The sequence below is a fragment of the Myotis nattereri genome (assembly GCF_964212035.1).
Source record: "Myotis nattereri genome assembly, chromosome: 2".
Lineage (NCBI taxonomy): Eukaryota > Metazoa > Chordata > Mammalia > Chiroptera > Vespertilionidae > Myotis > Myotis nattereri.
In genome coordinates, this window is record NC_138076.1 from 89053293 (window position 1) to 89125381 (window position 72089).

Here is a 72089-nt window from a genome sequence, read left to right on the forward strand (position 1 = left end):
TCCCTCTACCCCACTTTCAGAAGTCGTGGTCTCTTCAAAATGTCAGAAGAGAGAAAGCTGAGCACTGCAGGTCATGGAGCAGACACTCAACCACAGGGCATGTACTTTGGGAGGAAATCCTTCCAGCTGCCATTCAAATTCAAGTTTGCCTTTGCAGGTTCCCAGGTAGTAAAAGTATTTAAGGAGGAGTTCAATTATGGGGCAAAGAAGGAAAGGAATCACAGATTCAAGAAGCCCTCACTGACCTCCCAGTGTGATTGGGGGCTGAGAAGAAGAATGGTTGGGTGAGGCCAGATCACCAGTAGTTAGGGAGATCTGGTGAGGCAGAAGAAGATGCTAGCAGGAAAGTCCCGGGCCCATAGCAGCCCCTAAATTCCCCACAGGCAGTTTTTCACATGCTACCTGGAGGTCACATCTGGAGGCTTTGAAAGAAGATACCAAGTTACCCCACACAAGCACTCGCCAAACCAGGTGACTCGATTGAGAGAAGCTGCTAATTGTAATAGAGGCAGAATGTTATCTGCACTAAGTTTAAAACAGTTTTCCAGGGGGAAATGAGGACAGGCCAAGGCTGCCAAAGAGGGTTGGGTGTTGGCTTTGCAGAAAGCTGAGTGAAACACTGCCAAACAGTGTTGACAGGTGTCCTGCATTGAACCCGGCAGTGTGGGATTTTAGGTTTTGGTGTATAAAAGTGCAGTAAATACCTGTTTTAAAAAATTCATTATTCAGATATACTTTTTCATACATTTTGACTATTTTTTTTTAATCATTAGGGGTTTGTAATTTCAGTGTTTAGTTACTCATCCTGCTAGGTATTAAATGGATAAACACTACTTAAAGGATGCTTATAATTCTTTTGAAATGTGAGGAATCCTTTATGTGTGTGTGCAACTAAAAGATTCCAACACTAATGTAAAGTATTCTGTTAAATAGAGTAAAAATCTATCTCTTAGGAGAGGGGAAGAGTACACTCTACAAAAAAAGTTTTTCTTTTCCTCAGTCTGCCGGGGGTGGATATTTTTGTAACCCTGTTGCCCAGGAAGCAAGGAATCCCAGTTACCGTTGGGAGTTAACAAGAGCTAACGTTTGCTGAGTGTTTACTGTGAGCATTCCATGTCCTCTACCGCCGTGTGCACAGCAATCCCACAAGGGAGATGCTCTAATTGCACCCATTTTACAGAAGAGGAAACAAGCTCAGAAAGTTTAAGTATTGAGGCCAAAAACCTACACGTTACCCTCAGTTTCTCTATTTTACTCAGGCCCATCATCCAATTTGTTTACAAGTCTGTCAGCTGTAACTCCAAAATATATTTAAAAATCTGATCTTTGTTCCACCCTAGTTCAAGTCCTCATTATCTTTCTTGCTTGAACTTTGGATTAGCCTTGAACTGCCCCTCCAATGCCACTCTTAACCCAGTTCAGTCTTCCCTCCACATAACGGCCAGAGTAGTTTTTTAAAACTCTAAGTCAGATCATATACTCTCCAATTACTCCCCTTGACATTTAAAATAAAATTCAAACTCCCTATGGAGGCTTACAAGACCCTACTACGTGATCCAGCTCTATGGCAGATTTTTCATTCACTCAACAAATATTCGTGGAGGGCTTACTATGTGCCAGGTATCTTCTAGATACTGAACATATTGTTGCTATACAGAGCTTGCACAGTGGGAGGAGACAATAGTCGAAGAAATGTGGAGGATATCAGATGAAGATAAGTGCTATGGAGAAAAATGAATTGGAAAAGGAGAATATGAAGTGCTGAGTGGCAGTAAGGGTCCACGGGGACAGCTGAATGGATGGCAGGGAGGCCTTCTCGAGATGGGGACATTGGAGCAGAAACCTGTAGGAGAGAAAGGAGTGAGTCAAGAGGATTCTGGAGAAAGAACATTCCAGACAGAAGGAATAGCAAGTGCAAAGGCCCTAAGGAAGAGGTATGTTTGAGGAACGGCAGGGAGGCAAATGTGGCTAGAGCAAAGAGAGTAAGGTAGGGGAGGAAGTGGAGAGCAGAGAGGTCCTGGCGGTGGGCTGGCAAGAGGCAGACATGCAGGAACGTACAGGTCCTCTCCCCTGCCTCAATAAAGGCACTTGGACTCCGACAGAGTGTGTTGGAAGCCAGGGGAGGAATATGAGCAGGGCAGTGGCATGATTGTGTAGAGAAAGAGAAGTGCTCAAAAGTTGTCCATAGGTCTGGTAAACAAGAATAGGTAGTTAACTATTGAATCTACCAAGGTGAAAGATGTAGCAACTGAGACAGTTGCATTGGGATGGTGACACAAGCTTGACTGGAGAGAATTCAGGGCATATGGTGGGGGTCGGGAGGGGTGGAGGAAGTGAGGACAATGAGTAAAAGTGGCTGTGCTAGAAAGAAGATCAGAAAAGTGTGGTGGTGGCTAGAGGGGCAAGTAGGGTCAAGAGAAGACTTGATTAAAATGGATGAGATTACAGCAATTTCTTATGCTGATGGGACTGATGAAGGAGAAAGAGTGAAACTGCTAGCGAAGGTTAAAGGGAATGGAGTTTGTGGACCTGTAGAAAGGCCTTCAGTCAGGCGATGGAGAGCCAGTAAGGATGTGGCACAAGTGCAGTGGGTGTGCAGACGGGGTGCTGGGAGCTTGTGGGTGCTCTCTATTGCTTGCTTTTATTTTCTTAGTGAAATAGGTAGTTCATCAATGAAGAGTGAGGACTAGAGAGGAACTGTTGAAGTTCGGGGAAAGGAAAATGGTATGAAGCTAAAAGGAGTTGAATGTATGGAGGGGTGTGATTAGACAAATGGACCTTGAATCTATGCTGGTTAAAGACAAAAGTGAGGACATGAGGGAGGAGAGGAACAATTAAAAGGTAGTAATACAGTAGACTATGGGATCCAATGGAGTTGAAGAAACTTTGGAGTTGGGGTACTACAGGAAAATAGGAGGTGATGGTGGAAAATGATGTTTCATGTGCCACTGTTCTCTCTCCCACACTCTGCTTCAGCTCACTAGCCTTTTTGCTGCTCCTCCAACACTTGAAGTTTGTTTCTGCCTCAGGGCCTTTGCACTTGCTCTTTCATTCACATCATAGCTTATTCTTCAACTATACTCAGTGCTCAGATCTAATGTCATATCCTCAGGGAAATTTTCTCTGATCACCTAGATAAAGGGCAGTCTCTGTCACCTGGCCTAGTTTCATTTTCCATGGCATTTATTGCCACATGAAATTATGCTATACTCATTCATATGTTTATATTCTGTGTCTTCCACTAGAATGTATGCTCCACATGGTAGATTTTAGTAGGCATTTGGCGGGGGGGAATACTGCTGTAAGTTTTATGTGTGTTGTTGTTTTAAAAATACATTAAGGGAGTGATTTTAGAATTAAAAATTTTTAAATGATCCATTTTTTTAAAATAAGAAAAAAAAACCCAAACTACAGACAATCTGATGATGAAAGCAAAAGCTACAACTTTGTCACCTTTTCTGAAAGTACAACTGGTTTAGAAGATTAAGCTATGCAAACACAAAGAAAATATTTTGAATCATCCATTTTCTGGGTTACTTTTATTTTATTTTCTTTATTTATTTTTCTTTCCTTCTTTCTTTTTTAATTGTCTAAAGTTTTACATATGTCTTCTTTTTCTCCAATTGAACAACACCACCCCCCGCCCCCCCCCCCACCCCCCCGCCAAGCCATTCAATTTTCAGGCGAATGGAAATGAAAAAAAAAAAAAAAAAAAAGCAGGGGTAGCAATACTTACATCTGACAAATTAGACCTCAAAGTGAAGGCCATAATAAGAGATAAGGAAGGCCACTTCATAATACTAAAGGGAGCAATTCAACAAGAAGATATAACTCTGGTAAACATATACGTACCCAATACAGGAGCACCAAAATACATAAAAAACTTCTGGAGGCTATCAAGGGAAAGATTGACAGCAATACAGTCATAGTAGGGAAATTTAATACCCCACTAATACCACTGGACAAATTCTCTAAACAAAAAAATCAGCAAAGAAACATCAATCCTAAATGACTCACTAGACCAGATGGAATTAATTGACATCTTCAGAACATTTCACCCCAAAGCCACAGAATATACATTCTTCTCAAGTGCATACGGATCATTTTCAAACATAGACCACATATTGGGACACAGGCAAAGTCTCTTCAAGAAGATAGAAATCATATCAAGCATCTTCTCAGATCACAATGGCATAAAACTAGAAATCAACTACAATAAAAACAATAAAAAATCAGACACCTGGAGGCTAAATAGCATGCTATTAAACAATGATTGGTTATCAAAGATATCAAAGAAGAAATAAAAAGCATCATGGCAACAAATGACAATGAAAATACAACAATCCAAAATCTCTGGAACACAGTAAAAGCAGTCCTGAGAGGGAATTACAGGCCTACCCCCAAAAAAAAACAAAACAAGAAAATATGGTAATAAATTATCTAACCCTACTCAGAGTTAGAAAGAGAGCAACAAGAAAAGCCCAGCGTAAGCAGAAGGAAGAAAATAATAAAGATCGGAGCGGAGATAAATGACATAGAGGCAAAAACAAAAACAAAAACAAAACAACAAAAAAGATCAATAAAACCAAGAGCTGGTTCTTTGAAAGGATAAACAATATTAATGAACCTGTAGCCAGGCTCACCAAGAAGCAAAGAGAGAGGACCCAAATAAAAATACTCAGAAATGAAAGAGGTGAAGTAACAACTGATCCCACAGAAATACAAAGAATTATGAAAAAATACTTTGAACAATGCTAATCCAACAAATTGGACAACCTAGCTGAAATGGACATGTTCTTAGAAAAATACAATCTCCCAAAACAGAATCAAGAAGAACAAAAAAACCTGACTAGGCCAATAACTACCAAAGAAATTGAAGCAGTGTTCAAAAATCTTCTAGCAAACGAAAGGCCTGGTCCAGATGGCTTTACAAGGGAGTTCTACTAAGCATTCAAAGAAAAACTAAAACCTATCCTCCTCAGACTATTTCAAAAAATTCAAGAGGAAGGCACACTTCCAAGCTCTTTCTATGAAGCCAGCATTACCCTAATCCCAAAACCAGATTAAGACACCACAAAAAAAAGAGAGAACTACAGGCCAATATCCTTGATGAACATATATGCTAAAATCCTCAACAAAATTCTACCAAATCAGATCCAGCATTACATTAGAGAGATCATACACCATGACCAAGTAGGATTTACTCTGGAGATGCAAGCATGGTACAATATCCGCAAATCAATAAATGTGATACACCACATAAACAGACTGAGAGACAAAAATCACATAATCATATCAATAGATGCAGAAAAAGCATTTGACAAAAATCCAATACCCTTTCTTGATAAAAACTCTTAGCAAAGTGGGAATAGAGCAGTGGTTCTCAACCTGTGGGTCACAACTCCTTTGGGGGTCAAATGACCCTTTCACAGGGGTCACCTAAGACCATCAGAAAACATATATATAATTACATATTGTTTTGTGATTAATCACTATACTTTAATTATGTTCAATTTGTAACAATGAAATTGGGGGTCACCACAACATGAGGAACTGTATTAAAGGGTCACAGCATTAGGAAGGTTGAGAACCACTGGAATAGAGGGATCATGCCTCAACATAATAAAAGCCACATATGACAAACCTACAGCCAACATCATGCTCAATGGGCAAAAACTAAACTCATTTCCCTGAAGAACAGGAACAAGACAGGGATGCCCACTTTCAGCACTCCTGTTTGACATAGTACTAGAAGTGCTAGCCATAGTGATCAGACAAGAAGAAGAACTAAAAGGCATCCAAATTGGAAAAGAAGAAGTAAAACTGTCCTCATTCACAGATGACATGATACTATACATAGGAAACCCCAAAGACTCCATCAAAAAACTACTAGACCAAATAAATGAATTTGGCAATGGAGCAGGATACAAAATTAACACCCAGAAATCTATGGCCTTTTTATACACCAATAATGAAAGAGGAACTAAAAAAACAATCCCATTTACCATTGCACCAAAAAAAAAAATTAAGATACCTAGGAATAAACTTAACTAAGGAGGTAAAAGAACTGTACTCAGAAAACTACAGGACATTGAAAAAGAGATAGAGTAAGACATGAACAAATGGAAGAACACACCATGTTCACTGATTGGTGGAATCAACATCATTAAAATGTCCATACTACCCAAAGCAATCTACAAATTTAATGCAATCCCCATTAAAATACCAATGGCATATTTAAAGACCTAGAACAAACTCCCCCAAAATTCATCTGGAATTTTAAAAAAGACCCCAAGGCGGGGGGTAATAGGGGGTAAGAACACATATGTAATACCTTAATCGACAGAGAGAAAAAAAGACCCCGAATGGCCACAGCAATCCTGAAAAAGAAGAGCAAAGTTGGAGGGATCACAATACCAGATATCAAGCTATATTACAAAGCCACAGTTCTCAAAACTGCCTGGTACTACCACAAGAACAGACCAATGGAACAGAACAGAGAACCCAGAAATCAATCCAAGCCATTATGCTCAATTAACATTTGAAAAAGAAGGCAAGAGCATACAATGGAGTCAAGACAGTCTCTTCAATAAATGGTGCTAGGAAATTTGGTCAGATACATGCAAAAAAAAAAAAAAGGAAAAGAAAGAAAGAAACTAGATCACCGACTTACACCATACACAAAAACAAACTCAAAGTGGCTAAAGGACTTAAATGTAAGACGGGAAACCATAAAAATCTTAGAAGACTCCATAGACAGCAAAATAGCAGACATATGTCATAGCAATATCTTTACCGATACAGCTACTAGGGCAATGGAAACTAAGAAGAAAATAAATAAATGGGACTACATCAAAATAAAAAGCTTCTGCACAGCAAAAGAAACCATCCACAAAACAACAAGAAAGCCACTGCATGGGAGAAAGTATTTGCCAATGTTATTTCAGATAAGGGTTTAATCTCCAAAATTTATAAGGAACTCATTCAACTTAACAAAAGGAAGATAAGCAATCCAATCAAAAAATAGGCAAAGGACTTAGACAGTTTTTGAAAGAGGACATACAGAAGGCCCAGAGACATATGAAAACATGCTCAAAGTCACTAATCATCCAAGAGATACAAATCAAAACAACAATGAGATATCATCTCATACCTGTCAGAATAGCTATCATCAACAAATAAACAAACAACAAGTGCTGGCAAGGATGTGGAGAAAAAGGAACCCTCATGTACTGCTGGTGGGAATGCAGACTGGTGCAGCCACTATGGAAGACAGTAAGGAGTTTCCTCAAAAAACTAAAAATGGAACTCCCATTTGACCCAATAATACCACTTCTAGGACTATATCCCAAGAAACCAGAAACACTAATAAAAAAGGATATATGCACCCCTATGTTCATAGCAGCACAATTTAAAATACCTAAGATTTGGAAACAGCCTAAGTGCCCATCAGCAGATGAGTGGGTTAAAAAACTGTGGTACATCTACACAAAGGAATACTATGCCGCTATAAAAAAGAAGGAACTTTTACCATTTGCAACAGCATGAATGGACCTGGAGAGCATTATGCTAAGCAAAATAAGCCAGTCAGAGAAAGATAAATATCACATGATCTCACTCATATGTGGGATATAATAATTAACATAATTTGATGAACAAGAATAGATCCAGAGACAAATGGTAGGGGAGGGTGGGTTAGAGATCAACCAAAGGACTTGTATGCATGCATATTAGCATAACCAATGGACACAGACACTAGGGCAGTGGGGGCTTGCCATCCAGGGTGGGAGTAGTGGCGGGGGGGTCAATTGGGGGAAAAAGGAAACATATGCAATACTTTAAACAATAAAAAAAAAATCAAGTGTTTACTACATGGCAGAGAGTATGTCAGATGTTTTTATTGCAGTACCTCATTTAGAAGCCACCGTAGAGAAACTGAGGCTTGGAATAATTAACCTTCCCAGAGCCACACAGGATAGGTCACCCAGGTCAGTCTTCATGTAACTGAAGCTAAATAAACTATATGGACACAGAATCACTGCTTTTATAATAAAAACTAGACGTTTGGTGCACGGATTTGTGCACGGGTGGGGTCCTTCAGCCTGGCTTGTGCCCTCTCCCAATCCGGGACTCCTCGGGAGATGTTGGACTGCCAGTTTTGGCCTAATCCCTTCAGGTCCGGCCTGGCCTGCAGGAATCAGGCCAGAACCGGCAGTTCTACATGCCCCAAGGAAATGGCAGGCGGCTGGGGAGGAGTCCGCACCACCTCTCATTCCTGCCCCTCTGCGCCTGCTGCTGCCAATAGGCAGCACTACCACGTGGAAGCAGGAGAGGCTCCCGCCACCACAGTAGTGCTCACCAGCCATGATCCCGACTTGTGTCTGAGCAGCGCTCCCACTATTCCCACCTTGCTGAGAGTTTTTATCAAGAAAAGGTGTTGGATTTTGTCAAATGCTTTTTCTGCATTAATTGATATGATCATGTGATGGTTGTCTTGCAATCCATTTATGTGATATATCACATTTTTTATTTGCAAATATTGCACCAGCCTTGCATCCTTGGAATAAATCCCACCTGGTCATGGTGTATGATCTTTTTCATGTATTATGGGATTTTAGCATCTATTTCATCAGGGATATTGGCCTGTAATTCTCTTTCTTTTTCTTGTCTTTTTCTGATTTTGGAATTACGACAGTGGTTCTCAACCTTCCTAATGCCGTGACCCTTTAATACAGTTCCTCATGTTGTGGTGACCCCCAATTTCATTGTTATAAATTGAACATAATTAAAGCATAGTGATTAATCACAAAAACAATATGTAATTATATATGTGTTTTCTGATGGTCTTAGGTGACCCCTATGAAAGGGTCGTTCGACCCCCAAAGGGTTTGAGACCCACAGGTTGAGAACAGCTGAATTAGGATAATGCTGCACTCATAGAAAGAGCTTGGAATAGTCCTTTCCTCTTGGATTTTTTTTAATAGTTTGAGGTGGATATGTGTTAGTTCTTCTTTGAATGTTTGGTAAAACTCTTCTGTGAAGCCATCCAGACCATGGCTTCTCTTTGCTGGAAGTTTTGTTTTTTTGGGGTTTTTTTTACTACTGCTTCCATTTCATCAGTAATTGAAATTTAGATTTTCTGATTCTTCCTGATTGAGTTTTGGAAGATTGTATTTTTCCAGGAATATGTCCATTTTATCCAGGTTGTCCAGTTTGTTGGAATATAGTCATTCATAGTATTTTTTTTATGATTCTTTTTATTTCTGTGGGGTCAGTTGTTACTTCACCTCTTTCATTTCTGGTTTTGTTTATTTGGGTCCTCTCTTCTTTGTTTCTTGATGAGTCTGACTAGAGGTTCATCAATCTTGTTTATCTTTTCAAAGAACCAGCTCTTGATTTTATTGATCTTTTGTTTTGTTTTTTTTTAGTCTCTATGTCATTTATTTCCTCTCTGGTCTTTATTATCTCTTTCCTTCTATTTACTCTGGGATTTTTTGTTGTTGTTCTCTTTGTAATTCTTTAAGTTGTAGGGTTAGATAACTTATGAAAAGCTTTTCTTGTTTTTTAGAGGTGGGCATCTCTCAGACCTACTTCCACTGTGTCCCATAGATTATGGTTTGTTGTGCGTTCATTTTTATTTGTTTCCATTCATTGTTTAATAGCATGCCATTTAGCCTCCATGTGTTTGAATGTTTTTTATTGTAGTTGATTTCTAATTTCATGCCATTGTGATCTAAGAAGATGGTTGATATGATTTCAATCTTCTTGGACTTGTAGAGACTTAGTTTGTGTCCTAACATGTGGTCTATCTTTGAAAATGCCCTATATGCACTTGAGAAGAATGCGTATTCTATAGCTTTGGGGTGAAATGTTCTGAAAATATCAATTAATTCTATCTGATATAATGTGTTGTTTAGCATTGCTGTTTCCTTGTTGATTTTTTTCTAGAAGATTTATCCAGTGATGTCAGTGGAGTGTTAAAGTCCCTACTATGATTGTATTGCTGTTGATCTCTCCCTTGATATCCTCCAGAAGTTTTTTTATATAGTTTAATGCTCCTGTATTGGGTGCTTATATGTTTATCAGAGTTATATCCTCTTGTTGTATTGACCCCTGTAGTATTATAAATGGCCTTCATTATCTCTTGCTATGGCCTTCACTTTGAAGTCTATTTTTCCAGATATGAGTATTGCTGCACCAGCTTTTTTTATTTTCCATTTGCCTTGAAAATTTTTTCCCGTACCTTCACTTTCAGTCTGTGTGAATCTTTTGGTTCTGATGTGGGTCTCTTGTAGACAATATATATGGGTCATATTTTCTTATCTATTCAGCAAACCTATGTCTTTTGATTGGAGCATTTCAACCATTTACATTTAAGGTTATTATTGATAGGTACTTATTTATTGCCGGAATTCAATTCCAGCATGACAGCAGGGCTGAATCATCTGGAGTGGCAAGGGCATTTCCCCAAACCTGAAAAGGATGCATAAAATTGATTTCTTGCTGCCAGAAAGATCAGGGCACCTTAATCTACATGTTATTGCCTCCTACTAGCCAAACACCTGAACAGCCATAGGCAAATTCCCCCATTCTGACAATGCCTCCGTATACAAAATCCTGACCCTTTCAAGTGTATATCTGCACCTTGCCTCAGGACAATTTGTGTTAATAAAAAGCATGGGGTCCTGAGATGAAGAGATCTTAGTTTCTTAACCCAGGCTCCTCTGACCCTGAAATGCCTTTTAAAATTATGCTTCATCTCAGGACTCTTGATTAAGTTACACACAGCCCCATCTCCAAGTTGCTGAACCCTTCTACATGCTGGAACAAGAATGCTGGCAATTTATTGCCATTCTTATTCTTTATGCCTGTGTTCTTCTCTTTCTCTCTATTTCTTCTTCTTACAATAGTCTTTTTAGCATTTCTTGCAGTGCTGGCTTGTTGGTACTAAACTCTTTTAGGCTTTGTTGTTGTTGTTTGCGAATTTCTTTATTTCATCATCAATTTTGAATGATAGCCTTGCTGGATAGAGTAGTCTTGGGTTCAGTCCCTTGGTTTACATTACCTTGTATACTTCCTGCCATTCCCTTCTGGCTTGAACTGTTTCTATCAGGAAGTCAGCTGACAGTCTAGTGGGAGCTCCCTTGTAGGTAACTTTCTGTCTCTCTCTTGCAGACTTTATAATTTTTTTTAAATAGTTTTTATTGATTTTTTATAGAGAGGAAGGGAGAGAGATAGAGAGTTAGAAACATCGATGAGAGAGAAACATCGATCAGCTGCCTCCTGCACACCCCCCACTGGGGATGTGCCCACAACCCAGGTACATGCCATTGACCAGAATTGAACTGGGGACCTTTCAGTCTGCAGGCCGACGCTCCATCCACTGAGCCAAACTGGCTAGGGCCATTGGTTATTCTTATATGCATGCATACAAGTCCTTTGGTGCACCTCTTAACCCCCCCACCCCACACACACACACACACACACAACCTTCCCTTGCCTTCCTGCTGTAGTTTGACAATCTGTTCTATGCTTCTTTGTGTCTATATCTATTTCTGTTCATTGATTTATGATGTTCATTATATTCCATAAATGAGTGAGTTCATGTGATATTTATCTTTCTCTGACTGGCTTATGTTGCTTAGCATAATACTCTCCAGTTCCATCCATGCTGTTGCAAATGGTAAGAACTCCTTCCTTTTTACAGCAGCATAGTATTCCAGTTTATAGATGTACCACAGTTTTCTAATTCACTCATCTGCTGATGAGCATTTAGGCCGTTTCCAAATCTTAGCTATTGTAAATTGTGCTGCTATGAACATAGGGGTGCATATATCCTTTCTGATTAGTGTTTCTGTTTTATTGGAATATATATCTAGAAGTGGAATTACTGGGTGGAATGGGAGTTCCATTTTTAACTTTTTGAGGAAATGCCATACTGTTTTTCACAGTGGCTGCACCAGTCTTCATTCCCACCAGCAGTGCAAGAGGATTCCTTTTTCTCCACATCCTCTCCAGCACTTGTTGTTTGTCGATTTGTTGATTATAGCCATTCTGACAGGTGTGAGATGGTACCTCATTATTATTTTGATTTGCATCTCTCAAATGATTAGTGACTTTGAACATGTTTTCATATGTCTCCTGGCCTTCTGTATGTCCTCTTTCGAATATGTCCTCCCTCTGTATGTCTATTTAGGCCCTTTGCCCATTTTTGGATTGGATCGTTTATCTTCCTTTTGTTAAGTTTTATGAGTTCCCTATAAATGTTGGAGATTAAACCCTTATCGGAGATAACATTGGCAAATATGCTCTCCCATGCAGTGAGCTTTCTTGTTGTTTTGTGGATTACTTCTTTTACTGTGCAGAAGCTTTTTATTTTGATGTTGTCCCATTTGTTTATTTTTCCCTTATTTTCCATTGCCCTAGGAGTTGTGTTGGTAAAGATATTGCTATGACAAAAGTCTGCTATTTTGCTGCCTATGGCTTCTTCTAAGACTTTTATGGTTTCCTGTCTTACGTTTAAGTCCTTTATCAATTTTGAGTTTATTTTTGTATAAAGTAAAAGTTGGTGGTCTAGTTTCATTTTTTTGCATGTATCTGTTCAATTTTCCCAGCACCATTTATTAAAGAGACTGTCTTGACTCCATTGTATGTTCTTGCCTCCTTTGTCAAATATTAATTGAGCATAATGGCTTGGGTTGATTTATGGGTTCTCTATTCTGTTCCATTGGTCTATACATCTGTTCTTGTGCCAGTACCAGGCAGTTTTGAAAACAGTGGCTTTGTAGTATAGCTTGATATCTGGTATTGTGATCCCTCCAATTTTGTTCTTCTTTCTCAAGATTGCTACAGCTATTCAGTGTTTTTTGTTGTTGTTGTTTTTTTTGTTTGTTTTTTATTCCAGATGGATTTTTTGGACAGTTTATTCTAGGTCTTTGAAGTATGCAATTGGTATTTTAATGGGTATTGTATTGATTTTATAGATTGCTTTGGGTAGCATGGACATTTTAATCATGTTGATTCTACCAATCCATGAACATGGTATATTCTCCCATTTGTTTACGTCTTCCTCTATCTTTTTTCAGTGTCCTATAATTTATTGAGTATAGGTCTTTACCTCCTTGGTCAAATTTATTCCTAGGTATCTTAATTTTTTTAAAATTAAATTTTTATAGTTCAGATTATTACAGTTGTTCCTCTTTTTTCCCCCCATAGCTACCCTACACCCACTTCCCACCCCACCCTCTGCCCTCACCCCCCCTCCCACTGTCCTCATTCATAGGTGTACAATTTTTGTCCAGTCTCTTCCTGCACCCTCCACACCCCTTTCCCCCCAAGAATAGTCAGTCCATTCTCTTTCTATGTCCCTGATTCTGTTATATTCACCAGTTTATTCTGTTCATCAGATTATCTATTCACTTGATTTTTAGATTCACTTGTTGATAGATGTGTATTTGTTGTTCATAATTTGTATCTTTACCTTTTTCTTCTTCTTCCTCTTCTTAAAGGATACCTTTCAGCATTTCATATAATACTGGTTTGGTGGTGATGAACTCCTTTAGCTTTTTCTTTGTCTTTGAAGCTCTTTATCTGGCCTTCAATTCTGAATGATAGCTTTGCTGGGTAAAGTAATCTTGGTTGTAGGTTCTTGGTATTCATCACTTTGAATATTTCTTGCCACTCCCTTCTGGCTTGCATAGTTTCTGTTGAGAAATCAGCTGACAGTCATATGGGTACTCCCTTGTAGTTAACTGACTTCTTCTCTTGCTGTTTTTAAGATTCTCTCTTTGTCTTTTGCTCTTGGCATTTTAATTATGATGTATCTTGGTGTGGTCCTCTTTGGGTTCCTTTTGTTTGGGGTTCTCTGAGCTTCCTGGACTTGTAAGTCTATTTCTTTCACCAGGTAGGAGAAGTTTTCTGTCATTATTTCTTCAAATAGGTTTTTAATATCTTGCTCTCTCTCTTCTTCTGGCATCCCCATAATTCGGATGTTGGTATGCTTGAAGTTGTCCCAGAGGCTTCTTATACTATCTTCATATTTTTGGATTCTTTTTTCTTTTTGTTTTTCCAGTTGGGTGATTATTGCTTCTTCATATTTCAAATCTTTGACTTGATTCTTGCGATCCTCTAGTCTTCTGTTGGAACTCTGTATATTATTCTTTGTTTCAGTCAGTGCATGCCTAATTTCTAATTGGCCCTTGTTCATATCCTCAAGGGTCTCACTAGATTTCTTGAGGGTCTCACTAAATTTATCGGCGGTTTCTAAAAAATTCTTGAAAAACCTTATAAGTGTGGTTTTGAACTCTATATCCAGTAGTTTGCTTTCCTCCATTTCTGTCATTTGTGACCTGTTTCTTTGTCTCCACCTTTTTATGCTTCCCTGTGTTGATAGAGTGGCTTTCTGTGCTAGGTGCCCTATAGGGACCAGTGGCTCAGCCTCCCCAATACCTGAGGTGGACACTCTTGTTGCACCCCCTTGTGGGCTTTGTGCACAGTCTTGTAGTTAAGTCTTGATTGTTGTAGGTATCACTGGGAGGAATCGTCCTCCAGGCCAATTGGCAGTGAGAATCAGCTGTTTCTGCAGTGGGAGAACTTATGTGTTGGAGACACCCTTCTGGGGCAAGACTTGCTTCAGTGGGGCTTTGGTGCTCACTGAATCTGCCCCCTGAGTGTGTCCCTTATGGATCTGAGGAGTTATAATCTGGATGGTCCCACTCTGACCACTGGGTACACTGGCTCTTGGATCTCTAAGGAGGTGCTAAGTTAGCCTTTGCCTGAGGCTACCCAGCAGGAGCTATGGAGAGATCTGCAGATTCCTTTTCTTTGTTTGGGGTTTGGAGGTGCCCAGAGGAGGCCCAGCTGTGAAGCAATGCAAGCTACTTTGGGGCCTTGGGCCTTCTTTTAGATGTTCTGGGTCTCTCTGACCCAGCTGCAGTTTGTTAGGTAATTTTCAGATTGCAAAGGGCCAGGCCTTTCATATGCAAAAGTCTCTGCCAAAGCTTGGGGTGGGGGGGGGTCTCAGGGAATCAAGAGGGCAGAGCAAGCAGCTATGGCTGCTCCTCAGTCCTACCCTAACAGGCCCTGAGTCTCAGTGTCCCGGTAATCGCTGCAAGCACCTCTGAGAGAAAGCCACCCTTGAGTTCTGCCTGATGCCAGACAGTCCAGTTTCTCCCCATATGAGTCTGGGTCCCCAGAGACTCACGTGGAACTGGAGTTCAGAGCAGTCGGGAGCTTGAGACTCCCTCCCGATTGAAAAAGACAACCGCGTCCTCACTTGCCAGCCCTCTCCACGTGAGCCTCCGTACCTCTGCACTTTACTTCCGCACCTCCTCTAGTCTCAATGTGCTTTTCTCTTTCCTTCTAGTTGTAGAATTTACACTCAGCCAGCTTTCCTGTGGTTCTGGATGATGTCCGTTTTGTCTTTTAGTTGTATTTTTGAAGTGGTTGTGCGAGGCAGCAATTTCCAGTTTTTACCTATGCCACCATCTTGGTTTCTCTACAGTTTCGGTATCTTAATTTTTTTGGTGCAATAGTAAATGGAATATTTTTAAAATTTCTCTTTCTGTGAGGTCATTATTGGTGTATAAAAAAAGCCAAAGCCTTTTGGGTGATAATTTTGTATCCTGCTACATTGCTGAATTTATTTATTAAGTCAAGAATTTTTTTTGATGGAGTCTTTAGGGTTTTCTTTGTACAATATCATGTCATCTGCAAATAATGACAATTTTACTTCTTCTTTTCCAATTTGCATGCCTTTTATTTCTTCTTCTTGTCTGATTTCCATGGCTAGTACCTCCAGTACTATGTTGAACAGGAATGGTGAGAGTGGGCATCCCTGTGTTGTTCCTGTTCTTAGGGGAAATGGTTTTAGTTTTTGCCAATTGAAAATGATGTTGGCTGTAGGTTTGTCATATGTGGCTTTTATTATGTTGAGGTATGATCCTTCTATTCCCATCTTGCTGAGAGTTTTTATCAGGAAAGGGTGTTGGATTTTGTCAAATGCTTTTTCTGCATAAATGGATATGATTATATGGTTTTTTAATCTCTCAATTTGTATTACATTTATGGATTTGTGGATAGTGTACCATCCTTGCATCTCTAGAATAAATCCCACTTGGTCATGGTTTTTGATCTTTCTAATGTAATGCTGGATTGGATTTGCTAGAATTTTGTTGAGAATTTTGGTGTCTAAGATCACGAGGGATATTGGCCTGTAATTCTCTTCTTTTGTATTATCTTTATCTGCTTTTGGGATTAGGCTAATGCTGGCTTCATAGAAAGAGCTTGGAAGTATTCCTTCCTCTTGAATTTTTTTGGAATAGTCTGAGGAAGATAGGTTTTATTTCTTCTTTGAATGTTTGATAAAACTCTCCTGTGAAGCTGTGTGGTCCAGGGCTTTTGTTTGTTGGAAGTTTTTTGATTACTGCTTCAATTCCCTCCATAGTTATCAGCCTATTAAGATTTTTTATTCTTTCTGGTTGAGTTTTGGAAGGTCATATTTTTCTAGAAATATGTCCATTTCTTTTAGGTTGACCAGTTTGTTGGAATTGAGTTGTTCATAGTATTTTTTAATGATTCTTTGTATTTCTGTGGGGCCTGTTGTTATTTCGCCTCTTTCATTTCTGATTTTGTTTATGCTTGAATTTGAAGAGAGTCCCTGTGTGCATGCTCCGATAATCAGGGTCCCCAAGTGTGCACCAGGAATCAGAGTCCTGTGTGCACATGTCGAGAATCAAGAATCAGAGTCTTTGGTGGTCGGTGCGGCCTTGAGCATGAGGAGAAACAGAGTCCCGATGAGAATCAAAGTCACTGGTCTGCTAGGGAGGCAAGATTGTTTTTGTTTCTAAATATTAGATCAAACTGCTATGCCTCCAAGATTTTGTGGGGTGGTCTTATGTACCAGGTGTTTTATAATGGTGCATTTTCTTAGATCTCCTTATCTGGGTGCTCTAGGAGAGCCCTTCATTTAACTTTTTTTGGTTCTCCTATTGTATTTGGGTCTTAAATGTTATTGTCCCATTCATGAACAGAAGAATCTCCTCTCAGGCTGGCTGACTATGTGGCTCACCCCCAACCACATCATGTGAGCTGTTGCAAAGGAGCTGATGAAACAGAACAAAATAAAACAAAACATGAAATAGAAGGAACAAAACAAAAACATACACAAAACCCCTACAGCACCAACAAAAGGAACCACCAGAGAAGAGAGAATTAAGAAAGAGAGAAGAGAGCAAGAATGATAGTAAAAAAGAAAAAATATATGAGGAGAAAATAAAGCAAAACAAACAAACAAACAATGCACACGTAAAAAGGAACAAGAAAATGGGGGCAGGATATGTAGATGCAGAGATGAAATAAAGAAAATTAGAATAAAGTATTAGAGAAATAGGGGAAGGAAAACAGTTTGAAATAAAAGAGTGAGAAAAGAAATGACAAGACAAGAAAAAAATTTGAAAAGGAGAATAGAGGAGAACATAGGTTGACCTAAAATAAAAAGAAGAAAAAAGATTAGAAAGCAGGAGAAAAATAAAAGCGAAAAAAATTCAGTGAAAAAAATTGAGTAGGAAATGAGAAGAAGGAAATTAAACATATGAATGAAACAACAGAGACTAGAATAATAAGAAATCGATAAAGCAGATAGATAAAGAAGATACATTTTAAAAGAGAAAAAAGAAACAAAAATCTCAAAAAAGAAGAGAAGAAAAAAGGGAGGGGGAAAAGAGAAAAGAAAAAAAAAGGAGGAAAAAAGTTCATTTCAGCCAAGTTTAATGCCCTATGGGATCTTGCTTTGGATCCCACTCTTCTGTTCTGTCTGCCAATTCTGGGCTTCTTGTTGGGTACTTAGTTGTTAACCACTGTGAGGCACTGTCTTTTGGCTTTGGGAAACCTGCTTGAAGTTTCAAGCGATACACTGATCCACCACTTGTGTCTGTCTCCACAGGCCTTGGCTGGAGAAGGAGGAACCAATCTGCTCTCTAAAGCAGGTTTGTTAGCAGCAACGGGCCCAGGGCAGGGTATTGTAGTAATATAGAGAAATGTCTAAAAATGCTTTGAGGATTCCTGAAAAATGTCTAAGAAGGTTTTAAAATGTTTAAATTAACTTTCCTTGAAACTTAAAGCGTGATATTAAGAACACATTCCCCACTGCCCTCAAGCGTGTGTCCCTCATAGATAAGGATTTGAACTTCAGTAAATAACTCAGAGTGACTTGTCAAAATAACCAGCTGAGTGAGTGATGTACTCTCCCTAGATAACCACATGTAGCCGCTCGCCCTGTTTGAGATAAACATGTGTGCATTGACATAATTCATTGATAGCCACCTGGACTGCTGCAAATGGGGTACAGGTTTTAAAAGTGGGGGTCCTGACCAGCCTGGTGCTCGCCTGTCAAGACAGCCACAAAGGCACGTCCTCTTGTCAGTCCGGCAAGCGATGCGACTCCACGCTCTTCTCTCTGCCAGACAACAGAAGAACGGTCAGTACCTCCCGATTGAGATGCGACCGAGCTCTTGGGTGAGGAACACTGCCCCCCTGTATCGGATCAGACCAGCTTACCTGCTGGACCCCCAAGGACAGCACCACTGGGATCCCACTTAAGCCTGTACCCACAGCACCAGGAATTGTGTGAGTAATAAAGTGCCGTGTGATTGTAACTGCATATGTTTCATGTGGAGTAATTCCTCCAGTAGTTAATTGAATTATTTTGCGTACGCTTAAAAGTTAAATTAAAGCTTCTGGTCTTTTTGATCCTAAGCCTGCCCTTCAGTCCTGCTTGTGTAGAGTAGCCTCTTCGCTAGAAACTACTTAAATGTCCCACACCTGCACGGTTAAAGTTTATCTCAAGGGACATCTTAAATACCCCAGATCCTTTCCCAGGATCTACTTGGGACACAGGGCCAGCAAACTTCCCCTGGTTTCCCAAGTTCGACCTCTGCCTGCCTTTGCCTGCTAGCTAGCTGTCAATCTTAATTACTCAATAGTCTGTTTCTTAAAGAGCATTAGGTGGGGCAGATGCCATTTAGCTTTCAGAGAACATGGTGGGTGTGTTCCCCTGTACCAGAGATACTCCTCCACGAATGGCCCAAAATATTACTCTGCTGGACAGAGATCCTTATATGGAGACAGTGGGGTAGGCTGGAAACCTGCAGTTTTTATCAGTTTCCCATGTGCAGGGGAAAATATCAGTCTGGTTCCCAGGATATTGGGGTGGATGGCCACTCTCCCAATCTAGTCCCTTAGGGTTCCTTGAGACTATTTAAACCATAAGTTTGGCCTCTGCCTTTGTTTCCTCTGAAAAGCTCAAAATGCAGGGTGTGGCATGCAGGGTACCTGAGGTGGGGGGGGGGGGGGTGGAATGTATTCACGAATGTATTCATGATTCTAATAAGCCCCAATAAAGGTGACCACCAGAGAAAAGAGAATTAGGGCAGAGAAAAGAGAGCAAAAATGATATTGAGAAAAGGAAAAAAGGTAAGAGAGAAAAGAAAAAGAAGAAAAAAGAAGGGGATAAAAATATATGTGTATGGGGAGAAAACTTCAAAAAACCAACAACTAATTCAAAAAAATGCAAACAACAAGCACCCAGAAAAGAAGGAGGGAAGCTGAATCTGAAGAGTCTGAGCTTATTTCCAGAAGGTAAGGTAAAGGAATTGAATGAATGGGGAAATGGTCACGATTCAGTATAGAGGAGGTAGAAAGAGAATGAATGTATAAGAAGAAAAGTAAAAAACAAAATACTCAAAAATAGTAGAAAATAATAATTGAAAAAATTATAATTAAATATATATAGAGGAAAATTTATATATATATATGAATTTTCTTTTATATATAATTATATATATATATATATATATATATATATATATACACATATATATATAAATTTTCCTCCTTTCTTTAACCTTTCTATCTATGCATTCATCTATTTTTGGAAAAGGAGAATATAGAGCAGATAGGCCTGAATTGGTGATTGAAACTAATTAAGCTATTAGTAGAAGAAGAGAAGAAGCGAGGAGAGGAAAAACAAAAACATAACAAACTAACAAAATTAACAAACAATCAAACAAACAACAACAAGAAAGAAAAAAAATTGGGGTAGCAAAGAAAGACAAAAGAGAAGTGTGCATGGACTTGGAGCAGAGGAGAGGAAATTAGATATATGAGTAAGCCAACAGAGACTACTTTAATAGTAATGCATCAGTAAAGCAGATAAAGAAGATCAATTTTTAACAAGGAGTAAAAAGAAAGGATAGAGAAAAACTAAAGCAGGAACAGGAGAAGAGAAACAGGATGGAAAGGGAAAAGTGAGGAAGAAAGTGTTGGCATAAAGAAAAAAATGAGATAGAGTAAAATAATGATTAAAAAAATAAAAATAGTATGTAGAACACTAATCCAAAAAAAAAAAATTAAAAAAAGAAAGGTAAAAAATAATAACAAATAAATAAAAATAATAATAAATAATAAAATAATGTGAAAGAAAAACATTTTTAGTCTCTTAAGTAAAAGATAAAAAATAAAAAAGTGAAGTTCGTTTGCTTCAGTGGAGCTTCAATGTCCCACAGGGGCTGGTTTAAGACCCCTCTCTACTGTTCTGCCTGCCACGTCTCAGTTTCCTATCAGGTAGTCAGAAGTGTTGAAGTTCCCAGCGATCCACCGCTTCTCTGTGTCATATGCCACAGCCTTGGTTTCAGGCAGGTGGGATAAATCTGCCCACTTGGTTTTCCTGCCTGCTTTCAGTCATATTTACACAAGCGTCTATTTCTGACACGGCCCCTTGGTAGCGGTTTTTCTGTATTAGTTTCCAGGACCAAATGGTCCCTCAACCCAGTCCCTGAGGGCTCCCTCGGGGTATTTAGAATCTTCCTTTCCCTGCAGTGCTTAAGACTGAGTGCAGCTGTGCTGCTAGGAGGAGCCTGGTCTTCAGGAGAAAAATGTCTGTTCAGGATTGGAGGGACAGACTGTCCCAGAGTTGGCTTCCTGATCATCTCTCCCTCTTCTGCTCCCCAGTTTCCACAAAAGCCACCTTCCCCTGCAGTCTCGGTGAGTGTTTTTAATTGAAAGATCCTATGCACTGAGTTTAGCAAGTAAAAGCAAGGAAAATATAAAGAAAGAGCAACCATGCCACCTCATGTCTTTCTCGCGCCCCCCGCCCCTGCCCCTTGGCACTGCGCCTGGGCAGTGTAGAACTTCAGGCTGCCTTTCTGGGCATGGCCTCCCACGGATGTGGGCTTAGATCTAGAGTCCCCCGCTGCCAGCAGCCCTGTGGACCCCCTTCCACATTCGAGGGCTACACTAACCCCAAGGGATAGGGATTTGGTGCAGGACAGTCTCCCTCTGATTCTCTAGTCCCGGCTGCATGCATTCCTCCTTCCAGCCCAGATCCCCAACCCCACCTTTCTCCAGGTGATCTCTGACCTTTCTGTCCACAGATTGCCTTACCAGCTGTGTTTAATTCACCAATTCCAGGTGGATGGATTCAGCTGTTCCTTCCACCTTCTCTGTGAGAAGGTGCAGGGCCCCTCTGCGTATTCAGCGCCATTTTGTCTCCCGCTGGACAAACTTTTTAGGTGCCCACAGCCGGGGAGGCTGGAGTCTCGGTGTTTGTGGGTTCACAGCCAAGGCAGCTGGTCCCTGGATGTTGTGGCTGTAGGGTCCCAGGTGGTATCCGAGGTCACCCCAGGTGAAGATAAGGCTGGGCTTCCAATCACAGCTGCTCTCCCCTTCAAGATGGTGTGGTCTCTGTGGCCAACACTTGATCTTAACCCCATCACTTCTTTTAGCTATGTCTGCCTCCAATACAGAGATGAACTTTCTCCTCCTAAAGTCTTTAGCAACCTAATTGGAAGATTCAATTGTTATTTTTCACGGCTCATTTACTTTTCTTGTTAACCGTTGTTAAGATAATATTTAGTTATTGAAAATCTTATTCTTTTCCTATATCTATGCCACCCTCTTAAAGACCAATGCACAAAATTTCATGTGCAGCCACTCACCTTGGGCTCCGGTAGAGGGAGGGAAGAGCGGATTGGAACCATGTGAGCAGAAGCCAGTGCTGGGTGCTCTGGGGTAAGACCTCAGAAGGCAGACATTCCAGTTTTCTGTACCAAGTCATTCCCTCATGCTGCAGAAGACATCTTTCTCCAGTGGACCTTTGCGATCCAGGCAGTTTTTACCTGGGAGGGAAGGCAGTTTCCCCACCCTACTGGAAAACCCCTTGCCCCACTCTGAGGCCCAATAAGAGGCTAAAAATAACAATCAGCCTACAGGCAGAATCAATTACCCCACCTATTGGAAAACATCTCACCCAACCTGTGGTCCATAGCCTGAGACTAATTAAGACTGAATACAAACAGACTGCAGGCAGAGGCAGGTCTCTGGAGGATTTGAGTCTTTGCCGGGTCTAATTTGGGACCTGGAACTAGGAAAACCAGACTTTGGTGCACATCTTGGTCCTTTCCAAAGGTAATCAGCCCCAGCAGAGAGAGACCCAAGCTCTAGATTGCTGATAGCTACAAACATGGTACGCAGGGCCAGTCAGAAACAGCATCTAACACTGTTCTACACTAGAGATTGGGAGGCATAGCAGACCTACCTAATACATAGTCACAAACCCAAATAGGCAGCCAAAATGGGGAAACAAAAAAACAACCCCCAAATGAAAGAACAAAAGAATTATTCAGAAGAAGAGCTAAATGAAATGGACATAAGAAACTTATCAGACACAGAGTTCAGAATAATGATGGTAAGGATGCCCAACAAATGAGAAAATATATACTAATTATGAAGAATGACATAACACTAATAAAGAACACAGTGGAATGAATACACAGAAGACTAAGGGAAGCCGGATATTAGATAAGTGAATTAGAAGACAGGGTAGAAAGAAATCACTCAATCAGAGAACCAAAAAAAAAAAAAACAAATAAAAAGGAGTACAGATTAAAGGAGCTGTGAGACAACATGAAAAGTAAGAATATTCTCATAATAGGAGTCCCAGAGGGTGAAGAAAGTGAGCAAGGGATAGAGAATGTGTTTGATGAAATAATGGCAGAAAACTTCCCTAACAGGATAGGGGAGACTAGGGGACTGTCTAGGGCGGGGGGATAAAATGGAAAAAAAAAAAGAAAAGAAAACTTCCCTAACATAGTGAAGGAAAAAGTCACACAGGTTCAGGAGGAACAGAGGGTTCCAAGCAAGTAGAACCCAAACAGGCCCATGCCCAGACACATCATAATTAAAATGCCAAACATTAAAGCCAAAGAGAGAATCTTAAAAGCAGCAAGAGAAAAGCAAGTTGTTACCTAAAAAGGAGCTCCCATTAGGCTGTCAGCTGATTTCTCATCAGAAACTCTACAGGCCAGAAGGGAATTGCATGAAGTATTCAAGGTAATGAAAAGCAAGGATCTGAAACCAAGATTACTCTATCCAGCAAGGCTATCATTCAAAATAGATGGTGAAATAAAGAGCTTCCCAGACAAAAAAAAAAAAAAAAAAAAGACTAAAGGAGTTTGTCACCGCTAATCCTAATCGAGCACTGCGAGAAATGCTAAAGGGGCTCCTGTAATGAGAAGAAACAGAAAGAGAGAGAAACACATGGGACTACATCAAAATAAAAAGCTTCTGAACAGCAAAAGAAACCATCAACAAAACAACAAGAAAGCCCACTGCCTGAAAGAACATATTTGGCAATGATACATCTGGTAAGGGGTTAATTTCCACAGCATACAGGGAACTCATACAACTTAACAAAAGGAAGACAAATAATCCAATTTAAAAAATGGGCAAAGGACCTAAATAGATACTTCTCCAAAGTGAACATACAGAAGGCCAAGAGACATATGAAAAAATGCTTTGTGTAACTAATCATCTGAGAGATGCAAATTAAAACAATAATGATGTATCACCTCACACCTATCATAATGGCTATCATCAACAAATCAACAAACAACAAGTGTTGGTGAGCATGTAGAGAAGAAGGAATCCTAGTACATTGCTGGCGGGAATGCAGACTGGTGCAGCCATTACAGAAAACAGTATGGAGTTTCCTCAAAAAATTAAATATGGAACTGCCATTTAATCCAGTGATCCCACTTCTAGGAATATATCCTAAGAAACCAGAAACACAAATCAGAAAGAATATATGAACCCCTATGTTCATAGCAGCCAAATTTATAATAGCTAAAATCTGATAGCAGGCCAAGTCCATGGGTGGATAAAAAAGCTGTTGTACGTTTATACCATGGAATACTATGCAGCAATAAAAAAGAAGGATCTCATACCCTTTGAGTCAGCATAGATCAACCTGGAATGTATAATGCTAAGCAAAATAAGCCAGCCAGAGAAAAACCAATATCACATGATCTCACTCATATGTGGAATCTAATAAACAAAATAAATTGCTGAACAAAATAGATCCAAAGACATAGAAGTATGGAACAGACTGTTGAACCTCAGAGGGAAGGCAGGGTAGGGTGGGTGGGTGGGAAGTGATCAACCAAAGAACTTATGTGCATATATGCATAACCCATGGACACAGAGAATAGGGTGGTAAAACCCTGGGGTGAGGGTGGGGGTAGGCTATAAGGGATCAATGGCAGAAAAAAGGGGACATTTGTAATACTTTGAACAATAAAGATTTTTTAAAAAAATAAAAAATGTAATGAGATATAATTCATATACCATAAAAGTCATACTTTTATTTTATATATTTTTTTTAAAAAACCTTTATTGTTGAGAGTATTATAGATGTCCCCGTTTTTCCCCCCTATTGCCCCTCTCTGAACCTGGTTCCTGCCCTGCCCCAAGCATTCATCACCCTATTGTTTGTGTCCATAGTTAATGCATATATGCATATACCTTCTTTGGTTAATCTCTTCCTGTTCCTTCTTCCTCCTTCCCTCTAAGATCCTTCAGTCTGTTCCATGTTTCCATGCCTCTGCTTCTATTTTATTCATTAGCTCATTTTGTTCATTAAAGTCCTTGTTCATTTATATTGATTTTTAGATTCAATTGTTGATAGATTGTATTTATTGCCATTTTATTGTTTATATTTTTGTTTTCTTTTTCTTCTCCTCCTCCTCCTCCTCTTTCTCCTCCTCCTTTGAATATGCTTTAACATTTGATATAATACTGGTTTTGTGATGATGAACTCCTTTAACTTTTTCTTGTCTGTGAAGCTCTTTATCTGACCTTCAATTCTAAATGATAGCTTTGCTGGGTAAAGTAATCTTGGTTGTAGGTCCTTGCTATTCATCACTTTGAATATTTCTTGCCACTCTCTTCCGGCCTGCAAAGTTTTTGTTGAGAAATCAGCTGACAGTCATAGGGATACTCCCTTGTAGGTAACTAACTGCTTTTCTCTTGCTGCTTTTAAGATTCTCTTTGGCATTTTAACTATGATGCGTGGGCCACTTTGGGTTCCTCATGTTTGGGACTCTGTGTGCTTCCTGGACTTGTAAGTTTATTTCTTTCACCAGGTAGGGGAAGTTTTCTGTCATTATTTCTTCAAATAGGTTTTCAATTTCTTGCGCCCTCTCTTCTCCTTCTGACACCCTTATGATGCAATGTTAGTATGCTTGAAGTTTTCCCAGAGGCTCCTTACACTATCTTCATATTTTTGTGTTCTTTTTCTTTTTGTTGTTCTGATTGGATGTTTTTTATTTCCTCAAATTCCAGTTGCTGTTTTGATTTTCAGTATCCTCTACTCTAGTGTTGAAACCCTGTAAATTATTCTTTATTTCAGTTAGTATACATTTAATTTCTGACTAGTTCTTTTTCATATCTTTGATGTTCTCACTAAGATTCTTGAAATTCTCACTAAGTCCCTTGAAGCTCTCATTATAATCCTTGAGCATCCTTATAAACATTGTTTTGAACTCTGTATCTAGTAGTTTATTTACTTCCATTTCATTTAGTTCTTTTTTTTGGTGATTTCTTTTGTTCTTTCATTTGTGACATGTTTCATTGTCTGCATTTTGACTGCTTCCCTGTGTTTGTTTCTGTCTACTAGTTAGATTTGCAATGTCTCTGGGATTGGTAGAGTGGCCTTGTGTAGTAGGTGTCCTGTAGGGCCCAATGATTCAGACTCCCCAGCCACCATAGCTAGGCCCCCTAGGTGTGACCCATGTGGGCTGTGTGCGCAGTCTTGTTGTAGTTGAGCCTTGATTGCTGTTAGTGTCACTGACAGGAATTGACCTCCAGGAAAATTTTCTGTGATGACCACCTATGACTACAGCAGAAGAGCTGCTGTGCAGAAGACACCTTTATGGAGTAGGACTTGCTTCAGTGGGGCTTTGGTGCTCACTGAGTCTTCCCCTTGAGTGTATTGCTCATGGATGTGTAGAGTTGTAATCTGGTATGGTCTGAAGCTGACCACTGGGAGCACTGGCTCTGGGGCCTCCTGGGGAGGTGCAAAGTAAGCTCCTGTTTGTGCCCTGCCTGGGGCCACCTGGTAGGAACTACAGAGTTATCTGCAGATGGCTGCTACTTGTATTTGTCTTGGAAGTGCCTGGGAGAGACCATGCTGTGAAACAAGGCAGACTGCTGCTAGTGTTTGGCCTGGGGCCTCTTATTGAGAAGTATGGGGTATGCTGACACCAGCTTCTGCTTGTTTGAGTGATTTTAGGAAAGTGTGAAGCCTGAGTCAGGACAGGCCATTAGTATGGAAAAGCCACTGCAAACAACTTGGGTGGGACTGCACATTGGGTGTGGCAGGGTCCCAGGAAATCACGAGGACAGAGAGAATTGTGTGAGCCAGGTTGATGGAGACTCAGATATGGTGCCTGCCAGTCAGCTCTGCAACAGAGGAGGTCTCAGCATAGAAACAATGACCTCTGCCAGCACTCCTGTTTGGGAGAAAGCTGCTCCTGAGTACTTATTCCCATGCCAGACAATCTAGTTCCTGTCCATATGCCCCTGGATCCCTCCCAACCCCCATGCCACTGCCCCAGCCTTGCAGCTCAGAGGAGTAAGTCCAAGTGAGGCTGTGCAAATGCCACTGCCTGGGACTCCATCAGCTCCAATGTCACTAGGCCACAATCCCCACTGTTTTTCATAGCCCAAAGTTATTGGGGCTTCTCTTCACTGCACCAGAATCCTGGGCTGAGGGGTCTGGTGTGGGACTGGGACTCCTTGCTCCTCACAGGAGGCCTCTGCAGCCAAGATCTCCCTCCTAATTAAAAAACACCACACGTGGGTGTCAGACCAGCCTGCTCCGCACCTCTGCCCCTCCTACCAGGCAATGTACTCTCTTCTTTACTTCTCTAGTTGTAGGGCTTCCATTCAGCCAGATTTCAGACTATTCTGAATAATGGTTGGTCTGTATTTTAGCTGTAATTTTGATGTGGTTGTGGGAGGTGGCAAGTACCACATTTACCTATGCCACCATCTCTGCACTCCAAAATTCAATTTTAAAGTGTACAATTCAGTGGGGTTTGGTATATTTAGAAGGTTGTACAACCATTATTACTATTTAATTAAGGAATTTTTCATCACCCTGTACCCATTAGCAGTATCTCATCATTCTTTCCTCTGGAAACTACTAATTCAGTCCCTGGAAACTACTAATCAACTTCTGGTTTATATGGTTTTGTCTATTTTAGATAAATCATCTTAATGGATGATTTGTAGACTCCTTTCACTTACTATAATGAATTCAAGGTCTATCCAGGTTGTAACATGAATCAGTATTTCGTTCCTTTTAATGGCTGAATAATATTCCATTGTATGAATGTATATATCACATTTTGCTATTTTGCTTAGCCATCCATTAGTTGATGGACATTTGGTTTGTTTTCTTTTTTTTTGTTTTGGGATATTCTGAATAATAATGCTATGAACATTCATATACAAGTTATCATATGAGCATATGCTTTTAATTCTCTTGGTTATATGTCTAAGAGTAGACTTACTGGATGAAGTAGTAACTCTATGTTTAATTTGTATTATTATAACAGTAATATATTATATAACCATTATAGAAACTTTGAAAAATCCAGTAATGAACCAGGACAAAATTAAAGTCTTCTCATTTTATACTATTTGTGGATAACAATTGTTAACATTGTGGTGTCTTTTTAATATGTGCATATGCATTGACATACGCTAATAATCAGTTTCATGCTATGTATACTATTTTGAAATTTGCTTTTCTTTACTTAACAAAAAAAGATTGTGCAATTTGCAAGTTGTTGTTTTTTTTTAACATGATTTTTATATGGCTACATATTATTATTTACTATGACTGTACCGGGATTCATTTAACTCATATTTTTTAAATGGATAATTAGGATATTTCTAGTTTTCCCCTGATAGTTTTCACCAGGGGGCAGCTCTATAACAAATAGACTTGACATATAAATTGTGGTTGTTATGATTATTTTCATAGGATAAACTCCTAGAAATTGAATTAAATATATATTTTGAGTGTTTTTTATACAGATTACCAAACTTCCCCCAAAGGATTGTATCTTTCTATGTTGGATTTTAGCAACAAACAAGATGGCCTGTAACACTCAATGCTGGCCTACTGGTCATTATAATGGTTTTTTTGTTTTGTTTTTTTAAATTTTGTTTTATTGCTTAAACTATTACAAAGAGTAGTACATATGTCTCCTTTTTTTTCCCCCTTGACCTTCCCCCGGCCTCCCCTACCCCCCAGTGTTTTGTGTCCATTGGTTATGCTTATATACATGCATACAAGCTCTTCAGTTGATCTCTTACCCCCTCCCCCCTAACCCTCCCCACCCTTCCCGCTGTAGTTTGACAGTCTGTTCAATGCTGTTCTCCCTCTGTATCTATTTTTGTTCATCAGTTTATAATGGTCTTTATTGTCCATAAATGAGTGAGATCATGTGGTATTTTTCTTTCATTGACTGGCTTATTTCACTTAGCATAATGCTCTCCAGTTCCATCCATGCTATGGCAAATGGTAAGAATTCCTTCTTTTTTACAGCAGCGTAGTATTCCATTGTGTGGATGTACCACAGTTTTTTAATCCACTCATCTGTTGATGGGCACTTAGGCTGTTTCCAAATCTTAGCTATTGTAAATTGTGCTGCTATGAACATAGGGATGCATATATCCTTTCTAATTGGTATTTCTGTTTTCTGGGTAATATTCCTAGAAGTGGGATCACTGGGTCAAATGGGAGTTCCATTTTTAACTTTTTGAGGAAACTCCATACTGTCTTCCATAGTGTCTGCATTCCCACCAGCAGTGCACGAGTGTTCCCTTTTCTCCACATCCTCTCCAGCACTTGTCATTTGTTGATTTGTTGATGATAGCCATTCTGACAGGTGTGAGATGGTACCTCATTATTGTTTTGATTTGCATCTCTCGGATGATTAGTGACTTTGAGCATGTTTTCATATGTCTCTTGGCTTTCTGAATGTCCCCTTTTGAAAAGTGTCTATTTAGGTCCTTTGCCCATTTTTTGATTGGATTGTTTATCTTCCTTTTGTTAAGTTGTATGAGGTCCCTATAAATGTTGGAGATTAAACCCTCATCAGAGATAACATTGGCAAATATGTTCTCCCATGCAGTGGGTTTTCTTGTTGTTTTGTTGATGGTTTCTTTTGCTGTACAAAAGCTTTTTATTTTGATGTAGTCCCATTTGTTTATTTTCTCTTTAGTTTCCAATGCCCTAGGAGCTGTATCGGTGAAGAAATTGCTTCAGCATATGTCTGCAATTTTGTTGCCTTTGGATTCCTCTAGTATTTTTATGGTTTCCTGTCTTATATTTAAGTCCTTTATCCATTTTGAGTTTATTTTTGTGTATGGTGTAAGTTGGTGGTCATTATAATGTTTTAAATTTTTTCCAATTTAATGAACTAAAGAAGGTTTATCATTATTTCATTATTTTGCTTGGTATTTCTTTTGTTGTTAATCCTTACCCTAGGATATTTTTTTCTATTGATTTAAAAAGAGTGGAAGGAAGAGGAAAGAGAGAGAGAGAGAGAGAGAAAGAGAGAGAGAGAGAGAAAGAGAGAGAGAGAGAGAAACACTGATGTGAGATAGAGGTGGGGATAGAAGCAGCAATCCAGGTATGTGCTCTGGAGCGGGTATTGAACCCAAGACTCTTCAGTGTGAGGCCAAATGCTCTATCCGCTGAGCAACACCAGCCAGGGCTTGCCTGGTATTTCCTTATCAATGAGAATAAATATTTTTTCTCATGCTTATTGACCATTTGCATTTCTTTTTTTAAGTCCTGTTTTTCATATTTTTATCTTGGTGTTTGCCTTATTATTTCTTAGGAAGAGTTTTTGGCCTAGTTACATATATGACATATATTTGTTCTAATCAAGTTTATTTTTCTTTTACAAGTTTATCTTTTTAAAATACATTATAAAAATATAAATACTCATTATAAAATACAAATATATATATATATAAAAGCCTAAGCAACTGCTTGATCATTCGACTGTTCAACCACTGACTACCATGGGGCAGATGCTCCAACCGGTAGGTTAGCTTGCTGCTGGGGTCCGGCTGATTGGGACTAGGTGAGATGAACCAGACACGCCCTGGAGTCCTCCTGGAGTCCCTCCCCAGCTCTGATCAGCCCTGATTGGGACTGGGTGAGATGGCCCTGATCAGCCCAATCGCCGTAATAGGGACTGGGCACAAGGGGCCGGACACGCTCTGGAGCCCTCCTGTGCTCCCTTCCCAGCCCCAATCGTGCGTGCACTGGTGGGGTCCCAGATTGCAAGAGGGTGCAGGCCAGGCCGAGGGACCCCACCAGTGCACAAATCCATTTACCGGGCCTCTAGTTTATAATAATATAAAACAGATATTGAAAATTTTCCAAATTCTATCCCCTCAAATTGACAATTTGGTGTGTATTCCTCCAAGTATTTTTTCCTAACCATATGCTACCAATTACATTTCTTTTCAAAATTGGAATCATAGTATACATAGTTTTTAACCTGATTTTTTGCTTAAAGTATCTTATACATATCTCATTATCAACACATACAGCTTTATCTTCTTTTTAATAGTTATATACTATTAATGTGTTGTGTTTTTAATATATAAATTTTATAATCTTATTTAATTATATTAAGTTTTTGTGGCATATTGTTCAATTTTTATGCTTAGAAAGAAGGTTCTCAATTTTTTTATAAGAATTTTCTGATGGACTATTCAAGAAATTATCCTAATTTTAAAAGACAAATTATGTTGTGAATGAGTGAAGACTACTGACACATTTGTATAAACTATAGGAGGAATCTGGAAAAACTTTGCAAATGAATAGGGAAAATATTGTCTTGATAAGATAAAATATATTGAAGTGCCTATTTTAAGTGAATAAAATTCACAATATATTGCCATTGCAGCTGATCTCAACAGCTAATTTTTAGAGATTTAAAATACATCAATGATGTTTGAAAGAGAACTCTGTTACTACCCCAAAATATTCATGAAAAAATTCATAAGCACTGTGTTAAGTGCTAGGAATGCACTGAGAAAACACAGGCAGATGCTCGCAAACACACACAATCTCTGCTCTTGCGGAGTTTACAGTTAAGTGGGAGACAAACATTATTCAAATAATGATGCAAATAAATATATAATAACAAACTGCAGTGTGTGCAATAGAATAAGAGTATAGGATAAGAGCTGATTAAGATGGAACTGTCCTTGGCTTAGAACATTGTGGAAAGCTAACCTGGGATGTATCAGTTGTGCTGTGGTTGGAGGTAAGGATGGAGAGGTGGGTTTGGTGGCAGGTGAGCGGGTGCATTACGGAGAGAAGAAACTATAAGGGCAGGAACCCTGAAGCTGGAAGGAGAATAAGCTTGGGTAACACAGGGGCTAGCTGAAATGCCTGCAAGAGGAAGAAGGAGCATGCCTCTGCTAAAGTATTTAAATTCAAACAGTTTTCACCATTCAAAAATGATGTAAATATAGGCTGTCAGGTTGTGTGAGTCACTGAATGATAGTTGAAGTCCTGTGAGTGTCCTGAAACTGAGTGTTCAAAAAAAATTCCAGAATTTAAGTGCTGGATAGAAGAGAATGCCCCAGCAAGTATTCCTGAGTTGGAAAAAGGAAAGCCAGGAGTGAGAATGATATAACTGAAGGCCAGGGAAAGAGGACCTTTTAAAGAGGCAGTGAGTGCTGCTAAGAGATCAAGGTAAATGAGAACTGAAAAAAGGTCCATTGAATTTCACAACATGGAGGTCAAAGACCTTTACAAAATGTCTAAACTCTGCTGATATTGTATAATGAGTTTCATGCATCTTCTGAATTGTCTGTGTCTTTTGCCTGACTGGGAGGGGTGTGGGCTGCTTTAGATCCAGTGCAAGCTCTGGGAGGTCCAGCCACATTCTAGCAACAACCAACATGGCGTTATAAACAACAAAAGCATTATATGGAAAACCCATTTTTGACAAGGCATTTATTACCATATGCTTTGACATCAGAATCAACTGGGTTCTTATTAAAAAACATCTGTAATACTCTCAACATTAAAGATAATTTAAAAAAAGAAAAAAAAACCATGAAATGTATTTCTTGCACAATACTTGTACAATTTCTTGTAGGTATCTGATAAATCTAGATATTCAGAACCAAAATTCTATATAACTGAAATATATGGAATCTGGAATTTCTTCAAACCAGGGACCAATTCCTTTAATTTCTCAAGTTTTAGGTAAGTTTCTGCCTTTTGTGATAAATGTATTTTTACAGATAGACTTTTTTTCTTTTAAATGGAATATTTTGGATGTTAAATTTCTCTAAAATTCTAGAGCTTTTTTATTTTATTTTATTTTTTTAAATATACTTTATTGATTTTTTTACAGAGAGGAAGGGAGAGAGATAGAGAGTTAGAAACATCGATGGGAGAGAAACATCGATCAGTTGCCTCCTGCACATCTCCCACTGGGAATGTGCCCGCAACCCAGGTACATGCCCTTGACCGGAATCGAACCTGGGACCCCTCAGTCCGCAGGCCGACGCTCTATCCACTGAGCCAAACCGGTTTCGGCTCTAGAGCTTTTTTAAAAACTGCAGTCTTCCTTTCTTCGAGTGTGACATTTTTCCCATTTTCTCTCCTTAAATACAGGGAAGGAGGTATAGATAGAAGTGGAAGGATATATACTTTTTAAAAGGTCATCCTGGGCTGGGTGTGGAAAAGCAAAAATTATGATGCTTACTTCCTCTACTTCATAGGCAGTTTAGCTCTGCTTAAGACTATCACGGGAGCCTCAAAGTTATAAATCCAAGGCAACTGTAATCAAACCCAGCATGGTTTCTTCTTTCATATAACAGTAGCAACCATTTATTAAGCACCTGCTATGTGTCAGACACAATGTTGGTGGCTTTAAATATTATTTCCATAATCAAGTAAATCGTGATCCCCATTTTACAGAAGACTAAAGCTTTGAGATGCTAAGTAACTTGAACAACTAGTGAGTAAGTGGTAGAGCTAGATTATGGATGCAGGACTGGTTCCAAAGCCTTTGCTCTTTTCACAACTTGGGATGTTAGTGCCTTTTATTGTTAGGGGTCCTCCTTGGGGGATGTTGGGGCTTGCACTCCCGACTTTGACAGCTGTTGGGAAGGACAGAAAAATAAAATGTTCAAGTGTATCTGAGGAGGCTCACCAGCACCCCTCTCCTGCACAAAAATTGCTCCAGGCTTACTTATTAGATGTTCCCCACTCTGAAAATTTATATTTCAGTGTACACCAAATTGGCACTGTCCTTTTGTTTTTTAATGGAACACCTGCTCACATGTCTTGGTAGGTGGAAGGAAAGCAGCATTTTTTTTTTTAAATCTTTGTCAAGGTTCAGCACAAAAACAATAAAACAATGCAACAAATAAGATTATGTATATATGAAGTTCTACCTATAAATATACTTATCACAAACAACAGAAAGAAATAAGACTATATCCATAGTCTTATTACTGTGCCGATGCATTAATTCCAATCTTTAGTTGTTAGTTTACTTATGTGAAGACCAATCAATAGAAGGAAATTCCAGTGTGACAGAATTTTGACAATCGCTCAATGTTATCTCTAACAGGATCTAGTTACATTGTGCTCTTCCAGGAAGGATGTAAGCTGTGTATATGTTTTAATCTGGCCCACCGTTACTCTCTTTTCTAGTTATACTATATGTGAGATTCTCTGACTGATATTTTTTTAGGATCATGGGAAGAGAGAGAGCCCCATCTTCCTTCCTTATTTTTCTATACTTAGGAGTTTAAATATATAATGTTCTCTTAGTAATTTTTTAAAAAAAAATCTAGAGGTTTCTATGCATGTTTAACCAGTGTTTTACATTTAGTTTGGCAGAAGTTTATTAATTAGAACTATATAAATATGTATTATATAATTACAGTAAGGATAAATTGTGATTTATGTGTTAATAACCTAACTTTCTCTCTTGGATCGTTTTAATAGTGAGATATTTAAAATGTTTCTAAAAATCAGCCTTTAAAAATAATACTAATATAGGAGACTGGGGTGCAGTTTTTATTGGCACTGACAGTTACTGTGCTATAGAAAGAACCTAAACCTGGAACCTGACTTTAGCTCTGCCTCTTATTTACTTCAGAGAACTCCCTTCATCCCTTTCTTCATCTAAAGAATGAGGATACTTTCCACTCCACAGTGTTCTTATGAAGATTAAATGACATAAACATAGCAATGTTCTAGAAAGACAAAATTGGATTTAAGGGACCTTGGGCATGGTGAGGAACTGGACATCTCAGAATAGTAGGGAGGTGCTTTTTATGGGTTTTGAGCAAAACATTTATTAGTCATGAGGCTCAAATTCTATGTATGGTAGGCCTCAAATACCTTTCTCCCAAATTCTAAGCCCAGACTTCCCCACCTGGGTGAACTCAACCCCAGGGCATATTCTGTGACGTTTTTGTCCTTGTTTCACTTCCCCCAGACTATAAAATTTGGAGAAGCCATTCCTTCATCTTTACATCCTTCTTATAACTGCTCATTGGTTAAGTGCTTAATGTGTTTATAATAGAGGCCCGGTGGATGAATTTGTGCATGGGTGGGGTCCCTTGGCCTGCCCAGGGATTGAGGCCTATTAGGGGGCTGGCCAGGGGCATGGACCCTGGGAGATTGGCCGGCTGGCCCCCCAATCATGGCCTATTTGGGGGGCCAGCCAGCAGGGGGGAGGGGCCATGGGAGGTTGGCTGTGGGAGTGAACTGACCATCGGGGGGCAGCTCTGCATTGAGCATTTGCCCCCTGGTGGTCAGTGCACATCATAGCTACTGGTCAGTTGACTTGTCATTCCAGGTGTTCGGTTGTCTGGTTTTTTAGGCTTTTACTGGTATGTTTATAGACTAGAGGCCTGGTGCACAAATTTGTGCACCAGTGGGTTTCCTTGGCCTGGCCTGTGGGATTGGGCCGAAACCGACTCTCTGACATCCCCCTAAGGGTCCCAGCTTTCGAGAGGGTGCAGGCCAGGCCGTGGGACCCCCACTGGTGCACAATCGGGGCCAGGGAGGGACATGGGAGGTTGGCCAGCTGGGAAGGGACCGTGGGAGGGCTCCAGGGGTACCCGGCCCATCTTGCTCAGTCCTGGTTGGTTGGACCCCAGCAGCAAGCTAACCCACCAGAGCGTCTGCCCTCTGGTGGTCAGTGCACATCATAGCAAGCGGTTGAACAGTCTTAGCATATCATTAGCATATTACGCTTTGCTTGGTTGAATGGACACTTAGCATATTAGGCTTTTATTATATAGGATAAGGTCCTTACACAGAGAGCTGCACATCAGAACAGTGAGTTAGATTAGCAACTGAAAGCCATTAGTGGCTCATTAAGTTAAAGCCAATTTTAAGTTCCTCCTTCTCTCTGAAGGAAAGAGCAGCGTTTTTCCTGAATGAAATCTTAAATAGAATTGGGCCGTTTAGTGTTCAGCTTAAAGCCTGCAAAGATACAGGTGCAAGGTTGGGTGTGGGGACAACCGTTCACTTTGGTTGTGCTCTGGCTGGAACCCCCTGGCTTTGGTCCCAAGAGGAGTACCCCTCCCAGTCCCACCCGCCAGTTGTGGGGTGCGAGGCAGTCAGCTGTCTTCCGCCCCGCAGGCCGCTGTGGCCGGGCTTCCGGTCTTGAGAGATGCAAATGAAGTGGTGTGAAGGGTTGGGCCTTTTTTTTTGTTCCTTAAAATGCAACGAACAAAAAAAAAAGTACAACAATCCAAACCCAACCATCTTGCTGCACACGCGGGCTTCCCGGCTGGCTCCTGAGACGGCAACGCCGCCCGCGTCCGCGCGCTCTGGGCGGGGCCCCCTCTCCGCCCGCCGGTCGTTCCCTGACGCCGCGCCCCGCCCGCCGCGGGCTCGGAGCTCCGCGCGCGCGCAGCCCCCCTGGGCCGAGCGGCAGCCCGGGACCCTCCCCTCTCCCAGGAGCGCCGCGGCGGAGGCGGTTGGAGGCGCCGGAAGGACTCCTGCCTCCCCTCACCCTCTCCTTCTCCCTGGGAAAGGCAAGACGCGGGAGGCGGAACAAAGGCGAATCCCGACCCGGGAGGCGGACCGAGGTGCCGGGGAGGAGGGCGGCGGGGCGGGCCCGATAGGCCCCACGAGTCCATTTTGCAGCCGGGAGCTGGGCGGCCGCGCGGCTCCAGGCAGGGCCCCTTCCGGCCCCCGGAGGTGCTAGCTAAGTGCCATCCGCCGTGCTCCTCTCGGGGAGCACGAGGTGGTCCCAGAGGTGCTGCCAGGGTGGGTGCTCGTTCTGGCAGGGCAGGCACCTGCGGGAGGAGCGGGGGCTGGCCGAGAGCTCGGGAGAGTCCGGTCCAGCAGCGCGGCGGGAACCTGCGGGCGCCGGGACCGCGGGTGGGGAGGAGCGGCGAGCGATGGGTGGCCCGGGGAGGTGTGAATCTCCTCCAGAAGGCCTGCTCCGCTACCGAGCTTGCTCGGCTCCATTGCCAGCAACTCCCTATCGCCTGGAAAAGAGAAGGCGGCCGTGAACCAGAACCGAAAAGCTTCTTAGTACAGAAATCTCCAGCCTCCCCCCATGCTCCTGGCTTTCACCAGGTCTTAGCAGACGGGTTTTGTTTGTGGGGGACAATTGATAAAAACTGATGGTTAAGACTAAGAATCCTGTGCGAATTAATGCCTAACACCCTCTTTGTTCTTTCTTTGCAGTAGCCTCCTTTGATTGTCAGTCACAACCTGGGAGATAGTAACCCAGAAGAATACACCTGCTTGCAGGGACAGAGGTAAACTACAATACATTTCCCTACATTAAAAAAAAAAAAAAAAAAAAGAAAAACTCCCGTTTTCTTTAGGCCCAGAACCTTTTAAAATTGTGTAAGATGTACCCTCATGGGTGACTTTTGTCTTTAAATATTTTATCAAACCTAAAAAAAAAAAGATTCCAGATTTGGAAATTCTTTATGTGGCAATTACCTGAAATGTGTTATAATCCAGAAGTTTATATTGCAGTGGAAAAGGGAGGCTTCAGCAGCATTTTGCTTTTTTATAAGTTTTTTTCCCCTTCTATGCCATGCTGCTAGAGCTTGTACAACAGAGCTTGAATTTTCTGACTATATAATAGATATTTTAAAAGCAGAATTTCATTTACATAGGCACTCCCTTTGGTAGAATTTGATGTAGCTGTTGATGAGCAGGCTATATACTTACCTTGCACAATGAGAAGATACATTTCTTCAGGCTTTCCCATCTTTCCCTAAACATACCACCCTTTTCTGCACCAGCCGATGTGCTGAGCCTCCCTGCTAAGTCTTTCCTTAACGCACCAGATTGTTCTCTTCATTTCCTACATTTATGATAGGTTGGCTACCTTGCCTTACTTCTGCTACAGCTTTTGTTCAGATAGGCCCATTTCCATGATATTGCTTTGTAGCTGTTATCCTATGTAATACTCTCTATGTTCTCCCTTGAAATTACAGTTTAAGAGTCCAGCTCTATTTTAGGAACATTCTTGGGTAATGCACTCATGCTCGAACATAATGCTTTAAATGTATTTACAGTGTTTGTAAACATATGTAATTAAACTTCTATATTTATATAGTTTAGCAGTTTACAAGATTGTCACTTAATCTTTCCAAGAACATTATGGAGGTACTATAAAAATCCTTACTCTGTGAAGGGTAAAACAGGTAGTTAAATCAGAGGTGGGGAAGCTTTTTTCTGCCAAGGGACATTTGGATATTTATAACATCATTCGTGGGCCATACAAAATTATCAGTTTAAAATTAGCTTGTTATATTTGGTCAAACATTTAATTAACCCACCCCTAATGCCTTGGCAGGACCAGACCAAATGATTTTTCTGGCCTTATATGGCTCTCGGGCCAGATGATCCCCACCCCTGATAAACCTAGGTATTTAGAAGCAGGTTCAATGTTCTTTCCCCTTTGCTGGGAAACCTGTTACAACCTAAATTGTAAAAGTCATAGAATTTTATAAGGGATTTAGAGAGCCCATGATTAAACTTCTCCATTTTATTAATGAGGGTACTAAATTCTTGGCCTACTTCTTGGATAGTTCTAAGATGTAAGAATTGGAAAACTTAGATCCTGTGCCGAGCTTGCTGAGTATGATTGAGAAATCTGGGGATGGGGGGAAAGGAGGTATTCCTTTTTTCACTTTGCTTAGTTAGATGATCTCTAAGGTGTTTTTAACCTCAGTACTTCTACTTTATTCCTTCCCCATAACATTTATATTTCCTATATATATCTAATACACAGACACATACTAATATTAACTGCCTTAAACTGTTTTATATTTTAAACTAGGATAGATATGATAAAGTATACCTTGTTTTTTTTTTATTAAGCTCTATAAAAGTATGGCTCTCTTGTAAGGTCAGGAATTGCATGGAGAGGTGGGGCACTCCCATCTCTTTGGTTAGAGTTCATAAAGTGGTGTACCCTTTCTAGAGGGAATTTTGGCAGTCTTTTCAAGAGTCTTAAAAATGTTCCTAATCTTTGAGCCACCCAACAATACACTTAAAGGAATTGTCTAAGGAAATAATCAGAGCTATGTACCAAGACTTTTCTACAAGATGCGCATTTAAGTGTTGTAATACCAGAAAAATAACCAATAAGAGCATATTCATAGGTACACTAGCATGTTTTAGAAGGATATATAGTGATGGGAGAAATGCATATGATAAAATAAGAGAAAAATTTGTGTTATGCTACCAGTTTTGTTAATATGTGTATGTGTACAAACACACAAGATTGGAAGAAATATGCCAAAATAATACTAGAAGAAATGTACCAAAATAATAATAGCGGTTATTTCTTGCTAATTTAATTATGAATGATTGTCTCCTGTATTTTAAGAAAGACATAAAAGCTAATTGCATGGTGGTACATCTGCACAATGGAATACTATGCTGCTGTAAAAAAAGGAATTCTTACCATTTGCAACAGCATGGATGGAACTGGAGAGCATTATGCTAAGTGAAATAAGCCAGTCAATGAAAGAAAAATACCACATGATCTCACTCATTTATGGATAATAAAGACCATTATAAACTGATGAACAAAAATAGATACAGAGGCAAAGCAGCATCGAACAGACTGTCAAACTACAGCGGGAAGGCTGGGGAGGGTTGGGGGCGGGGGAGGTAAGAGATCAACAGAAGGACTTGTATGCATGCATATAAGCATAACCAATGGACACAAGACACTGGGGGGTAGGGGAGGCCGGGGGAAGGTCAAGGGGGAAAAAAAAGGAGACATATGTACTACTCTTTGCAATATTTTAAGCAATAAAACAAAATTTAAAATAGAAATAAAAATAAATGAGAAAAAAAAAGCTAATTGCATGGATAGACTCTCCAAACTTCAGTATGGTGTCAACTTTCTATGTCTTTTTTATAAGGCGTTAATCATACCTTTAGAGCAGGGCTGTGGAATGGCCTGCCCATGGGCCACATGGCCCATGAAATCATTTGGTTTGGCCCTGCCAAGTTATTATGAGTAAGTTAATTAAATGTTTGACCAAATATAACAGGCAGATTTTTAAGTTGACAATTCTGTATGGCCTGTGAATGATGTTATAAATATCCAAATGACCCTTGGCAGAAAAAGGTCCCAACCCTGTTTTAGAGTAACAGTATCTTTGTAAATGTGCTATATTTTTGGATTAGGACAAGAATTGACCTTTGATTTTTATTTAATCTTACAAATATCATTAGAACGTTGGACTATCCATTTTTGTTATTCATAAAAGGCACTGCCATTGTCATTACTTTGGGCTGGTACTAGATAACTAGAATAGCACTAGGATAGATTGCTATACCCACCTCTTACAAATACAAGTGAACTTTGACATACAGAATAGTTATATTCAAGTTAAGCCTTCTATAAAGCAAATTCCTATAACATGAACTCTTTTTTCCCCCCATTTAAAGATTTGTTTTTCTTGATTTCAGAGAGAAGAAGGGAGAGGGAGAGAGAGAGAAACATCAATGATGAGAAAGAATCATTGATTGACTGCCGTTTGCATCCCCCTTACTTGGGATTGAGCCTGCAACCTGGGCAGGTGCCCTGACCGGAAATCAAACTATGACCTCCTGGTTCATGGGTCAGTGCTCAACCTCTGAGCCACACTGGCCAGGCAACATGAACTCTTTTAAATTAACTTCATTATAGATGTAAATACATACATTTTTAAGGAAAGGCTGAATTGAAAATTTTTGCTAATAATTTAAGTTATTGTATTTTCTGTGGCATAAGCATGGAGTGCCAACATGCATAATATAGCCAACCTAAAAATTACTTAAAGTTTAGCACCATTACCTTTCAACTTGATATATGCTGTAGAATAAGATGTGTATATCATTCTACACTGAACAAATGGAACATTGTTCATACCAATTACATTTCCAATAGTCATCTCAGAAATAAGTTCTTATTAGTTGGTAGGTGGTACTTATCAGTTATGTACTAAATGCCTATTTTCACTTGATGCAGTGAATAATTTTGTCTAATAAATCTAGTTAGTTGTCTACTGAATGCTAGACTTTGGCAGCACTTTTCTGAAAACTGGAATTAACCTCAAATACAGAGTTGGTTGATATAATCTTTTAATAGGTACCAACCTGTTGGGATAATAATTTAGGTCAATGATTGCCAAGTTTATGGCTGTAAAGAAGACAATTTGTTTTAGGGATAAGAATTTGTCACCTTCATATAAACCTGTTTTTCTGGGAGAAAAACCAGACATTTCTGGTTCTTATAACTTTTGCAGAAGTCGGTAGTTGGAACTTAAATTAACTTGATTTGAACGATTAACAGGCAAAGATAAATATCTGGGTATGGTTGGTACCAGAATAGGAGAATAATTTAGTCTATATGTATATTTCCCTGTAATTCAGACACACAGTTTATTCAAATTGATTTTACCTCAGTGGGAGAGAATGGGATTCAACACCATTTGGAGTCCATATAGATTTTTCAGTAGTTGTACATAAATGGGATAATGATATCTACTGGGTATCTTAAAACCCTACTGATTTAATACTTCAGACTTACAGGATTATCTATCTATCTATATATAAAAGCCCAGCGACCATTATGGTGGAACGACCAGACAACCAGAATGACCGGTTGCTATGACATGCACTGACTACCAGGAGGCAGACGCTCAGTGCAGGAGCTGCCCCCCCACCGGTGGTCACTGCGCTCCCACAGCAGGAATGCTGCTCAACCAGAAGCCAGGCTCACGGCTGGCTGGCGGCTGGCAAACGCAGTGGCAGTGGTGGGAGCCTCTCCCTCTTCTGAGACAGCGTTAAGGAACTGTGAGCCAAGCTGTAAGGAGCAAGCAGGCAGGCAGTTAGGAGCAAGGGGTCCCGGATTGCGAGAGGGATGTCAGGCCTAAACCGGCAGTTGGACATCCCCCAAGGGGTCCCGGATTGCAAGAGGGTACAAGCCAGGCTGAGGGACACCTCCCCTCCCCCATCATAAATTTTGTGTATTGGGCCTCTAGTAGAATAATATCTTGGTAATTATCAGGTGTCACAGGGAAAAGTAAAAAAGGAAAGAAAGATGAAAAGGGTGGGGAATAAGAAAAGAATAAGAGGAAATCAGAGATTTTACTCATTGAAACAAGTATGAAGAAGATGAGTTAAAAGAAGAATAAAGGAAAGAGCCAAGGTGAAATAGTGGTACATATAAGAGAATGAAGAAAAGAGAAAAAAAAACAACACCCAGTTTTTCTGAGTGGTCTGTACTAGTTAGGTAATAACCTGGACTTTTGTTTTTGAGAATATCACCTTGGTCCAAAAACTGAAAACTGAACTTTCTGAGTAGGTAGGCCTTCCAAGCTGGTGGACCTTCTGTACTAGCTTCATTTTGCCTTGCTTACTAGGAATCTGATTAGAAATATCTGGAGGGAAATTTCTAATTAGTCTTACATGGATTCATAGTTAACTTTTGTTTTGTGTTTGCAAAAGCTACATAACAATTACATAAGCTATTTTATTTATTTTTTTAAAATATATTTTATTGATTTTCTTTTACAGAGAGGAAGGGAGAGAGATAGAGAGTTAGAAACATCGATGGGAGAGAAACATCGATCAGCCGCCTCCTGCACACCTCCCACTGGGGGTGTGCCCACAACCCAGGTACATGCCCTTGACCAGAATCGAACCTAGGACCTTTCAGTCCGCAGGCCGACGCTCTATCCACTGAGCCAAACCGGTTTCGGCAAGAAGTATAATATCTTGGCTTTTCTTTTTGTTCTTAATGGGATTTGAAAAGAAATCATGGGTAATATTTTGAACAACTTCATATTGCTATCAACCAATGAAATTTAAAAGTTTATAGGAATGTTTCTTTTAATAAATAGGGTTTTTTAAAAAAATAACTTTTGCTTGCCCTAACGGTCCGGTTTGGCTCAGTGGATAGAGCGTCGGCCTGCGGATTGAAGGGTCCCAGGTTCGATTCTGGTCAAGGGCATGTACCCTGGTTGTGGGCACATCCCCAGTAGGGTGTGTGCAGGAGGCAGCTTATTGATGTTTCTCTCTCATTGATGTTTCTAACTCTCTATCCCTTTCCCTTCCTCTCTGTAAAAAATCAATAAAATATATTTTTTTTAAAAATAACTTTTGCTTAATGAATAAATGAACACCTTTTGCATTGTAATGATTTTGGGTTGATCATTTAAAAACAAAGGACTTGTAGGAGGGAGAAGTCTTAATACACACAGATTAGCTTTAATATCTATTTTATGGCTCCATTCCTTTGTAAGTATTAGCTTTTCCATTTTTAATGTTTTGTTTTATATTTATAGAGACTGTTGAAGCTATATCTATATAACCATTACTGGTAGAATTGTTAATGTAGTTTTTGTAGTTTTCCTTCAGTGGATATACCTTGAAAATTTGCTTAAAACTAAATCTGTGGTTCTGTTATACAACTGTGTATTTGTCAAAATTCATAGAACTGTACACCAAAGAGTGAATTTTACTTATATAAATGAAAAAGTATATTTAAACTATAAATATGTCAGGAAAACATAGTTGAAAGACAAAGAGGTGGTAGACAACAAGGTATATATTCATTTACTTTCTTCGTTGCTATAAAACGGGAAATTTTTGCCCTGGTCAGTGTGGCTCAGTTGGTTGGTCCTGTACATCAAAAGATTGCAGGTTTAATTCCCAGTCAAGGCACATACTTTTGTTGGAATGCATCTGGCTATGGGATTAATGTTTCTCCCTCCCCCTCTCCCTCTTTCTCTTCCTCTCCCTAAAAATCAATAAGCATGTCTTTGGGTGAAGATTTAAAAAATAAAAAAAACTTGGTAAATATTTAATAGTTGGGAAAACAGATTTCGGTGCTTCCCAATTGAGACCTTTTGGTATTCAGAAACACAGTCAAAAAAAGAAATGAATCTTGGGAAACTTGGTTGCCTTTATACACATAATTTGACATTGGTTAAGTCGAAATTTATGACTGAACAATAATTTTGTTTATATAGTTTCTTGATGTTAGTAGAGCTTCTCTTCTCTATTAGGAAAATTAGCCCCCAAAAGAGGAGCTATGCACTTTGGTTTCTTCAAAGGGGTAAACTTTATTGATTTCTTCAGATTTTATGTGTTAGAAAATTCTAAATATAAGAAAATTCTATAAATTCGTTTACTGTAAAGCATACTCTTCAGGTAATGAGACCAAAATCTTATTGTGTGTTTTCATTTAAAACTTTTAGTTTTTACTCAGAGAGGAAGGGGGGAGGGAAAGTTGGGAGAGGGAGAGGGAGAGGGAGAGGGAGAGGGAGAGAGAAACATCCATTGGTTGCCTCCCTCATGCACCCTTTGGTGTATGGCACCACGCTCCAACCAACAACCATACCGGACAGGGCTTCATTTAAAACTTTTGAGGCAGTAAACTTGCCATGGTTTTTTGGATTAGAATATATCTCAATTTTCTCTAAAACTCAGCTATGGAAGTGGTCACATAGTTTTGTCATAGAGACAGTTTTGAGTATAAAGCTAAGGGATGAGAAAGTAAAAGTATTTAAAGTGAATGAAAATAAAAATCTTTAAATTATAAACCAAAATGTGTATGCTATATTATTAAAAATGGAACAATAGGATCTATCATAATTTTGATGCAATTTATAAAAAAGGGACTTTGCAAATAGTAATTTTTTTCCTCTGGCTCATTTTAAGAGTTGTAAGTTGATTATGGCTTTGAGATGACTTTATTATTTCTAAGTTTTCCTCTGTGTGTCATTTTCCTTTTTACTTTCGATCATACTTAATTGCCTTAAAATTCTTTTTGGCTCCTGTTGCAGTGTCCTCAGTTTTCTTCAAAGTTTCTCTTTGCCGTGGTTGCTCTTTTTCTCCTCCTCATCCCAACTGTGCATCCTTTTTCCCCCTCTTTCTTATTTATTTAATATGCTTGAATAGGATTCTCTGGAAATGTTAACCTTACAAGGATAAGTAAACCCTGCTACTTTCCTATTTCTACTACCTACTCCAAAATCTAGCCTTCGCATAGAATTCATAGGTGAAAGATGATAGTAGAAGTGATAAAGTATGGAACCAGGACTAGGATCGGAGGATATTCAAGTTTTCCCTCAGTGTTTTCCACTAGCACACCAGTCTTCATAGCTATTCTCTTCCCAGTGCTTTTCAAAGGTTGTATGATTTGTCTCACAAAAGAGTTTTCTGAAAAATCAGTTCATCACACATTTGCCATATGACACTCAATTTGACAGAATAATCTTTGCTTTAGTTCTATATACTAGTATATTAGTATGTCTTTCACAACTTAACATAAAACTATAAACTAATTAGCCTTGCAAGCTCAGTTTATCTTTTAAATACTATCTTCTGGATTGTAACTCTAATTGCGACTCTTAAAATTACTGTTAAAAAATTATTTACTTATTTTTTATTATAAGATGGCCTTCTGAATATTAGACCCTTTTTTTTATTACTTTGGTGGCAACATTATACATACATATATATGTGTGTGTATCCCTAACTAGAACTGAATGAGGACATATATAGCACTATTTAAAAATTTTAGGATAGAAGTTTTAAAATGTTCATATAAAAATAAATAAGCTTTGCATTGGGAAGCTTTTGTTTACATGTGTACAGTACAGTAGATATTTATTATAAATGAAAACAGAAAAATTTTAAGATAGTAATTTAAATAACAAGGTAAACCTATTACATGTTAACATAAATAATTTGTGAAAAACAACTTCTTTGAGACATTTGTGAGAAGAGTGGCATTGGTTTACATATAGATCTCTTTAATGAATTATTTACTTATTTTTTTAATCCTTACCAGAGTAAGGATATTTTTTCCATTGATTTTTAGAGCGAGTGGATGGGAGGGGGAGGGGAAGAGGGAGAAAGGGAGAGAGGAGAGAGAAACAATGATGTAAGAGAGACACCAATTGTTTGCCTCCCACACGCACTCCAACCAGAGGGGAGGGATGGAACCTGGAATCTGCAACCCAGGGTACGTGCCCTTGACTGGGAATTGAACCTTGACCCTCGGGTGTGCAGGCCTAAGCTTTAACCATTGAACCATTTGGGTGAATTACTGTTTAATAGAAAACACCTAGAGTCTTTTATCTGCTTCTGCTATAGTAAGTTCTTTTGGCTGAAATAAACAAAGAAAATAAAATCTGGCCTTGCACAGATATGTAGGTGGTGAGGGGAGGAATATTTTAATAGCCTTTTCTGATAATTGGGGATCTTTGCTTCTGTACCATAAGTCAACAAGCAGTAGTTTCTTAAAGGTTAAGTTACAGTATGGAATCTGAAATCATATTTTTTAACATATTTGGTCTTTTGCTCTTTTACCCATGCATAATTTGTAACATGCATTGATGATTGAACTTGTTCGTTCACTGTGTTGTGCAAATCTTGACATATTTTATCATATAGTAATCTTCCCACTAAAAACCCCCACATTTATTATTATCACCACTTCTCTCACTAAAAGTCTTTAATTTAGGGAAGTTATCAAGCTCTTAAATGACAATGTTTTCCAAAGGTCTAGTTTTCACCCCAAAACTCAACTTTTATCATTGGGAAGAAATACTGTTTTTTCTCTTGAAGTGATAGGCTCATTTTATTCATTTTCAAGAAAAATCTCTGCCGGATACCTAAATCGAAATGGCCATAATTTTTTTACTTGTTCTTTCAAGTAACAATGGTGTTCCATGACAAAAACAGTTGGTTCGTTTCAGCTTGCAACTCAGTCACATAAGCGTTTTTCCTCCAGGCAATTGTCTGCTGGTATGTGGCAGAAGTGCTGTGTGTTTACTTCCTATTTTATCATTAAAGGATCAAGACTTAATAAAATGAATACTTGTTACTGCTTCATCAAGAACATTCTTAAACGAAACTGGCTATCCCCAGTTTGATGTGGTGGTGAGAGGAATACAGACTCAACAACACAGTTCGGTACTATGTGTTGCCTTGCTTGATTCCTGCTAAGTTTCCAGCAGCCTCACCATTGCTTTTACAGTGCAATGGTTAACATGGTGCCAAAAGCAAGTAACATCTCAGTATTATTATGAAAATCTTATTGACCTCCTGGATGTCCTGAAAGAGTCTTAGTGATACCCAGGTTTCTGTCCACCACATTTTGAAAACTAATGCTACAAGATGGCTTGGATTACTGCTCTGCTATTTTAAAAAATGCATTTAATTATCTAAGGAAGAATGAATTACAACTCTCTCATTTTATGTCTTTACCTATCATTTTAATAATTGTAATTTTGCCTTTGAAATAGGAAAAATGCCATATTTATTTATATTTTTTATTGATTTCAGAGAGGAAGGGAGTGGGAGAGAGATAAAAACATCAACAATGAGAGAATCATTGATTAGCTGCCTCCTGTACTATCCCCTACTGGGGATCGAGCCCACAGCCCGGGCATGTGTCCTGACCAGAAATCAAACCTTGACCTCCTGGTTCATAGGTAGATGTTCAACCACTGAGCACACTGGCCAGGCAAAAATGCCATTTTAAAATAAAAGTATGCATAAGAATACATGCTTGGCTTTCTATTTCTGTGCTGCTTTCTTTTAAATAGCACATTTTATAATTGTGGGCCCAGAGTAAAGAACTCATTCTACTCAGACACTGAGTAGCTTTGTTTCTGACAGCAGTAGTCAGCTCTCTGTTTTAAAACAATCACTTGGATGCTGCTGGCTCAACTTGCAGTTGTCCTAGTCCTAACCCTGTCAGCCAAAGACTTGTTGGAAAGCCCACACAAAGGCCTTGTGTACAGTGAGCCCTGCTAATAAGGAGTGTGTTCTAGTCCCAGCAGATTAAATCTGCTTTGGTGTGCATTCCCTTCCCAGATTTCTTACTTATTTCCTTTGTTTGCCCTGTTATTTCAGTGAAAGGTTATTTTTAATATATATGAATATAGTTTCTTATAATTATTATATAGTGCAAGTGGAGGAAGTTACTGGAATGAAATAAAATGTTTATTTCTCTATGGTAGGATGTGATGGAGCTGCTTGAAGAAGATCTTACGTGCCCAATCTGTTGCAGTCTGTTTGATGATCCTCGAGTTTTGCCTTGCTCTCACAACTTTTGCAAAAAATGCTTAGAAGGGATCTTAGAGGGGACTGGGCGGAACTCATTGTGGAGGTCATCTCCATTCAAGTGCCCCACATGCCGTAAAGAAACTTCAGCCTCTGGAGTCAATAGCCTGCAGGTTAATTACTCCCTGAAGGGTATTGTGGAGAAGTATAACAAGATCAAGATCTCTCCCAAAATGCCAGTGTGCAAAGGACACTTGGGGCAGCCTCTCAACATTTTCTGCCTGACTGATATGCAGCTGATTTGTGGAATCTGTGCTACACGTGGTGACCACACCAAACATGCCTTCTGTTCTATTGAAGACGCCTATGCCCAGGAAAGGGATGCCTTTGAGTCCCTCTTTCAGAGCTTTCAGACCTGGCGTCGGGGAGATGCTCTTTCTCGTTTGGATACCTTGGAAACTAACAAAAGGAAATCTCTACAGTTACTGACTAAAGATTCAGATAAAGTGAAGGAATTTTTTGAGAAGTTACAACACACATTAGATCAAAAGAAGAATGAAATCCTTTCTGACTTTGAGACCATGAAACTTGCAGTTATGCAAGCCTATGACCCAGAGATTAACAAACTCAACACCATCTTACAGGAACAACGAATGGCCTTTAACATTGCTGAGGCCTTCAAAGACGTGTCAGAACCAATCATATTTCTGCAACAGATGCAGGAATTCAGGGAAAAAATAAAAGTAATCAAGGAAACTCCTTTACCTCCCTCTAATTTGCCCACAAGCCCTTTAATGAAGAACTTTGATACCAGTCAGTGGGAAGACATAAAACTAGTAGATGTGGATAAACTTTCTTTGCCTCAAGACACTGGCATACTCATTGGCAAGATTCCCTGGAGCTTTTATAAGTTTGTAGTAGTCATTCTGCTTGGCCTTCTCATTTTCTTCGGTCCTACTATATTCTTAGAAAGGTCCTTATTTGATGAGTTCTCCACCTGGAAAGACCATCTTTCACACTTCAGTTCCTATCTGACTAAATCGCCTGATTTTGTAGAACAATCAGTTTTTTACTGGGAACAGGTGACAGATGGGTTTTTCATTTTCAGTGAAAGATTCAAGAATTTTACTTTGGTGGTCCTGAATAATGTGGCAGAATTTATGTGCAAATATAAACTATTATAAAATCTATTTTAAGTGCATAGTTCTCTTTTTTTGTTAGACATTTGTTAGAGAACAGAGTGGTAGTTCAGATTTGGTCAAAGATTCCAGTCAGATACTTTCCTTCAAAAGTAATATCTTACATATGCCTTTCAAATTAGGTAGTATAAAGATAAAAGTGAAATTTAACTGTGTAGTCCTGAACCCTCCTTTTTTAAAGAGTGCTTTTGAAATAAGTATCATACTCCCCAATATTGTGTTTATGCTATGTAAAAAGGGGAGGTGAGAGAGCACATGATGTAATATTGTATTGATGAGGTAATGTAATAGTGATTGAATCTAATAAAGACTACTCTTGTAAAGCAACTTTTTTTTTTTTTTTTTTAAAGGAAACGGGTGGATTGGATTTCCAGATTTTTCTGCCAAGGGTAGATTTTCTTTTTTGCTAAAGTGTAAATCATATAAAGTGCAAATAAAAAGTGGCATTTTCTTGTGATAAGTGTACATTTTTAAGAGGGTGGAGATTTTAGCTTGCCTTTTTCTCCTTAGGTTTTATAAATTTATCACTAAAGGGGTTTGGTAATAAACTACAAAAGTGTTAGGTGGCTGTGCAAATGAAAGCATAGGTTAAAAAAAGTAACATGGTAAAAGCAGGAAATGGGAAAGCCTCCTTTTACTGACAGCTAAGTGTGGGTTGTCCCAAAGTATCCTGGCAACCGTATAACCAAGCAAACCACTTGCTTGAAGAATTTAAGAGTAGTAAGACTTTTGACAATAGAGAAAACAATCTGTCAGCTACTATAAAGTACAAAGTAATCATTAAACATTAATGCTGTCCTCTCTGTTCACATGAGGTAAAGATACCCTATCTCCCAAAGAATACTTAATTTCCTTGTTTAGAATTCAAGGAAAACAAGAGTGAGCTTATCTTAGAACTGCTCTCCAGTATAACTTACATCTGTCATAGAACAAGACATTTCTTTGAAAGCCCAGAGTGTCTTTACCCCAGTCCTTTAATTTGGTTGAGAAGAGATAATACAAGGGAAATAGGAAAAAAAAGATGGCAATGCAATTTAAAGTACAGAAGAATCATTGTAGTTATGAGAAGAGTCAAGTTAACCTACTAGTTGAGGTAATGGCTGTCTCATCCTTAACTTGACAATTTGTGATTGAAATTGCTAAAGGGATCATAAAAAATGACAATTTGCTCTAAATCTTAACCACTGCCATGAGGATTCAGTGGATAAGTGGTCTGGGGAGGAGGAGGACTTTTCTGCTCCCAGTATTTTTTTTTTAAATAGAGATTTACAGTAGCTTTTCATGGAGAATTTTTTATGGAATACAGGAAAGGGATCTATTTGACACCTATCCTTATATATTGTCAGTTTTTCTTAAAGTGTCTAGTTTCTCATCTGTTGCTTTTTTTATTTTGTGTACTGTAAGTTCCCAAGCAACTCAAATTTGCAAACACAACTATGGATACACTATTTGCTTTACAGTAGTTACCTGGAAATCTAGGTCTTTGTTTTTTTGTTATTTTCTCCTCTCTCCACTTAATTATATATAACTAGCACCATTTATGGTTACAGTTTGATTTACAAGTTCTGAAGTTTGTGGTGGAAGGCTTGTAGCCTCTAATCTGAGGCAAGGGAAGAATGAGTGGTCAGAAACTGGTCACTCTGAATGTGGGAGGGAAGATATTCACAACAAGATTTTCTACCATAAAGCAGTTTCCTACCTCTCGGCTAACACGAATGTTAGATGGCAGAGACCAAGAATTCAAGATGGATGGTGGCCAGATTTTTGTCGACAGAGATGGTGTTTTATTTAGTTTCATCTTAGATTTTTTGAGAACTCAACGGCTTATATTACCCACTGATTTTTCAGACTATCTTAGGCTTCAGAGAGAGGCTCTTTTCTATGAACTTGATCCTCTGGTTGATCTCTTAAACCAAGAACTCCTGCTACAGCCAAGACCTGCTCTTGTGCAGGTGTATTTCCTAAGCCGAAACACTCAAGCTTTTTTCAGGGTGTTTGGCTCTTGCAGCAAAACAATTGAGATGTTAACTGGGAGGATTACAGTGTTTATAGAGCAACCTTCAGCACCAACCTGGAGTAGTAACTGCTGCCCTCCTCAGATGACCTTACTTCCACTGCCTCCACAAAGACCTTCTTACCACGACCTGGTTTTCCAGTGTGGCTCGGACAGCGTTACTGATAACCAAACTGGAGTCAGGTATTTTGTACTTTGAAGCATCTCTCTTCTATATCAGTTCCTGATGTTTCCCCTCAAAACGGAAAGTTTCTCATGCCTACAACTTTTCTTGGAATAAATTATGACTCAATGTTTTGGGGTAGCCAGTAGAGTTGGGCAGAATGACCAGATAATTATTGTCCAAACTGGGGTACTTTTCAGAGTGAAAGAGGGTTTTGTTATTATGTGGGACAATAGGAATAAACCAAGACTGTCCAGGGAAAACTGGGACTGTGGTCACTAAAGTTGTAGGAAGAAATAATTTTATAGAAAATGTCCCATTGCTAGTAAATTTGGCTTAGGAATAAAACTTTTTTTTTTTAACCCCTAATAATGGCTGGCATATAGTGAAGGCTCAATCATTTATCCTGATCTCCTCATACTTTATGTATGTTTGCTTTTTCAGGCCTTATGATTTGACTACTGATTTTTCTCCATTCTACTTTATTTTTAAACACCATTAAGGCAGATAATCCATGGCAAATCTGGTATCCTTTTACATCTTTGGCACTCTTAGACAACTCAAACTATTGGTATAGGCTGTCAGTATGTTAAGGATAGTTGCTCCTGAGTCAATTACTTTATCCCCCTACTGTTCTTGACTGGACCCTATGGCTAATTTCCACTCTGCTGTCAGTATCTTTTTCCCCCTTAAAATTATCTTAATATTGTCCCACCATTATTTTACTAGCTGTGAAAATTGGCTTCGATTTTCAGGAGGAAGAAAAAGTCTCCATATTTTTTTTATGTGTAGTATATATAATAATAAAAGCATAATATGCTAATTAGACCAGATAGCCGGTTGACCTTCCAGACAAAGCTGCAGCAGCAGGGGCCGAGGCAGAGGCGGTTAATGGCGATCAGGCAGGCAGGCAAGCGAGCAGTTAGGGGCGACCAGGCAGGCAGGCAGGCAGGATAGTGGTTAGGAGCCAGTGGTTCCAGATTGCGAGAGGGAAGTTCAAGGGGTCCCAGATTGCGAGAGGGTGTAGGCCGGGCTGAGGGACCACCCCTTCCCCCACCCCCCCCCACCCTGTGCACGAATTTTGTGCATCAGGACTCTCACATAAAATTACTTTTTTGGGACATAACGGTAGGCATATTTGGGGATATTTTCTTAACTTCAGCAGCAGCCATCAGGAACTACCAATGCTTGCCCATCCACAAGACACCCCTCGGTCTTGCAACTGGGGAACACTGAGCAGTATAATTCTTAACTTATTATACTTCATAATTCCTGCCCTTGTAAAGAGGTTGAAATGTCATTTTGGGAGAAGAGAGCCAGTTAAATTAATAGGCTGACTGTGAATAAAAGTAAGACTCTCTCATCTCAAATGGTTTTAAGATAACTCCATGCACAACATTCTTTTCGTTGGTGGGGCACTAACATAAATAGAGAGGAAATGACCAGTTTTTTGGTTTTTAAAATATGAGTGATTAAGATCTTTGAGTATCCCTTTTGTAAAAGGGATCCTAAGGAAACCTAAGAAAAAATGGTGTTATTGGTTTTAAGAAGAAACATGCAAGGTAAAAAATGATATCCTAGAAATACTTAAATGCTCTTTAAAAACTATGCAGTTGGAGAAAATAATTGTAATCTTGAAAAACAAGATTAGAAACTCAGGTTGGGATATCCTTGCATGTACACAGTATCAAGTGGTTTTCCCTTTGTTATTAAAGTGTTTGTGTTTTAGAAATATTACAAAATTGTTTCATCTTAATATGAGAATGGCATTAAACTTCCAAAATAGATAATTCCCAAAACAGTACCTAGTTTTAAAAGTTGAAAGCTTTTTTTTCATCCCCAAATAGTATTCTTTTCAATTGAAGTTCAGAATTTTTTCTATCCCAGAATGTTTGATTTTATTTATTTTTACTTTATAGTGCCGTTTTCAAAGTAGAGACAGATAACCTGAATAAGGTGACATTATTGGGATTTCAGATGACTAGATGAAACCTCCAGGCTTAAAAGATCCGCCTTAGATGACTTCCTAGCTGGCAATCATTTTTATTTCTTGCTCTCTCCCTGGTCTGAATCTGTCCACTCAGTTGTTTTTTGAAGGTGGAAAGTGGAGAATAAGCCTGACTGGCTTCTAGGAGTCTGGTGTGTCATCCAGTTGTTTGGTATGTTCCACTAATGTAATTTACTACTCTAAGTTTTGTTAACCTAACAGGTTGCTCAGTTGTTATCTCTCAAGTTCACAGTACTAGAAATACTTGGCTTGCATCTTGCAGATGTGGTAACATTATCAAGCTCAAGTTCTGGTCATAGGGTTCTAGACCATAGAATCCCAGTAGCCTTTCATTCTATCTCACTTTTCCTTTTTTAAACTGGGTCAAAGGGAAAAGTGTAACTGCCTTTTAAGTTTTTAAAATACATTTTGTTTTCTATTTCTCATTGGTTTCTTCTATCCTTTTCTGGTGCTGTGAACCTGTCATTTCTCAATTTGGCTTCAGAGGGAATTGAGTACTTTGGCTCAGTGATTTCTTGCAAGTGCATTCCACTTTGTTATAACCTATAGTGTACTATTTGTATCTTTATTTTGTGAGATGCTCTATAACTGTTTTTCTCATTGAAAAATGTTCCTACACTATATAATTAATATCTGGGACTTGTGGGTAGATGGAATGATTTACTAAGGTTAAAAATTTACTATATCAGACATAATAAACATTTTTTTAAAAATCCTCACCTGAGGATATTTCTTAAATTGCTTTTGCAGAGAGAGTGGAAGGAAGGGAGAGGGAGAGAGAGAGAAATATTGATGTGAAAGACACACATCTATTGGCTGCTTCCATATGCGTCCCTACCAGGACCAGGGCCGAGGATCGAACCTGCAACCCAGGTACATGCCATTGTCCAGGAATGGAACCTGCGACCCTTCAGGTGACCTGACACTCTAATCCCTGAGCCACACTGGCCAGGGCAATAAACATTTTTTTGATATGTACTTTGTGGTTTTACAATTCTTACATTTTTTGAATTGCTTTCTTCACCTAGAATGAGCTTTAGAATGTGAACTACAATAAGCCATTCTATTTCAGTCATAATTAAAAGGCTAGGGATGTCCCCAAGGCTCTTTTTATCCCATAAAACTGCAGATAGTTTAGGTTGCAGCCTAGAACTAATTTAAGTTGGCCTCTTCTTCCTATCTCATAAACAAATGGTGGGAGGACACAAAGACATAAAAATATCCTTGATGGTAAATAAAGAAGGAGTAATACAGCTATATCTATTGAATATGTTATATTGACATTATTAAAAGGCGAAAGATTTATAGGATCTGAAGAGAAACCAGAGTATGTATATTGACATTATTAAAGCCAACATATAACCAATCTGAAAAGTTCAGATTCATTTTTCTTTAATTATTTAGATTGGTTCTATCAAGTTTCCCAGGAAATAGGCAGAGGCTTTTTGACCCCATGTTTTGCTTTGCAATATTTAGACAGTTATTGAGTAAAACTTGACAATAAATTCTTCTTGATATTTTATATCTGCAAAATTTACCTGGAGAAAATGTGTTTGATAAGAATAAGTCACAAAAGAAAATGTGTAATATCAGTGCTGAAAATGTGTAATATCAGTGCTGGTAAATTAAATCTAGGGGGAAAATTATAAATGTATAATGTTCATTAAAATGACTAAATCAACTAATTAAATTATTTAATTAAAGCAATGTTTAGTAAATGTAGTTGTTTGACCAAATTGTTTGCTCCAGAAAATAGTTTCTCAACGAAAATCCATCAGTGCCAGTTACATTCCTAAGTGTAGAATTAAAATGACTTTGGAAATCATAGTAAGATATCTATTTTCAGTACCCTGAAATTACTCATGTGGATTTATAAATGAAGTGTCAAAACAAAATCTGATGAAAATGGGTATGATGCATTTATGAGTGGTTATAAGTCAAATTTATGTGTTTAGTTTTGCTAGTTATTAAAGGGATGCTTTATAATTAAGTGTGTGTGTTTTTTTGTTCTAGGTATGTTTCTATAAAACCTGATAGTCGAAAATTGGCCAATGGAACTAATGTTCTCGGCTTACTCATTGACACTTTATTAATGGAAGGCTTCCATCTGGTTGGTAATAGAACAGTATCCTCTGAAGACAAAACTGAATGCTATAGTTTTGAAAGGATAAAAAGGCCCGAAGCTCTCGCCATGAACAAAACTGTGAAACCAGAGGCTGCCATCATGCCAGGGCAATCTCAGAAAAAGAAATGAGTTTTTTGTTCTTTTTTAGAGTAAAGGGAAATTGCCATTTTCTTGTCTCCTGCCATGCCATCTCTGGGCAACCACACCTCAACAATGTTTAAGCCACTCTAACTGCTTGCTGCTTTCTGAACAACACTGTGCACTTGGTGCTTTGCCACATATTCCTTCTACCTTCAATGCCTCTTTCCATTTCTCTTTTTCATGAACATTTATATAGCTTTCAAGAACGGATTCTGTAATCATGCTGATTGATTTCTAATCCCAGCTTAATCACTTACTAGCTAGATGACTTGGGCAAGTCATTTAACCTATTTGTGCCTCAACTTCTTCATCTATCAAATGGGGATAAAAATATATATATATTTTATAGGATATATGAGAATTAAAGGAGATAATATACTCAACACATTTCCTGGCATATGGTAAGCACTCAGTAACTAATAGTGATGATGATGATGATGATGAAGATGGCTCCCTTTCCTCTGTATGGACTTACATGCCATTATAAAAACAAATTTTTCTCACTTGAATATGAGCTTCATCTACTCAATAGTGTTAACATTACTATGTGTAAAGTACTGTGCTAAATATTTAGTGAGAATAATAATATATGTTACTAATTAGCATCTACATTTGATCAAAACCTTTATGAATAACTTCGACTAACATTTAAATCAGCGGTTCTCAACCTGTGGGTCGCGAACCCTTTGGCGGTCTAACGACCCTTTCACAGGGGTCGCCTAAGACCATCCTGCATATCAGATATTTACATTATGATTCATAACAGTAGCAACATTACAGTTATGAAGTAGCAACGAAAATAATTTTATGGTTGGGTCACAACATGAGGAACTGTATTTAAAGGGCCAGAAGGTTGAGAACTGATTTAAATACACATATACTTTGACTTAGTGATTCCTCTTGTAGGAATTCTTACATATGTGTCATTTTAAATAGGATAAACACTTAGAAGAGGAATCATTAAGTCAAAGAGCACCAAGTACTTTGTACATAGTAGGATTAAAAAAACCATAGAGTGGAAGCAGTTGAGCACCATTTTAAAAAGTACAATTAACTCATTCAAAAACATCTGTTAAAACATTTGTTGGACACTATACTAAGTTTTCACGATTAAAAAAATGAGTAAGAAAGAAATTATTATTCTCAAGGAGATCACATTCAACTGATAATCATCATAACAGCAAAAGATTAGAAATACACTCAAAGTTCATCAATAGGGAATGGGTAAATTATGGTTCATACAATGAAATACTATGCAACTCTTAAAAAGAATAGGGCAGCAGTTCATAAACTGATAAGGAAGGATTGTCAAATATTTATAAGGGGAAAATGTGCAGAACAATGTATAATGTTGAAAAAGATATATTTCCACTTTATAGTTTCCATTTGTGAAAAAATATACTCGTTTTCTTATATATCCATGAAATTGTCAGCAAAGATCCAGGTCACCTGTGGAGAGGGAACTGGGTGAGTGGGGTTTAGGCATGGGAGAAAGGCTTTTTTTTCCACCAGACCATGTAAAAGTATTAGCTATCTTAAAAAAAGGAAGAGCCATACCGGAAAGACAGTATGCAGAGTAAGGGGGACTCTTATGGCATATTATGGCCCATTAACTTCCATTGACACAAATTTTACCATCCTTCCTGTGAAATTCCTCCACTTAGTAAAAAAAAAAAAATGTATTCCAGACATTTCTAGTAATTACTTACAGATTTGTGTACTAGGTTGTAGGGAAGAAATAATTTTTTAAAAAAATTTCCCAACAGTATCTGAAAAGATTATGTCTATTATAAAAATGCAAAATACTTTAAGACTAGTAATGTTAAGGTTAGCAACTGAAAATAATGACCCAAATAAGAAAAAAAGCTTTATGAACCAAGTGTTTTGATTTTGGTGGCATTCTCTTTTCTGCAGAAAAGCCAACTTAGTTGTGTTAGTGCGTCATCTTAGTTTTGGGGATGATGTATTTGGTCTGGTTCCCTTGCTAGCATCATATTCTAGGGCACAATATTTCTATTCTGTTAAGTTTTTGGCATGTATATGATTTAACTAGTTGAGTATAGTTGAAATGGTTATATATGTAACACTATTTAATTCTCTATAGTGTTTTGCTAGTAAGATTATTAAAAACTGATAACTGGTTAAAATACTGAAACAAAAAATATTGTAACAGGAAATATTTAAACTGTATTAATAAGTTTGTCATTCACATTTGCAGAAAACTAGTTTGATGAGAAATGTTCTTATTAATGCACTAATAGAAACATATTACCTGTGGAAACATACAATATACATAATATTTATTAATTCATTCAATAAATATTTATTGGCTTCTGCTATGTGCCAAATACTATTCTGGACATTGGAGATACTGCAAGGAACAAAACAATGCCCTCCCTTCTGGAGCTTACTATAAATATAACTCATAACATTGACAATGGGTTTAAATTAAAATAATTTGTCTTTTGCCAAAACCGGTTTGGCTCAGTGGATAGAGCGTCGGCCTGCGGACTGAGGGGTCCCAGGTTCAATTCCGGTCAAGGGCATGTACCTGGGTTGCGGGCACATCCCCAGTGGGAGGTGTGCAGGAGGCGGCTGATCGATGTTTCTCTCCCATCGATGTTTCTAACTCTCTATCTCTCTCCCTTCCTCTCTGTAAAAAAATCAATAAAATATATTAAAAAAAAATAATTTGTCTTTTATTAAATAGTGTCTAAAAGTCATGAGTTCACAATGTAGAGATTTTTTAGGAGACAGACTGCTACACTTAAAAAAATGTTCATTATAGAGAAGTGACTTTTAGAGTGGATTGAATTTCTTATTTTAGTAAATATTTTAGAGATATCATATCTGGAGACACATCTGCCAAGATCACTTCAGTAAGCCTCTGGTATTCACTCCAAAATAGAGTGGGACTCTGTGATTGGGATGTGAAGACATGCAAAAAATTGAGTCTTTTTTAAGAAAGGGAGGCAGGCAAATGTAGTTAGAAGGAAATAGTGATATGTTTAGATGCACCACAGGCAAATTAAAAACTTGCTTGCCTTAGGAAAAAAAAGACTAACATTTTCATATGGGCACCACTTAACTCTTAACTTCTTGAATGAAATGATTTGTCAATTTTCTTTTCAATTATAAGAAAATAATGGCAGAAATTTGTCTTGGCAAACCATGCTGAAAACTTTGTTCATCAAATCATATACACATGCCCTAACCGGTTTGGCCCAGTGGATAGAGCGTAGGCCTGCGGACTCAAGGGTCCCAGATTCGATTCTGGTCAAGGGCATGTACCTGGGTTGCGGGCATATTCCCAGTAGGGGGTGTGCTGGAGGCAGCTGATCGATGTCTCTCTCTCATCGATGTTTCTAACTCTCTATCCCTCTCCCTTCCTCTCTGTAAAAAATCAATAAAATATATTTTTTAAAAAAATCATATACACATATCAATCCATCTCATATACACAAGTATGACTCATCACAATGACATGTTAATGTTTGTCAGTCTTAACTGTACCATCAATAGTCGGGCCTCCCTTATTATCCCACTTCTCTTTTGTTTCAGCTTTTTTCCATCACCCAGTTTCATTTCTGATAAGGCACTAAAGATTTTAGCTTATTCTTGAATCTCCTTAATTTACCTTATAAGCAATTGGAAGTTCTCCCTACAGTGATTTTCTGAAAAGAAGCTCTAGTGTTGAATTTTACTCTTGGATTTAATATATGTCATAATTAGAAAGAGTTCAGAATTAATTTGAGCTGCTTTGAAAATATATCTAAAATCAGGAGCCAAAAATAATATAAAATGGTCAAGGGAAAGCAACTTGAGAAATACATGATTTAGGGAATAATTGCTGTTTCTAATTTGTCTTGTATACTGTTTTCATCTGACAAACTTCAACTTCGCTTTGTAAGCTTTTGTATTGATTCTCTATCATAAATAATAGAAATGGTCACATCACCAGAGACCTTGCTGGGGGATGATAAATGACTTGGTAAGAGCCCTCTAAATCTCCCATATGCTACTGTTATTTTTCCTGTGTTGGGGAAGTTGATTCTGTAACAGCAAGTTTAGCAATGTAGAGCCACTAAGGAAATTTTTTTTTTAAAATATATTTTTATTGATTTTTTACAGAGAGGAAGGGAGAGAGGGACAGAGAGTTAGAAACATCGATGAGAGAGAAACATCGACCAGCTGCCTCCAGCACACCTCCCGCCGGGGATGTGCCCGCAACCAAGGTACATGCCCTTGACCGGAATCGAACCCAGGACCCTTCAGTCCGCAGGCCGACGCTCTATCCACTGAGCCAAACCGGTCTTGGCGGAAATTTTTTTTTTTTTAATTTAGGAATTTTTATTACCTTTCTGGAGCCAAAGAAGCCATCAAAGAGAATAATGTGACATCAAACTTAGTGTTTTAAACAAAACATAATTACCAGCTTTGCCACAGAACTACACCTAAAGAATTATTTGGCCTTCTAGTGGACCTCCTAGAGAAGAAAAGTTCTGTACAAATTTTGCCAAAAAACTCAGCATCTCATAATTATTAAGCTTAGAAAATGCCTTAGTATTTATCTAAACTATGAGATAGATCCAACCACATGTCTTTAAATGGATAAAAAGCTAACACCTTACATGGGAAATGAGTAGTAAGCATGACATAGAACAAAAAAGCAATAACATGCAGCAAAATAAATAAGACTATGTTCCCAAAGCTAAAATGTGCCTAAGACTTGTCTAACCAGAGAGAGCTTTCAGGTAGGCAGCATTCTGCAGCTGCAGATTTCATATCAGTACCTCAAAACTAGAAAACATTACGTTAAAGAGGCTTTTTCCTCTCAGTTGAGTTAAACATACCAAATATTCAGTGTTTCTGTATCATGTTATTCTCCATTTTCACACTCTGGTAAGAATTTGGAATATCTCTGGGTTCCCAAGATGGAAGCCAAACAGGATAGGTTTGTCTTACCCTTCTTGTAAAAAGAGACCCTGAGAAATTCTGGCTGCAATGTCTGAGGTTCCACAAATTCTTTTAAGATGAGGATTGGGACTGCTTTATTTTCCCCACAGTGCTGGACATCCAACAGTCCAAACTGAACTGAACTGAAAAATTCGGAATGCTACATTATCAGTGAACAGGCACTTAGAAAAACAAGAATTATAGTAGATTCAAAGATGGATGAGGATACTTTATGTAAAATGTCTGAAAGACTTGATTCAAGTAAAGACTACACAGCATTTTTCTATTAGGTGTTTTCTTGGGTGATTACAAAATGAGATGAAAATATTGATGTATATAGAAATACTAACTAGTTGAAAGTTACACAAAAGTATACATCTAATCAGTACAACAGCCTACCTAAAATGAATATACATAACTTGCTAATAAAAAATACAATGCTACAAGAGTGCTTAGTAATTTAAAAAACATTAAAGGAATATAAGTTCAGAATGAAGGTTACATGACTATGATCGATATTAAATCTTTACTTACCTCCATAATTTAGTCATGAAAAGACAGAAGTCAGCAGATCAGACATGTAAATTAGATGTAACTAGGATAGAAATACAGGGGGGGGGGGGGAGTTTCCATTTCTGGATAACCTGACTGGAAGTTCACTGAACTTGGATTAATCAAATGGTTCAAGGATAGAAGTGAATTAGTCTAAAGCTCCTGGTATATGCCCAGAAGACATATTACTGAGTTTTTTAAAGGTTGTTTGGAAGCACAGATGAACATTTTAGTTTTCCTTACATTTCATTAAAATAGAACATAAAAAATCAACTAAAGATGTAGAATAATATGGTATTTCTGTCTAACGACGTGGCTACTTTACAGACAGGTAATCGCTAGGTAAATAGGAATTATACAAAACAATGTTTAGTTTCTAGAAAACCAAAGTATTTGCTTTTAATTAATTAAACAATTTTTAAAATTGTTTTCCCTTTGGTAACTTTTTAAACACCTGCCTACAATTTAAGCAGTACTGAGTTCCTATTTGATTATTTTTGGCTAAGCCTTTTCTTCGGAAGCAAGCCCAATTTAGGGTAAGGAGGAGGAAAAGTTCCAGATCTTTTAGAACCTTCATTTCCTCTTAACATGTTTCTCCATCAAAAACAAGTATTCAAATAAGGAATCTCAATTATCTAAACCATTTTTGGTCAACTCTGGAATTTCTTGTTATACCACCTTTGAAATGCTACAGTTGTACTCTTGAAAAACCTGTCTTCCTGGTTTTCAAATTTCTGTTTATTATTACACTTCTTCTTCAGCCAGAATGCCAGTTCTTTGTGCTGTACTGTTTCTTGAAACTAGAGACCAGCACATTTCCCACAATTCAATTATTTGCCTTTCCATTTGCTAAATTAAAGCCATGTCAATTTTACAAAGTTTTAATTGATTGAATTATTTGGATTTTAAATTCTCAATTTCGTTCCTTCAATCTAATACTGGGAAAGATCTTTGTTTTATTAATGGAAGTAGAGGTTAAGGTTCAAGAATATGAACACATTTTAGTCACTGACCCTCATAACTGATTTTCTTACAGGCATAAAAAGCTTGAGATATGACACTCCAAGAAAAAAATGAAGAATTTTAATTCAATTTTGGAAATGTTTATTTAAGATTACATACTTAGTCAAATAATTTATTTACATAAACATGTGTTTACATATTTAATTTATTATTTTTAAAATATATTTTTATTGATTTCAGAGAGAACGGGAGAGGGAGAGATAGAAACATCAATGATGAGAATCACTGATCAGCTGCCTCCTGCACACCCACTACTGGGATCAAGCCTGCAACCCGGGCATGGGCCCTTGACCGGATCCAAATCTGGGACCCTTCAGTCCGCAGGCCAATGCTCTATCCACTGAGCCAAACCAGCTCTACATATTTCTTTTTAAAGAAAGGGATCTTGTCCATAACAAAGAGCTTCAGATAGCTTGTCCACCCTTATCAGCTTTATGAGGATACTGACAAATTTACCTCTCCAGAATGACTTTTACATAGAATTCTCGTTCTATATATTCACAACCTTTAATCGAAGCATTTCAAATGAAATTCCTGCATATTGTCTTAAATTCAGTATGACAAAAATGGGACTCAGCATCTTTTCAAACCAGCTTCTCAACAGTCCACTTTCAATGATACCATGATTGTCTAGTACAAAACATTTATTTTTTGACACCACCCTTTTATCCAACTCATTGTGATGTTCTATACTTTTTCCTTTTGAAATATCTTTTATTCTTTCATCTCCATTCTCATTGCCACTATTCTGTCCGGGATTTCTTCACTCCTAGATTACTAAAATAGTCACATGCCCAGCTTCCTTACCACTAGACTTTATTTCTTAGAATCCTTCTATATATAGTACTGCCACATTTGATTTCCAAAAATTCCATTACTTTGTCAACTTCCACTGTTATTTCAAGATGCTGGGTTATGCTAACTTTATGCCATATCAAGACTAAAATCCTCTAATTGGTTTTCCAGGCAAAGGCCCAATAACTTAATAATGTAGTTATCCAAATTCATGTAACCTTTTATCTAAGGTTTTAAGACAAAGGTTTCAAGTTATTGCATTGTGTTTTGACTTAAATTCTCACCCACAAGCCAGTCCTCTACTTGACAACTCAGTGTATCTTAATTTACAAGCATACAGACCACAAATTACAAAATGAAGACATTTTTTTTCTATCAAGTCAGCAGAGACAATTTTCTAATCCCCCTGTAATTCCCAAAAGATACTTACAGATTCGTGTTGAGGTATATTCTCAGGGCATTTATTGCCCTTTGCTACAGTGGTCTATTGTCAGAAACTCTGCTCAGAACAGACAATGTCTGTAGCTTCCGATCTCAATCCTTTCTTCATGTGCCTTAGGTGTCAAAATATATGCCTAGAAAACAGGTTATAAAGTAAATTAATATATGGGGAAACTGCTTTGCCATAGGAACCATTATTTAATTGCTGGTTAAATTCCTGACTTTTGACTAACAGTTAAGAATAATTTATACCTAGATTCTGGAAAAACATGTCCTATAAATTTTAGATAAAAGCTTGGGGCACCTAATTTTTTTTTTAAATCACATTATGATAACAGTGAAAGCAATTGCTGCATATTTGATCCACAATTTTCTTTGCCTTCTTGGATTTCTTAAACCTTTTTTTGGTGTAATTTAGTCTCTAATAAAATTATCCAAAGTTTCTAAGAAAAGCTCTTCCACTCAATAAGATCGCTCCAGTAAGAAGTCAGAACCACACCATTTTCTTTATAGACTCACTTTAAAGAATTGCAGCCGAGCCTGGCCAGTGTGGCTCATTGGTTGAGCATCAAACTATGAACCAAGAGGTCACGGTTCTATTCCTGGTCAGGGCACATGCCAGGGTTGTGGGCTATATCCCCAGTAAGGGGCTTGCAGGAAACAGCCGATTGATGATTCTCTCTCATTGATGTTTTTCTCTCTCTCTCTCTTCTCTTCCTCTCTTAAGTCAATAAAAATATATTTATTTTAAAAAGAACTGCAGCTGATACTCAATACATTTGTTTTTATACTATGGTAATGTTACTTCTTGAAAAGTTTTTTTTAATGTAAGGATTTTTCTTTCTACTATAGTCAGTCTCCTCAGACACACAAATAAAGGCCAACAGAAAACAAACTATATTCAGAAAGCATTAGGTGATGTTAGATCACTAACAAAGCCTCAAAAAGGAATATTAAAATTTCACCGGTCTTCCAACTATTCATACCCCATCCATAGGTTTCTGACTTCAAAATTTTTTAAAAGGACACAGTAAGGTAGCTAAAACTTGAGGTATGAACGTAAATGTGTAGTATAGAATGAGAAGAACCTCAATACATGGTAAAAGGCAGAGAACTCCTAAACTACCAGGAAATGAGCATTACATTTATCTAGCTGGTACTCTTTTCAGAATATATTTTATCATAAAGCCATTTCTGCTGATTTTCAGCACTCAATTGCCATTTATCAAACACCTGCTATGTTAGGCTGGCAAAGGACATAATAAAACATGATAGTCCCTGCTTATAAGGCAGGATATATTCATTGTTCTAAGGTATAGAAGCACAAAAGAAAAATGACATTTGTGGCTGAAGAGGAAAATGAACTAGGAAAATTTCATGCAGAGAATAGAAAGCCTAAGATTTAGAAAGTTGAAGATGAGGGAAAGGACATTGTAGGAGTAGATAACTTGAGCTAAGGCTTGGATGCAAATTAGAATGGATTGGAAAAGAAATGTTTCTATTTAGCTTAAAAATACTTTGGTATTAATTCACAATCATTCCCATAGTGGTAAAGGTCAATCTTACTAGGGCAAAAAAATATCCTGATAGAATTTTTCTCTGCAACTTTTTCAATATTTCTAACTTGATTTGCTTAGTTAAAAGCCATAGATCCTCTAATGTTCAGGATAAAATTGTCTAATGTAAGCCTAGATTTCCTTCCAATATTTCTTTTTTAAAATCCTCACCTGAGGATATGGTGTTGTGTTTGTGTGTGTGTGTGTGTGTGTGTGTGTGTGTGTGTGTTTTCATTGATTCTAGAGATGGAGAGGGAGAGGGAGAGAGGGGGGGAGAGAGAGAGAAAGAAGAAGAAGAAGAAGAAGAAGAAGAAGGAGGAGGAGGAGGAGGAGGAGGAGGAGGAGGAGGAGGAGGAGGAGGAGGAGGAGGAGGAGGAGGAAGAAGAAGAAGAAGAAGAAGAAGAAGAAGAAGAAGAAGAAGAAGAAGAAGGAGGAAGAAGAAGGAGGAGGAGGAGGAGAAAGAAGAAGGAAGAAGAAGAAGAGGAGGAGGAGGAGGAGGAGGGAGGAGGGAAGGGGAGGGGGAGGGGGAAGGGGGAGGGGAGGGGAGGGGAGGGGAGGGGAGGGGAGGGGAGGGGAGGGGAGGGGAGGAGAGGAAGAGAAACACTGATGTGAGAGAAACATCATTCGGTTGCCTCCCGTACACTCCCCAACCAGGGATCGAATCCCAGACCCTTTAGTGCACAAGAGGACGCTCTAACCAACTGAGCCACACTGGTGAGTCTGTAATTCATTCTTTAAGCCAGGCTCATCTTCTACCTTCTCTAAGTCTTCTTTTATGAGTCTAAGTCCTCATTTCCTTGAGCTTCTACTGCACTTCAAGTCAGCAAGACAGACTTTATAGCCCACTATTCTCTAGTTGTTGTTGTACATAAGTATAATATTCAATCTAGGCCAGGGGTGGGCAACCCCTGGCATGCGTGCCAAACATGGCACGCCAGTAACTTTTTCTGGCACGCAAAACCCTCTCTTAAAATCTTCCGTTTACAATTTTTTTCTTAATATCGATTTTTTTATTTTTCAGATAAATTCAGTGTAGGTGCATCTTAGATAAGTAATTTTACATAACAAGTTATCTTAAAGACCATAGACATGGATTGACGAGAGAGGGGAAGAGCAATTTCTATGCCTCTGCCTTAACTCTCCCTGCCTTTCTAGATCCGACCAGTGTTTTGGTTTCAGCCACATACGCTTGTGAATCTTTGTTCTCAGTGATGAATTTTGTTAAGTCTCGTAATAGGAGTAGCCTGACAGATGAAAGTAGTAGCTCGTGCACATCTCTGAAGGTCACGAAATATAAACCTGACGTAAAATCTCTGTCATCAGTGATGCAGCAGCAAAAGTCCCACTGATAATATCAAACAGAGTGACAAAGTTTTCTGTCAGACTATCAGTGTATATGTACACATTAAAAAATAAATGTATTTTTCATCATCATATACTGTGTTTTTGTCGCTCGAATGAATTTTATTATTTCTTCAAGGTTCTTCACATACATACACCTTAAGAGATATCAAGTAGGCATAACATGTTCTCAAAAAATTAGGGTTGGCACGCAGAAGAATTTTGAGTCAGATTTTGCTGGTTTTGGCACGCACTCACAAAAAGGTTGCCCACCCCTGATGTAGGCTAAAAGTTCTTTGCTGACAGAGATCATTTTTTTTTTAGACTAAAGTGAAATACTGGACATAGAATAGGCCCTTAATAAAAGATTATCTCACTTAAAAATGCAAACAAAAAAATTTTAAGTCATTTAAAGTAGTATTTTATAACTATTTTTGATGAGGTAACATTATATTCACTCTCATTTATAGAATTTTGAACCTCAGATTATCACCACTTCAGGTCTTTACACTATTCAAAAATAGATTTGCAGGAATAAAACTGTCCTACTCTACCACATGTATATAATATAACCTAAATTTTTTTCTATAATGGCAGTTAAACATATACTTTCCAGAGGTTTCCACATAAATCTACAATATTTTACTTTTCCCTTTGCTTTTATGAGTAATGTCAGTGTACAGGATTATTTGCAAAATAAATATCCAAGCTGGACAAAAGTAGGTTTACAGTTGTGAATATGAAGTTTATTCTTGTATTATTATTTATTAACTAGTGGCCTGGTGCACGAAATTTGTGCAGGCGGGGGGCGGGTGTGCCCAGCCTGCACCCTCTCCAATTGGGGACCCCTTGGGGGATGTCTGACTGCCAGTTTAGGCCCTCTTGCAATCTGGGACTCCTGGCTTCTAACCACTCACCTGCCTGCCTGCCTGATAGCCACTAACTGCCCTCCCCTGCTGGCCTGATCTTGCCCCCAACTGCCTCTGCCTGCCTGATCACCCCTAACTACCCTCTCCTGCCAGCCTGATCTCACCTCCAAGTGCCCTCCCCTGCCAGCCTGATCTCGCCCCCAACTGCCCTCCCCTGCCAGCCTGATCTTGCCAACTGCCCTCCCCTGCCAGCCTGATCTCGCCCCCAACTGCCCTCCCCTGCCGGCCTGATCTCGCCCCCAACTGCCCTCCCCTGCTGGCCTGATCTCGCCCCCAACTGCCTTCCCCTGCTGGCCTGATCGCTCCTAACTGCCTCTGCCTTGGCCCCTACCACCATGGAATTGTCTGGAATGAAGGTGGACACCTGGAAGATGGCCGGTCGACCCAGTCCAATTAGCATATTACCTTTTTATTAGTATAGATTATATAGGACAGGATTGCTTAAATGGGGGGGGGGCACTTTTTCAGCAGGAGAAAAAAACAAAAAACACATCATCCCTATATCTGGACTGATAGCCAGCCATATGCACTATACTGCCAAACCGGTCATTAAAAACCCTTAAAACCCCTGTTGCCCTTAAGATCCCTCCTCAGTCCCCACCTTAGGTTCTGCCTTCGCAGTTCACCCAGATTTGGTTCTTATTGGTTGGTTTCTATGCTAGTCAGTGTCTCTGGGCCAATCTCTGGGCCTGATCAAAGAGGCAGGGTTGATAAGCAGCTCCGCGGAGGCCCGGAGAGAAATAGGTGCGGCTGTTGGCGAAGCCCGGAAAGAGAGAGGCAACGGCTGATCAACAGCTGCCACAGATGCTGGGGATCAGACCCTGCCTCTTTCTCTCTGAAGGCCTCTCTCGGGCCCTAATCCACAGCCCCCTCGGCAGTCAGTGCTGGGTTGCTGTGCTGGCACCAGCTGCAGTTAGTGCGGGGTCGCCACAGCAACCCAGCACTGACTTCTGGTGTTTGGTTGAGCCTTGGTCGTTGTGGACATTACAGACCCTGGCTCTTTATATATATAGATTATATTATTTTCCATACAAACAACTGTAAAACTGCCTTTGCCCCACCCTATATTAAAGGCAAACAACTCGGTTCTAGGATTATAAAATTTGGGACAAGATAACCAAATTCAACCTCTTATTTACTTAAAACTGAAGACTGGAGAGACAGCAACTTGGTCAAAGTCACACAACTAACCCACAGCAGAGCCAATTTTTAAGTATATGATCACACTAACTTCTCTGGGATAGGAACAATGTAAGCTTCTGTTTGCATTGTCATTCCTCTGGAAAAGTAACCAAACATAATATTCACAAATTATGAATTTGTGCATTTTACTGCATTATAACCTTTTGTTCTGCTTCATTTCATGGTCTTCTTAACCAGTGGAAAAGTTTTAACTTTTCTCACATGCTTCTTATCTTAATAAGATGTACAATGATGACACTGAAGAGATAAGTGTCAGAGGCAAGTACTTCTGAACAAAGTGACTTATTAGATGAATAGCTGTACACACATTGAATGAGATTGATACAATGAAAGTTTCATTGTCTGAAACTTTAAAAATGAGGACAAAATGGTAGAAAATAATTTAGGTTCTAATGTCCTGACTCATCAAATTAATCCAATGGACCTTTTCCCTTCTAATTTATATCACTTGTTTTTCCACATTATTCTTTTTTTTTTTAAATATGTTTTATTGATTTTTTACAGAGAGGAAGGGAGAGAGATAGAGAGTTAGAAACATCGATGAGAGAGAAACATCGATCAGCTGCCTCCTGCACATCTCCTACTGGGGATGTGCCCGCAACCCAGGTACATGCCCTTGACCGGAATCGAACCCGGGACCTTTCAGTCCACAGGCCGACGCTCTATCCACTGAGCCAAACCGGCTTCGGCTTTCCACATTATTCTTATATGAATTCTTAAATGAATCCTAATTCTAAGTTATTTCTTTAGACATGCCTTTATTGGGAAAATTTCTTTTCCATAGGAGCAAATAACAAAACCAAAAGAATAGTCTAAAAAGATTTAATCTAATCCATTTTACTGTTTCTATGACTCTCATCTTTTCAACTATGATAAATTATATATAAAAATATTAAATATTAAAAGTAAACTTTGAAAACAGAGAAGGCTCTAAAATTATAAGATTTGCTAACAAAATTCTAAAAATTCTGACTTACCTTTTAAACCACTATGTTACGTAAATCAGTTTATTAACTCATTCAATATTAACTGAAAGGCATATTAGGTATCTGCCATGTGTCAGATATGTTTTAATTTCAATGTCCTTATATCTATAAGGAAATTGTTACTTGAAATATCAGATACCACAAATTGTAAAATTATATTGTATACAAGTGAGTAAATTAAAATTATGAAAATTTAAAGAGCATGGTTTAATGTAAAAAGATTATCATACTAAGAAAGGAAATGAAACAAGATGAAAAATAAATTTATATTTAAAAAAAAAGGAATTTCCACTCTTCAGACTTCTCCTCGTCTTTTATTCAGGACTAGATTCAAGATCAGACTTTAAGATGATTTCATCATTCTCATGCTTTCTTTCACAGTTCTCTGGATTCATTCATATGAGCAATTACCTATTTAAAGTTAACTATGTGTTGGCACAGTGCCATGTGCTGTATTTTAGAATCTTGATGTCATAATCTTATTCTAAAGTAACAATATCTTAGGCTTTTTTCTTATCTTTAAATGAAGAGGGTAATGAATAGTTAATGGCAGTGAAGTTAATTTTAGAAAACTTCTTAAAAATAAGAAGTATTTTAGAGTAGCAGACATATTAGGTAAATTATAAAAAAATACATTTGTTAACTATAAAACACCCAAATATTCACTGGAAGGCGGGTCTTGCCTAATTTGGGAGGAATTAACTATGGAGAGCAACAGAGGCCATCATGTGAAATCGACTCAAGAGGCTGCATAAAGCAAGCAGGGTATTAAGGCTAGATTTCAGTTCATTTGGGAATATCTTTGGATAACCCCAAACAAAAGAGCTTAGAAGCCAGATAATTTCCCAATGCAGGGCAACACATCTGAACACCATGGATGAAGCAGAAAAATTAGCCATTAAATAATTTTATTACTTTAAAAAGTATTTAATTTTTTAAATAAACCCAAATTGAGATGGTTGCCAAACTAACTATTCCTGACGTTCATAGTGCTTTCTCATAACTTCTCAGAAAGAACATGTGGGAATCCATTTCAGTCTGCTAGAGACAATTTTTCTTAAGATTTACATCAGATATGTCAAAATTTCTTGGTAAGAGATAAAATATGCTGTAAAATTCCTTAACTAGTATATCATTTCAATGAGAAATAAAGGTCCCAACAAAGAATTATTTCACATATAAAACTTTATATTATCTGGCAAGTACTATTTCATGTTTCTCATTCTTTTTGACCCTTCAATGTAGTTGACATAAGTGATCTATTTAAATAGATTTGACTTGAGCCTGGGAGAATTCCACTGAAAAGTAAGATCTAATTTCTGGCTACCTGATCAGTGAATTGTTTTGAGTAGCCATATTAAAATTGGTACCAATGTATTCTATATTACTGAGTGCTATGTGAGGTCATCAGCTACATTAGTCATCAAATGAGCTGAGTTAAGATAGTCTCTGGGCTCAAACCTATTAGGCTTATTGCCTAATAGTACAACAAATAAGGAAGAAAATAATCACAATATGATGTATCATAAGTAATAATAAAGCTATTATAAGGGTGATAATACAGAAAAGGGAGTTAATTTTCTATGTGTGTATATGGAGGGAGTAGGAGGAGGTTGCCCTTCTGAGTAATACCTGAGAATGTTTATGAAGGTTATACTGCCTGGAACTGCTCTCTGAGACAGAATTAAATTAATGATCATTAAGCCTTGCCTGAAGTCCCATTGACAGAAAATATTTTTAAAGTGTATCTCATAGCTTAGAGATAGGTAATCTCCAAAATGTTTATAATTTAGATGTATTATGTTGTTTGTCTGCAGCCTTTTAGTTACAAAAGGTCCATTTTCTTAGATTTTGATGAGCTTCCTGAGAGACAGTGTGCTTAAGCGAGATGACAACATTTGATGCTGTAAATGCCTTAAAAACAATACAATCAAGTACGACCTATAGATTGTGTAGGCTTACTATGGATAGTTGGGCAGGGGCAGTTTTCTCAAGGGATGACTATTAAATTAAGAGCTGACTGAATTCACATATCAGCATGTATAGCTATGGGGCACACAGGAGGACCATACACAAACACCCATATCCAGTGTTACTGAAACACACTTCTAAAAACATGTCTTCTTGCAGGGAACAGAAGTAACATCCTGGAATTTTTGAGGAAATAACTTGGGCTTGGTATAGAACTACCAAATACAAACCTATATGTAAGACATTCTTTGGAAGCTATCACTATCATTTTGCATTCTATGGCTTAATATGTTAATTTTGTCCCCCACTATCTCTTGTTGGCTATAAGACAAAGGATATAGATATTACTGAGCATGAGCTCTGCAATCAAACCACCTGAGCTTGAATCCTGACTCCACTTACTAGTTATGACATTAAGCATACTATTTCCCCTTGATTCAGTTTCCTTACCTATTACATAAGGATAATAATGTACCTCCTTCATAAGATGGTTATGAGAATTAAATGGGTTATTACAATTTCTGGCAAAGGATTACACAATCAATGTGTTAGTTGTTACTTCTATCATTTATAGCAGCATCTAAAGCTTGAGTGGTTTCTATATGCACTTAAAAAAAATCAACAACCCTATGGTGTTAAGCTGTTTTGATTTGATTGATTTGGGTACTTTTCACTAAATTAAGCACTTAAAATAAACAATAACAACTTA

The 72089-nt window shown here is 38.5% G+C and overlaps 2 protein-coding genes across 4 annotated transcripts; both read left to right on the top strand.

The window, feature by feature from the left end:
• Window positions 1-18378: 18378 nt before the first annotated feature.
• On the top strand, window positions 18379-49636 carry TRIM13 (tripartite motif containing 13). 3 transcript variants are annotated; one of them, XM_081082793.1, is made up of 4 exons: window positions 18379-18624; window positions 20875-21039; window positions 37118-37191; window positions 47935-49636. In XM_081082793.1, the coding sequence occupies exon 4, from the start codon at window positions 47941-47943 to the stop codon at window positions 49159-49161; it is 1221 nt and encodes a 406-aa protein (XP_080938919.1). In that variant the 5' UTR covers window positions 18379-18624; window positions 20875-21039; window positions 37118-37191; window positions 47935-47940; the 3' UTR covers window positions 49162-49636. The 3 variants fall into 3 exon arrangements, with proteins under 3 accessions (XP_080938919.1, XP_080938918.1, XP_080938920.1); XM_081082792.1 differs by lacking the exons at window positions 18379-18624; window positions 20875-21039 and adding an exon at window positions 36305-36510; XM_081082794.1 differs by lacking the exons at window positions 18379-18624; window positions 20875-21039 and adding an exon at window positions 36531-36691.
• Window positions 49637-50792: 1156 nt separating this feature from the next.
• On the top strand, window positions 50793-55615 carry KCNRG (potassium channel regulator; the record flags this gene model as incomplete). The annotated part of the gene is made up of 2 exons (XM_081082804.1): window positions 50793-51373; window positions 55375-55615. 2 exons carry the CDS (start codon window positions 50793-50795, stop codon window positions 55613-55615), a joined length of 822 nt encoding a protein of 273 aa, XP_080938930.1.
• Between the last annotated feature and the right edge of the window lie 16474 nt (window positions 55616-72089).

Excerpts from the sequence above, each read along its gene's own strand:
- TRIM13 (XM_081082793.1), top strand. The coding sequence starts at position 47,941 with ATGGAGCTGCTTGAAGAAGATCTTACGTGCCCAATCTGTTGCAGTCTG.